This window comes from Ischnura elegans, chromosome 3, assembly GCF_921293095.1.
Source record: "Ischnura elegans chromosome 3, ioIscEleg1.1, whole genome shotgun sequence".
Lineage (NCBI taxonomy): Eukaryota > Metazoa > Arthropoda > Insecta > Odonata > Coenagrionidae > Ischnura > Ischnura elegans.
Genome location: NC_060248.1, coordinates 138,292,838 through 138,364,926, shown reverse-complemented (window position 1 = coordinate 138,364,926; position 72,089 = coordinate 138,292,838). Strand labels below are relative to the sequence as shown.

Genomic DNA, 72,089 nt, shown 5'->3' with positions numbered 1-72,089 from the left:
CTACTAGTTACGTTACCAGTGTCTAAAATTTTTCCAGCCCCCGGTTACGTTCTCATTTTGACGCTTGGGCAACGGATATTTCGAAGATGCTATTCGCTTAATCGAAAATCGATAAGTTCAGCCAAAAAAAAATTAACCAACATTCAAGTCAGCACATTACACGTTCCGTGGTAAGCTTTCTTTACTCACGCCCTTAGTCAGAAACCTTAAGACACTAATTATAGGCTGCTACGAAATCCAGGCCAAAAAATCATGGTCTTAGCGAAGCACCAAAACAGTTTTTCACTACGGCCAAATAAATAAATACTACGGTCTAGACGATTCTGCGTCTTGTAACGCCGAATACCTAGTTAGATTTTCACTCGCCATATCCACAGAATTTCGAGACGAATTCATAAACGCGGTAGTAAAAACACCTTTGCCTAAAATAAAGAATGGTCTCAGCATGGCTAATTCAAAGTTGCGTATCCATCAATTAGCCACAGGAAAACTATTTATAAATACCTTCTATTCCTTGCAATATCTTCGTAAGGTAGGAATGGAATCGGGCATGGAACAGTGCTAAATTAAAAATGTGTGCAAAAGAGTATTGCGTAAACTTGGCGCGGACATGAAAGACAAGATTCCAGCAAATAACAGCTGTAACGGACACACCGGTCACACAAATCCACGGACTTGGAACTGGCCATGCTCCCGTTCCTTCCATGGCGCTCCTTTTAGAGATATTGTGGTCGCACCGAAAAACGAGCAAGTTTCACATATGGAGACAAGAGAGAATAATTCTCCCACGCTATTGTAAAGAGAAGGGCGGTCCGTTATACCCTCGATGGAAAGATCAAGCAGAATGCGAAAGAAGAAGACAATAGGGTAGTTTCCTTCATCAAAGAAAACGAAAGGCATTGATTGCGATTCGTTACCCACCATTAGTGTATTCATAATACACAAATTATTTGGTTTTTGAAATACCGGTTTTGACGAATGGCAAGGGTCAAATTTTATCCTCATTTGAAAAAGGCCAGATTGGCGCCCATGCGATTCCACTCCGCATGACGTCACAGGGACCTAGTTTCTACACGAGAGGATAGGAGTTATGCATCGTCTGAGGTTACCAATGCATGCATGAGGCACAGAGCTCAGGGAAACATGTCTTAATAATCACCTATTAAAACTGGCTAAGTTCGGAAAGTTTTCTTCGTTTGATAAGGTATTAATAATCCTTTTTTAAGCCAAGCGCTACCTTGCAGCAAGGTACTCAGCTATCCGCTAGCATCCTGCGACGTATCAGCGCTAAGCCTCGCCTCAAGGTCACCTCACCGGGCGGGAGGGGAACCAGAAATACGACGTACGGAGATATTTCCCGACATTCATACTTAAGCGTCGCGTTTTCGCGCGCTTGAAAATTTTCACTTTTCATTTAATCGCGAAAAATAGATGTTGTCATTTAAAAATCTAAAAGCGTGAAATACGTACTCCAGGAGTAATAATCTTTCTATTAAAGCAATAAAAAAATAATAGGAAACCACCCTATTGACATCTCACCTTGAACCCACGTCCCAATCGGAGCATATTATAAAATTATCGGTGTACACACGAAATTCACTGAAAAAGAGTTTTCTTTTCGCTCAGAGCCAATCTTGCAAAACGCGTTAATATCGCAGGTTATCATTTGATGATTATGAGGAACTAATAACCATTCAACCCAAGCGAAATGCGAACAAAAAAACTTCTCATATCAACATATAAAGAGTATACCCAATAATTAAATTCAGCATTAAATGGCAAAGAAGGGACTGATTACTTCAGAATGTGAATCCTACATTTGTAGTGGAATGTCATCATATCATTTGAAGAGGAAACAAAGTTCTAGCAGGCAAAAAAGGCAAACCCTTGCGGGCACATTGCATTCACTAATATCCACATAGCCCATCTGCCAGGCAACCCAATTACTCCGTTTCGACGTGCACTGCACAGCGTTCGATGGTCCTATGCGAATTTTATTTATGACGTCACAGTTTTCAAGCAAAACTAAAAGCTCCAAAGAGGTTCTCCATTCTTAACATAATTATTTCAGCGGGATCAATGCCACGCAGAACTAAAATAAAACGTAATTACGCCATCCAGTAGGACTCATAACGATAAGATGGTAGCAGGTGAAGAGCCCGAAATCAGTTACACGCTTACTTAAAATTATTTTGCAGGCATTAATGCTCATATCTTCGATTTAAGCAAGCATTTAATGGTATCTGAATCCTTCCCTTCAGTTAAAATACCATCAAACCTTGCATTGATGTCAATGTTTTTTATTACATTGATACATGAAATGACGCATGATGTTGAATAGCCAAAAACTCAGAATCGACGACATTCCTCAGTATAAATAAAAAATGCTTCTTAACTTTCAAACAATAGTAAAATATCCCTCGATTGCAATTGAAGTGTTAACTCATCGTAAATGCCTTATATGTGTCACTGAATTGGGTGAGGGGAAACTATGATGAATGGTCAAATACGAATATCTCTACGGGAACGTTAACCGGCCATAAACGCGGAAACACAGATCTTCCCTGGCAGGAATAAAAATCGAAAAATTCCGTCGATAAAAGTAAAAAAAGAAAAATTACATACGCACTTCATTCAACTCGAAGAAAAACCCGCCAGCGAAGTCAAGCGGGCCCTGCCTTCAATTCTCACGGACTGGCACACGAAATAGCGATAAGGACAATGGCATTTGCTCCCTCTCGAGGCCTCAAAAAGATAAGATACGGGAGTGGAGGGGGTGAAGAGGTGTCAGAAGGTGGAGTAAGAAGGGAGGAGCGATATGGGATTCGGGGGGAGGTGAGGGGGCATCGGAGGGGAGGGAAGCGTCCGGCAGTCTGGAAGAGGCTTGACTCACACAGCCAGCGGTCTGCAGGAAAGAAAAACACGGAGAACTCTCTTCACCACTCCCTCACTCCGCCGTAGAATCATCCGCGGCTCACCTGGCCTCCCCTCCCTCCCTCCACAGAGCCTCGCCTCTAAAATCCAAACCTCCCCTGCTGCGCTTCGCGAACTCACACCACCGATATGATCCGTCCACACTGACAAGGCGTGAGTGGCGCTAGCCAGGCCAGGGTGATTTTGTTATTATATTCAATGCCGAAATTAGACAATTTTTAATAGGGTAGTTTAACTTATTAAAATTGCCTATGCTCGAAAAGTTTCCTTTGTTTGATAGGATATTTATAATCCTTATTTAAGCCAAGCGCTACCTACAACCAGGGTGTTCAGCTACCTGCTAGCAGCCTGCATCGTGAGGGCGCTCATAGCCTCGCACCAAGCTGGCCTCACACGGTGGTAAGTGGAACCAGAATGACGTCACGCGTGATTTCCTCAGCATTTATACTTAGCCGCCGCGTTTTCGCGCTCTTGAAAATGTTCACTTTTCACTCAATCGCGAAAAATTGATATCGTCATTAAAAAATCTAAAAACGTGAAATACGTACGCATCCAAGAGAAATAATATTTCGAATAAGGCAAACATAGGAAACCACCCTATTTTGATGAATGGCGATGTAACACTGTATCAATAATTGTAAACATAAATGAAATTTTATTTTGATTGAGAATTCGATCTCGGAAAACACTTTTTTTACGAATACGAAACGCGTTTATGCTAACAGCCATCGTGACAATAACTTTACTTAAAAATTGACAGTAAGTGTATTATCTGGGGATTATTATTACAGTATTCTACCGATTAAGGTAGGTTTCCATGGAGTACTAAAGAGGTGATCTGGGAGCCTCCCTTTCCTTCCAGCACTGTCTCTTTAATTCACTGTAAGGCCTACTCTCTTTCAATCTATCCAAAAACCCTATTCTTTTCCTTCCCCTCCCTCGTTTCCCCAACATTCTACCCTCCAACACCATTTTCAATATCCCTTCACCGCTAAGCGCTAACTCCATCCAAACCGTCTGTCTCCTGCGTATCTCATCTAAAAGCTGCCTCTCCTCGCCAACCATATCCAGCACTTGGTCGTTCCTTTTCCTCTCCGTCCATTTCACCCTCTCCATTCTTCTCCATACCCGAATCTCGAATGCCTCCAATCTTCTCTCGTCTTCTTTCCTCAGTGTCCACGTTTCCGCACCGTAGAGAGCTACACTCCAAATCAAACTCTTCACTGACCTTTTCTTTAAACTCTTACACAACGATCCTCTCAGAAGCTCCTTCCTCCTCATGAACTGTATCCGTTTTCCTCTAACGTACTGCCTAAATAGTAGAATTGCTCAACCTGCTCAAGTTTTTCACCACCCACCTTCATCTTGAGTCTCACATTCCTCGCTCGTGATGCTTTACAAAACCGCATTACCTTAGTATTATTTTAAAATATTTATTCCGATAATTTTCAGCATCGATAATTTGCGAATGCGAAAATCATTACCGTGAAGTTAATTCAACTCATGCATCGAAAGTTAAATTTACGAAAATGATTTTTTCTGTCAATCAATGACTTTAACTATAACTGATATCGTGACGAAAGTTATACTTGAATATTGAAAGTAAGTACAAAATCGGAATATTACTAATTCAAAATATATTAATGAGTCCCGACTGCGATAAATAATACCATCACATCATTGAGGTTACATGTAAGAATTGCGATAACAATAAGTATCTGATATCTTGACGCTAGCTATACTTAAACATTGAGAGTAGGTACAGTATAAAGTATTTTTTCTTATATATTTACTCTTTTTTATCCATTAGATACAGGAATATGCTCACGAAGGTGTGCTCGCTCAATGTTCTTTAGATGAGAAAGGCACAAATTGCAGTTGAAATTAACCGATAGAAAAGTGCATTGTTTTGTTTTTATTTCAACTAAATTTTACCATCGATTTCACGATTTATGCGTCGTCCGTGCTGAGACGAGACGAGAAAAAAGGCGAAAAACGACCATACGATAAGGAATTGAGCCCTCTAAATTCAAACATTCAATTGACCCATTGGGAGGTTGCATTTATGAGGCTGAAAAGTTAAAACCACAGGCAGTTTGAATTTACCCCAGTAAACATGTCAAATTTGCCTAAGGCATGAATTACACGATGAATTATGTCCTGCGGTGCATCCATGGCATCGATGAATAAATTTCTCGCGTCAAATTCCGCTTCTCTCTTCCTCCGATGTCTTTTCTGCCCCTCGCGATAAATAGCCCGCTTCTTGGCCCTCCGCTCAGCTCACCTCCTCCCTCTTAAGCTTTCCCTCCTCCTTCCACCTCACCACTCCTTCCATTTCGCCGTAAGATACCAGCCAGACCACCCATTCACATGTATTCTCAGCATCTTTCACGCAAAGTCCGAACCCACGCCTCTCTTTCCAAAAAATAAGCTCCAAAAAATGTTGGCTCACCCAAGGAGTCGACGGCAGCGTTTCCAGTTCTTGTGAGGCTTTGAATTACGCGGCCAACACGACAACTGGCAACATAGTACCAGAAAAAACTATAGCAACACTAAAACTGGAGGAAAAATGGGGCCATTATGTGGGATACAATAAACACCGAGTTTATTTTATCCCGGTGAAGAGAGGATGAATTTTAAACTGTTGTTCGGTTTTCTGCTTTTTTTTCTTCGAAACCATGGCCAACATACTTTAAATGTTTGCTTCTTTCACGAGAAAACGGTACGTTATTCTATTAAAAACCGAATTTTCCTCAAAAATATCTTACTCTCCGAAAGAATATACAAATTTTGGCTCCAAAAGGAGTCGATGGCAGGGTTGCCGGCTGCAGTCATACTCCCCAGTAGTCGACAACTTGCAACTGGCAACAGTGTGTCTCTCAAACCTAGAGCACAAGTTTTGAGCGCGTAAACGTGAGCTTCAAATAAATACCGAAATATCATTAGCATTGTAAATCAAAATAATATCACCGATATATAAGTATAGAAAAGAAAGCCGGAAATCGTGTTAGTTAGAACACTTATAACTCGAGAAAGGCTTCACCGGTTTTAATGGCATTAATTTATTTGGATTTGTCTCTGCCCTAGATAACATATTAAGAATAAGTTCCCAAAAATCATCTCTTTCTTAGTAATGTGTTTTTAGGAGTTAGTAACGTAACAACAACAGATAAGTCGGTCAAAACTACAAATTAAATTATTTGTTCTAATTTTACCAATTTAATAACTTGACTTCGTACCAATATAACATTTACATTACTAACTATATTCATAATATTCAAATTGCATTAAAAAATTAATTCAAGCTAATTGTAAGCGTAGCTCGAGTTGACTCTTCACTACCGTGTCGGTAAACAAATCTCCAAGCAATTTTTGACAAACGGTATTGCCCGTGTTCCTGGAGAGATATCGAGCAGTTTTTTTTACACTTGGTCGTAATGTTTGCAAATTAGTTTCATCGTATGGTGAGCTCAGCAACAAAGTGTTCCAGAATATGATTGATCACCAAAAAAAAAACAAAATTGGTTGATTGAGCGAACAATTATGACGGCCCAGAACGAAGATGTGGATTACTCAAACTAGGTAAATCAGGATCAAATAGTTGATACCTTGCATGAATTCCAATCTTTTAACTGTGTAACAAATGAAGATAAAATAATCGACTATCTATCTCAATTTTTTAAGTCCTTGGACATACGTGGCTTACCAAGGCACAATAAACAGCTAAATGAAGGCTATGTGTTCATGATCTTTCGAAACCTAAACCAACCACAACTATCCAACGGTCGCTTTTGGTGATTTAAAAAAAATGATAATGAATATGATTCACGCGACTTCACTCAATGGAAAACTCATAGATGAGGAAGTTCTCATTCCGAAGATTCCATGATCGCAACTTATCTGCCCTTTTGAGCTTAAACATATTTAATTTCCAATTCGTATTGCATTCGTGATAACGATTAACAAATCGCAAGGTCAATCTTTCAGTTTTTGTGATGTTTGTGCTCATGTACTACTGAAAACCATGATTTACTCATGGTCAACTAAACGTAGTATGTTCATGAATCGGTAAACCATCCGCTGCGTTTCTTCCTCCTCTTCTGAGGGCGCTGATAGGAATTAAGGATAGATAGGAATTAAGGTTTAAAGCGCAGCTAATACTAGCGGGTCTGTCGGGTATAGAAAACTCGCCAGGGTAAGCGAGAGGTGTGGGGGCCTTCCCCCAGACATTTTTTTGAGATAATTGCTTCAAAATAGTAGTATATCGGCTGTAAACATAGGCTGCTATTCAGGATAAGCGTTGCAAAAAATAGCATATGCTATTCTGCAGGTCATTATTGCAACGACCCCGTATTCTGAATGACGTGTAGTAATAATTTTGTTCGGAATAGCATCATGCTATTTCTTGCGCGAGCTATTAGGAAGCTCCGCCTCTTCCCGTATGAAAAACTTTCTGAACAGCTTTTGCAACCAATGAGGGAGAAGATATTTTATATATGTTTCTGTATTTCATGGAACATTGACTTGCAATTACAAATAATTGCTTCATTTGTATATAAAAATTATATTAAACCGTGGATGTATATATAATACGCTTTGAAAATCTCATTTAGGAAACCAGGTGTTTGTTGTTGTTGTGATAATATCACAATGGCTTCAGACAGGTGGGTTAGGTCATAATTTTACTGTTATAATGATGATTTATCGGGCATAAATATTGAATCATTTACCTATATCCGATCGGTCTTTTACCGTGGGATATATGTTATGCGAAATAATCATTGAAAGCTAAATATGTTTGATTTTCTTCGTTATTTTCTTAGGCTTCGAAGTCTGTTTGTTCGTTGCATGTCAAAATAAATATGTATCAAATTTTATTGCTTTGGTCGTGACGATATAGCCTTACTGTATGGACTAGAAGCTTTCGTTTCTAATACTAGTTTTATATTATATGACTCCCTAATTTCAGTATTCAATCACTATTGAGGAAATGAAGTGGGTGGCAACGTCACAGCAGTGCTTTCATGTATTATGATGGAATAGTATCGATATTTCAGCTGCAGATTTGGAAAAAGCAGAGGGAGGTGATGGTGAATTTGAGGATGGATGGAGCAGCTGTGAAAAAGTGAATCTAACAGTAGTGAATCGTGTGAAAAGTGCTGTTGTGTCACTTATTATTGTTTTCGTATCAGCTGATTTTAATATGCTCATTGAAATTTATGATAGACCCTGAACTGTGCCGATATACTGAAACTTTGTGTGAATAACTTACTAGCCTATAGAGGAAACAATTTTTATTGAATTCCACATGAAATATATTACATTAATGATGTAAATACATGGATATTACATTAAACGATTGTCGTGAATCATATTTGTTCGGAAACTTTATTGGTGTTCGGAGAAATCCTTTGTTTTGAAGCAAGTAATTTAAGTCTACTGCCCGTGTTATAATTTAGTAAATTTTAAGTTATAGTTGTAGAAGGTAGCGAATAGTGGGGAAAATAATTTCGACTCGTTGCATGTATTTGTATATACTGTCCAATTGAGGAAACAGCAGATCAAAGTATATGGTATTGTTATGGTAATATATGGTTTTCATTGAAAGCTATAACTATTATTATATTTGGCGAGTTAGTGTGTCAACGCAAGCTTGAAAATTTTCAAGAATCGACCTGATAGCTTACATTTAGGATGCTTTAGTCGCAAGTCAAGTGATGAAATAAAATTATGAATTGTAAATATGAATAAAACACGGAAAATTTGGGCTAATCGTATTAATTCTTTGCATTTATTGTTATTTTTTTCGTACTGTCGATGAAGTAAACATGTGCCTCACATATTAAGCTCGAATGTTAATTTCTAGCCATTTCACTTAACTAGTTAAATATTCGTCACTTATGCTACGATTATTTAATTAAAATAAAGCAGATATCATTTCATTTTTGGCTATAATTCCATTTTTCAAAACTTGATTAGGTTACTTTAACCTCAGAAAAACAATTCGACATCGCAATGCGCACGTTTTCTGGGTTGCAATACCGAATAGCTCGGCCTCGAAGACCGCGTTATATTATTGCAACCCTATCGGTTGCAATTCACCGTTCAGAATAGTGAATTGCAACGGGCGTATGCTATTTTGAGAATTACGTCTTCCGGTGTAGTAAAAACACGAATTGCAACCGTTCTGAATACCGAATAGCATATGTGCTGCAATACGCTATATTATAGCAACATCGGTTGCAATATCGGAGAATAGCATAATGCTATTCCATCCTGAATAGCACCCTTAGTCAAATGTGCTTTGCACTATTATAATCCATTTTCGGGTGTACGTCTGCGTGCTTAATATTTGACTCAACGTTTCATTTCACTTACTGAAAACGTCGTCAGGAGAATGAAAATAAAAACATCTCTCTTACCGTTGGAAAAACTGGTCCATCGTTGTCAAGGTGTTTGAAAAAGTAATCTTCTTATATATAAAAATGAATCGCAAAATGTGTTGGTAAGCGCATAACTCAACAACGCCTGGACCAATTTGGCCAATTCTTTTTTTTAAATGTTCGTTGAAGTCCAAGGATGGTTCTTACGGCGAGAAAAAATCGAATAATTGCCGGGAAACCCTAAAAACAGCCCTTTTCTTTTTCACACCTGGGACCTGGGACGACGAAGTCCAGAGTCGGGACCTGGGACGACGGAATTTCGGATCTCGAAAAAAGATCAACCCACGGCGGGATCAGACTACGGCACCAGTACGATCATACTACGGAATAGACCTACGAATCTGCAGGCGCTCGAAGGGAAGAAAATTTTTTTGACGATTTTCGAAGTGCCGAAAAATTTCAGTCCAGAGTCCGGACCTGGGACGACGGAATTCGGACGACATTTTTCAAAGTCCGAAGCCGGACCGGAGACGACGGAGGGACTTTGAAAAATTTTCGAAAGCGGGGGTCTCGCCGAGTAAAGCAAGACGAATCCCCCAAGCTAGGGCTGAGTCTCAAGAGATCGCAGCGTGGCAGCTGCTCTACCGAGTACAACACCCCGCTCGGTACCAAAGTCGTCTACAGACAATTCCGAGACCCGACGCCGTCCTCAGTCGGTCACCCATGTTCGACCGCTTGGGGGAGGCATCCCGTCGGCGCTGGATACGCCCCGGGAGCCCCGGTTTCCCCGATCGGCAAGTCGGCTCGGATGCCGACGCACCCCTAAGCAAGGCGCGTCGACTAAGAGCAAGAAAAGTGTATCGAGCCTGCCGGCTCTCGGGCCTCCTCAAATCACCGTTGCCTCATCGGCTAGAGGGGATTCTGCCTTAGAGGAGTTCAGGCACAATCCCAATAATTCACACCGAATTATTACCAGGGTGACGGTTCTGTTCAGGATAATTTTTTGCAAAGAATATAAAAAAGGTAGGAACAAAACACTGCCACATTACAAATTTTTTGACAGGACGAAGTCTGTCGGGTCAGCTAGTTAAAAATAAAATAAAGGCCAACTTCTTTAAAACATCTACTATAAAAGGAAGATGAAAAGTGGAATATTGTTATTAAATTTTCGAAATATATCTCTTCCACACATGGCTTAAATTATATCCATCATCCCTGTTAAAATTCATAGGTCGTTTAGAAATTTCTATCGCCTATCTAATAAGCCGTGGATAATATGCAGATTTTCTTGCAATGGCTTTGGCCTCATCCAGGAGGATCTTGTGTCCTGGCCCCAACATAAAATGATCGGCGACAGCTGATATTTCCCATTGCCTTGCCTTCAGCGCCCTTTATGCTCTTTCAGCCTTGTCACTATCTTCCGTTTGGTCTGTCCGATGTAACTAGACCCACTTGAACACGGAATCTCATATATACCTTCCATTTGTAATGGGGGAATAGCATCAATGATGGATGGAAGTAGGTCTATGATCTTCCTCAACGTGCCAAACCTGGTTTCAACGTTGGCTTTTCCAAGGATGCGAGCAATCCGGTCCGTTGTTCCTGATTTGTAAGGCAGAACTGCAAAAGCACTTGGTTTTTTTCTCCATCGGGGCCTTGGCCTCCCTTAAAGCTCTCCTAATGAATGAATTAGCATATCCGTTTCCTTTTAAAATTGAAGTAAGATGTTCCATTTCACTTTCCATGCTATCTTCATCAAAAACGGCAAAGGCTCTATGTCTTAAGGTCTTGGTAACGCAGGACTTCTGACGCGGGTGATGGTGTGATGCCGCGTTTAATTACCTGTCTGTGTGGGTCTTCTTCCTAAAGACCGAATGTCCCAAGCTTCCGTCTTGCCTTTTTCTTACTAGAAGATCAAGAAACGGTAAGGAGCCATCTTCTTCGATTTCTTTGGTGAACTTGATGCTATCATGAATATTATTCAGGTGTTCATGGAAATGTTCAAGAACCTCTTTCCCGTGTGGCCAAATAACAAAAGTGTCTTCAGCATATCGGAGCCAGCATACCGGTTGATATTCACTCGATGAAAGAGCATCGGCTTCAAACTTCTCCATGAAGAGGTTAGCTATGACCGGAGGGAGAGGAGATCCCATAGCAGCTCCCTCTACTTGGGAATATATTTCTCCGTCGTAGCGTAGATAGCTGCATTTGAGGCATAATTGGATCCACCCTTCCCCGACCCCAACAGTCACGCGGCACACACCGTGAAAAACCAGGGTGAGGTGAAGGGGTGTCGCGGAGTCGGACCAATTAGGGCGGACCAAGAAGACCCTTGCGGAGCTATTTTCCGCCACGGAGACATCGAGCGGGATAACAGCTTGCGGGTCCTCGAGTCACGACTCACTCCGACCACGGGAGAGGCGGGAAGAGAAAAGGCGGGTTCGGGGGTGGAGGAGTGAGCGGGAGGCATTTCCACACTCTTTCCCACCGCGCGAGACTCCACTCCCAAATAAACCCACCGACTACAGAGCGCCCTTCCCTCCACCCCTCCCCCACCACGCACTCCCCGCGGCTAATGAAAATTAATAACCACGGGCAACCCCGGAGCGAACCAGCCATGGAGCCGACGACTACTTCATGTGACTACTACTACTACTCCTGTCGCATTCCCCACACCACTGAGGCAGCCCCACATGCGATGTCGTGAGGGGACCCGTGTCGAAGGTCCACCAAAAGCGCATTTCAGAGAGTGAGAACTAAAATGGATAGGAAGCGGACTGAGGGCTTACTACTATTATTTGCAGACTTAGGGCCACGTGACTCATTAGTCATGATTATTATTACAGTCTTCCACCGATTAAGGTAGATTTCCATGGAGTACCAAAGATGTGGTCCGGGAGCCTCCCTTTCCTTCCAGCACTGCCTTCTGCAATTCAATGCAAGGCATACTCCCTTTCAATCTATTTAAAAATCCTATTCGATTCCTTCCCCTCCCTCGTTTAACTAACAGTCTATCCTCTAACACTGTCTTCAGCATCCCCTCCCCGCTAATCTCCATTCATACCTTCTGCCTCCCCCGTATCTCATCTAAAAGCTGCCTCTCCTCGCATTATTCATTAAACACCTTGAAATTTAAAAGAAAAATTTGTAATCAATCAATATCGATATTGTGTCTCAGTATTCTACCGGTTACGGTGTCTTCAAATGGAGCACTTTGCAAATAATCCAGTCAGTCCCTCCGAACCAAATCTATCTTTATTTCCTAAGCCTTTCGCTTTCAATTAATTATATATTTAATTATATATTATTAATTTTATACAAAATAACATTAAGGAATAAACAACTTTTCTTATTTAGAGTTAGAATATATTATCCTAAGGTGAAGGGAGAGGTTTATTTCAACGTCGCAATAAATGAAATTAAGTTAAAAGTGAGTCGCAAGGTACCTGAGAACATGGATGCAATGAATACGACGGGAAAACAGGGAGAAATTAAACAAGAGTACAGTTAATTATTTTCCCCATTAACTCCCACGCGGCGCTATATTAAACAAAATACAACCAACAACAGCAGTACTTAAAAAAAAATGAATGACTTGAACGTATTCATACCAGGCCATAACAATTTTCCCCCGCGCCAACGACAGCCAATGCTGCAGAAAATACGCAGAAGCCGGATATGGCTCAATCCATTACAACTCTCTCGGAGGTGTGGGTCCTCCTCCACACATTCCCATCCCACTCATTCCACCCCCCCCTCCACCGCAGTCGCCCACAAACACACAAGGAGCACGACCACACACCACCGCCAACCCGGGCATACCGAGAACTCCCCTCAATCTGACCGCTTTAATTTAGCGACTCATGAGTAATGACGGCGTCCTTATAACGCGCGCGGTGCAACTTAATAGAGGCGGGAGGCGCCGGCAGCGGGGTGCGGGGAGGGGGAGCGCGGGGGAATAATTACGGGCGCAGCGGCAGGGTGAGAAGAAGAGGGCGGAAAGAAAGAGGTTAGGGTCGGCTCCTGCGACCGCGCGCCTCGTGGCGGACCCGGTGAGATGCACCCGGGAGATGATAGAGAGAAAGGCGAGTAAGTTCGCCGAGGATGCAAGGGAGACGGGATGCGAAACGGAGAAAGAGAGGCGGGCCGAATGCAAGTGGGAGAGCATTACAAGGTCGTATTTCTCGGCTAATTACACGCGCATGGTCGCGATAAATATCTTACACGCATTAAAACTGTTAAAACGGCTTGAGGAGATTCCAACGCTACTGAGGGCATCAAAAGTAGTGCTAATTCGTATTCAAATTATCGTACCATTTCTGTAACATAAACTTACTAATTCGAAAGATTTCTTTCATTTCTTCAGAACATTCTTCGACTCTTTATACTGATTATAGCGTAAAGTGTGAGGACTAGTCAGTGAATATTTATGCAACAAACTTTTTAATAGATGTCATAGCCGACTATGGCGCAATTAACACATACCCCAATTATTTAGGCAATAATCAAGGATACTTCAGAGCTTCAACGAAAAGTACGCAATAATATTGCTTTATTTTTTCCCATTTCTTTAGATAGTTTAACAACATTTAACATTTTCTCCTGTATTTATTACCCAATTCCTAGAATAATCGTTTTTATGCTGGTTTCAGCCGGAGGGGTATAAACAAATTAAATTTAAACAAAGATTTTAAACCAATTTAACAATTATCCATTTAAAGTTCCGTGAATGTATAACAAAACATGGAAAACTGCGACCAGTTTATGGTCATGGACGTGGGCCATTCGCTGGTCGTTAAAATTGTAACGCACAAGCTTTGTCATTGACGCTGCGGCAGCTGACAACTAAACAGAAGAAGTGGCTCAATGGGTGATTATCAATCCAGGAAACACAGCAGCCCTCCCTCGTCATCGTCTGGACCACTCGCACACACATCCAAAATTAATTCGCGAGTGGCGATAGTTTACATGCAAGCTCCACGAGTGCTGGGCCATATAAAAAGCTACAAAATAAACTGTTACAAGGATTAGTTAAGTTGACGTCATTACTTCAGGGTACTGAGAGCTCGGTCGTTCCCAACCTTTGAAAAGTAGAGAATCGACAACGGAGATGGAGGAAGGGGCGCGGGCCGGAGGAGAAGGCAGGCAGGAGACGGAGGGGAGAACCCGCAGGGCGTCGCGTTTTTCAATTTTTTATGAGCAATCATTTTTCACGAATACATACAAGCGAGCGGTTCAACGATACCGACGAGAAAAAAGGGGGAAAAAAGATCGTTGGAGCGTAGGGAGGAATGAAGAGGAAGCAGAAATGAGGACGTGGAAGACAAAGGTGGGATTGACCAGGAGGGAGGATGATGCTATGGGACGATGGGGAGCGAATTTTTTTTTTCGTCAAACGATTTGGACCGACGTAGATTTACGCGTTTTGGGCAATTGGTAGGTTTAACTTTCTTTCCCTTTCACGCCGAAAGCAATGGAGAGAAAGAGAGGGAAAAGGGTGGGTAAAGATGCGCGGCTTATTGAAGAGAACGGCTACATAAATCATGTTTGTAGCCCAATATCCAGCCAGAGAGACCGGTGAATAACTGCTAGGCAGAGACGGTGTATATCTCAAATGATTGTGAATTTAAAGTAAATAGCTCTCCACAATAGTAGGACATCAGAAGGCCCGAATGAGCCACAAACGCATATCATGGTTTATCATCATATCATCATATCAAATCATAATATGGTCAGCATAAAATTGTATTAATAAAGAGGCCTTTACATAACATTCTACCCTGTAACACTGTTTTCAACACCCCCTCCCCGATACAACTCCAAATAAACCGGAAAAAATTATACACCTCCTTTATTCCAGTTCATTAGTGACATTACCTCTCCTACTACTCGCGTACCAGTAAGTATTGATGAGTTTCCCATGCAGGTTTATCGCGGAACACATTTCATCAATACCCTACACCATATTCATGAAACCGGATTAAAACTTATCTGGCGTCCTACTTGACTGCTTTAAACCGATTTCGATACGTGAGTATCGGCTGGGAGCTCAGCCTCTGGGAGGGTCTCTGACGCCAAACAGGGGCGGCTCGTTTACGACACACTTCGCGGAGACTGTAGAACGCCCTAATATCCTCGCGCACACGACCCAACCGACCTTTATGGCAAATGGCAAGGAGAAGTGGTCGTGGTGACGACGCAGTGGGCCGTCGGAAATAGTCGGAGCGAGGGTTCGCACGGATTCTTCCCCGGATCTATCCGCCACCGCCAACGACTCCCGTCCTTACCATCGCATTTTCTACGCGAGTGGCGGGGAGAAGTCGACGGTCCGACGACTGGAGAAAAAGAGACAGGGTCATTCTCCCGGCAGTTAGTCTATCTCGGGCGTCGGCGCGCGGAGGATCGAGAGCAAAAGGATGTCGAAAGGGGTGGCCCATGACCTTCTGTGGCCCCGTCATCGAAGAAGCCGACTCGGTGAAGGGTGAACGGAACGCGACGAAAAATTCACGTTGAAGGCTGACCACATGCTGAACAGGGTTCAAAGCTTGAACATTGAAATAAACACTGGCAATGTTCCATGACTATAAACTTTATTCTGACCAAGGTTTCGATGTTATTACATCACTTTCAAGGTATGACGCTTGGTTCTTCAGATTCTATTCCAAGGTTGGAGATTAAACTGTGCAATTAAGGACCATTTTAAGAGTAATGGCATCGTTCCACAGGGTAGTTGTGCTTTATCAAAGCGTTTATTTCCTTGTAAAAAACTCCGTTCCGATTCATTTTCAACTGCGTATGAAAATGCAGCCAAAATTTATCGGCCGAAAAAATAATATGGTTAGTGCAATTTTTCGCCACCTCTAGGGTGTTTAGCAGGGGGTGATCAATCAACAGCATGCAGCATGCAATTGGACTCACACATGCGCACCACACGGTCGACAAAACGTCACGCATACTAACAAATTATACAACTTTATGCTGTCAGCAATAATAATAAAATTAAGAAACACGCATCAAGTTTCACATAGGTTAGTTGGCTACACCACAAGTCATGCAATATATTTATGAGTTCTATCGCTGCCGTTATAATCTCTTATTGATCGTGGAAGAAATGACATTTTGAATCCGTCTGTTCTACAATCTATCTCTCTTATTTTATTTGTATGATCTGATCTTCCGTAGTATGTTGGCGTCCGCAAGATATGGTCAACTTCGTCAGAAAAGATACTGCTTTTGAATTTATCTAAAAGGTTTTGTCTATTTTTCAATCTACGGTCCGACAGAGATGCCCATCCGAGTTTTTCTAAGAGGTCAGTTACACCATGCTAGCTGCACGCTGGTGGTTGGTCACCCCCTGCCAAAGACCCGAGAGGCTACTCGCATGCAGTTATGCAGATATAGAAGAATAAATAAAGTAGTGCAGGTCGGTGAAAACTCACTTAGTAACTCGGTAACTTACTTAGGAAATTTGAAGAAGATATTTTCTCAGACGACGTGAATCACATCCTTCGTTTACCATCGTACTGTTGTAGACGTGATCATAGAATAAAACAAAAGAAATAGACTGCAAAACCGAGATTTAAAATGGCCTTCTTCCCTCGTTACTATTAAGGATATCTCAATTGATCAAAGGTTTGCTCAATGGATAGAATTAATGACGTCGATCGCTAGGATCACTCATTGCATGTTTTTCTTCATAGTTCTAACCTTGCAAGTATTTGCTCTATGAATTACTAACCATTAGCAAGTATTTTAATGATTAACCAAACATATTTTGCTAGTATGCGTAATATTTCTATGACCATGCCGTGTGCATGTGGCGGTCCTGTTGCATGCTGCATGTTGGTGATTTGTCACCCCTGCCAAACACCCTATAGGTGCCTCTCAGATTAATATGTAGATGGCGATTACATACTTTTATTTTTCCATGCACTTGTGGTGATCTTGGTGTTTGGTCACCCCTGCCAGACACCCTTGCTTCGCATGTAGTTTTGTAGATATAGAAGAATAAGAAGTAGTGGGGGTCAGCGAAAGCTCATACCCTCCCAAGCACCTTTGAGGAACCTCGTCACCAGAATTCCTGAAACACGTGGACAAGCTAAAAATTGGGGTGGGGGGAGAAAAAGGAGCTTTTCGCGTTCCTCCATCCACTCACAAAATTTCGGCTCATATATATTGCAAACAATAGAATCAAAATTGGTTCCCGTTACTTACGTTCACAAATTGAAGTATTTCCTTATGTTGTTTATTTATATTAATTTATATCAGCGGTATCTGAATTTCTGCTGTCGATTATTCTGTAAATATTTGTAGGCTTGGCGTTAACAACGGCCGTATTTACGTCCTCAACCCGACGTTGCCACATCTATCGCTCGTGTTGAATCTAGATAGCAACACTCGAAACCGACAAACGGCTAGAAAATTTCAAGCACACCAAATCCCGAGCAAAAAGATTCCGACACGGAATGAGAGATCGGGATTATTCCGTGCCGGAATTAATCCCGAGCGTTTCAAGCACACCCCCCCAGGGGCCGTATTCTGTATTTCGTCGGTACCGCACCGATCGGTTTCCCTTTCAAGCCCACCGACAGGACATCATTCCGTACCGACAACGGCTTCCGTACCGACGACGGCACTTTCAGCGATTCTGTTAGGTCGTCGGTTCCAAACCAGTCGGTACGGTTCCCCCTCCTTCCAAAACTGAGAAAATCCGAATATATGCGAAGTTAGAAGTCATCTAACGTGTCTCCAACAATGAAAGAAGGGTAAAAACAAGTGAAGACTCATTGGCAAAGTTTGTTGTCGTCATTCTCAATCTTTTTATTTGCGGAAATTACGACTTATTGCTAGATAAGATAATCGATATTGGATGAGTTGTTAACAATGGTTATGTAATGTGTGGTAGTAATGCTGTACCTACAGAATCGAAGGAAACAATACTACAACATCACAATAAAGTTTGTATGTGATGGAGATTGTTGTTGCTGGAATGAATTATTGAAACTATCCTTGAGATCGTAGTTTCTTTTACATATTGGTTGCGTATATTGCTATTTATTCATGATTTGGTAATATAGATGTCATTAAGTAAGTTCCGTCCAAACGGAACTTCCGTATAACGGAAGGTTATGCCATTGGCAACGTAGCAGACGAAAATAACATACCATGGAACGTGTACGTAGGTTTCACAAGCAAATGTAAATGTCATATTAGAGGAACAAGTTAGGAAATTGTTATAAAAATATGGAGCTGGGTGTAATTAAAAGAAATGTAATGACGAGGAAGTAAAGAAATTGTGATTGGGTGAAATAAATTTGTTTAAATTCGTCCCCGGTTGCATGAAATCGATGAGGAGTACCCCCTTTCGTATGTATATCCAAACTACAAGGGAGAGCCAAGGGAGAGCCGTGGGTGAAATACATATGTATAAGTTGCGCATTCCAAGTGATAGAAAATGATAATATTGCGGCAAACCTCATACTTATTAACAAATACCTTCTTTTATCGTCAAGGGAATCAATGGTTGACGATAAAATGAAATAAAGTTGCCTATTACAAATGAAAGAAACTTATACCGTTGTGGCAAGCTTCATACTTAAATAAAAAGATCTTATTTATTTGCCGAGAGAAACGCCAAATGATGATTGAGTGAAATAATAGTTGCCTATTCAGAGTGAGATAAAGTGATAACATTGCGGCAAAACTCATATTTAACCAAAATTATATTTTTTATGTCAAAGGAGCAAATAAATGATGATAGAGAGAAATAAAGCCTATTACAAGCGAGTGAAAGTGGTAACATATATGAGAGAAAGTCATTATATGTTAGCAAACCTAATGTTTATTAACCAATATCTTATATTTCTGTCAAGGTTATCAATATAGATGATGACACAGTGAATTAAAGTGGCGTATTCGAAGGGGCAGAAAAAGATAACATTGCAGCAAACCCCATTATATACTCGGTGATGAGGTAAAAACAAAATAAAACGTACAATGCGCACCGGGGATGAAACCCACTAGTCGGTGGCCGTACCGACACCTTTTTGCTGTCGGTACGGCTACAAACGATGATAAGGTGATACCGGTGATGATCTAAGGAAGTGGTTACGTGCCCGCAGCCAGGGAAGTATCGAGCTTGCAAGAAGAAGAGATCACAAGGCATTGGATAGAGTTTTTTTCCCAAAAGAAGACGTCAAATACTTCTCTTGAAGAGTGGCGAGTACAATATTGTCAAAACTTGTTGGGATATCGCAGATAGTGTTCGGACCAGAAATTACTTAAAACATAAAATATGATTATTTCACAATGAATTGGATTAAAATCAGGCCGCAAAAACAATGAATGGGAAAAGTGTCGCTCGTTGCCAGCGATAATTGTAACAGCTTCGCCAAAAAAAACACAATTAAAAAGCGATTCTCTATTAAGATCATCGTAATAACTATTTAAAAATTTGTCAAGAGTTCATCGATTCACGGCAAAAATTGACTCCCTTGTAACATAGTCTTCAACCACTTATTTTCGCCAAACTTTCCGTAAAAGATGCCTCACTGAGTGGTCTCTATATAGAAATTAACCTGCATGGCTCTCTGTTAAAAATCCCGTCAGGATTTTCTGCAAATAGTTCTCCTGGACAGCCTGATTAGCCTGGTTGGTAAACAAATAAAGATGACAGCGTCGTCAGCAAATAAACACATTTTACTGCTAATGCGGGAGCAGGGATGGCTAACATCGCCGGAAAATACACTGTTCTTGAATTTATCATATATTATTATTGTATTCTATCGATTAAGGTAGGCTTCCGTGGAGTGCTAAGGAACATTGCATCAACAAGTGATCTGCGATCTGGGAGCCTCACTTTCCGTCCAGCGCTGCCTTCTTCAATTCACTGTACGGCCTACTCCCTTTCAATCTAGGTATAAAAAAATCCTATTCTTTTCCTTTCCCCCTCGTTTTCCTAACATTCTACTCTCTAACACCATTTTCAACACCCCCTCCCCGCTAAGTATTCGCTCCATCCATACACTCCTCCGTATCTCATCTAAAAGCTTCCACTCCTCATCCACCATGTCGCCAATCCCACCAATCTACACCTATTTTTCTTGAGAATATCCATTAACTTTACCCAGTTCACTCAATCAAGGCTTTTTCAAAATCCACAACGCAGGCTATTAACGTACCTGGTAGCTCCTCTTTGCACGCGTTCTAACTCTGTTTTTTAAGCCTAATTCACATCCCTAGCCTAAGCATTTAAGCCTAAGGATCCCAAACGCTGGCAGCATATATTTTAAATGGAGCCCAATGAGGGAGAAGTAGCTAATTTCTCTCACTAAAATGAAAAAGCCACGTGTGGATCTTTCCTGCGTGAAAATAAAATAAATGCGGGACAATTATAAAAATCTAAAAATGAGACAAAGGAAACTCTTCTGGGGCTATAGAATGAATTCAAACGAAAAATATTGGGCGAATATTTAAATGTTCACCCTAAGGCTTTCTGATAATTCGTAAGAGAGGTTTGGGAGTGCTACATCCCTAGTAAAATAAAAAAAGAAGGCAGCGAACCGAGATGGTATGACGCGGAAGTGAGAAAATTATTGAGGCGACAGAGAGCGAACCATGCTAAAATTAAAAAAGTCGGCACGAGTTTATCCGCTAATGAGCGCGAGTTAATGAATGAACAATAGGGTAAAGGGGGGTTAATCGGGCCACGAAAAGGAAAATCGTCTATTTCCTCGTTTGTGTAAACAGTTACATCATGAAAGCATTAGCAGCCAAGGACTTGATGTTTTACCCGTTTAAAACGTAATTTTTAGCGTTGTTGCTCTGAATAGAACGGTCCTGGAGCAATTTCTTCAAGAGACTGCATGGTCCTATTCGCCCGACGACTTGGAGGGCGAATCGGACCAGATGAGAGGCTGAATCGGACCAGTAAAATAATGTTAATAATTTTAGTTTTCTTAAGTTTTATTGCATAAAATTTTGAAATTTTTCATCATTACTTTTAACAATGTAGTTCAGTCTCGAGATATTTCGACTACACCTTCTTAGAGTCAAACAACGTTACAAATAGACATATGTACATCACAAATGTGAACATATAGAACAAATTTACCAAAACAATTAAGCACATTTACCACAAGTAAATTTATGTAGCCCCTTAGCACCTACACACAGCTCATGGTACCAACAATTATACTCCATGCACTTAATCCAGTCTCTAAACTTTGACGAATTCGCGCAATTATAAGACTTGGAGCAGAAGCCACACAGCGTATCATCAGATGAGATTTCCCCATTTTCAATATTGCCCAGCTTAAGGTTGGATGGCGATATTTGGTGGAACTTGTTCGCAGGAAACATAATGAAATACACTTTTGTATGTTCCACAAGAGTTTTTAATCCCGACCTAGGTTTCGGCAGTACACACTGTCATTATCAAGGTGAATATACAAACATTTTGCGAGCTTATATAGCTTAGGGAGAGGGGGGTTAAGGCAGGGAGGAGGTGGTGATGGTGGGAGGGGAAGCTAACGAGGAATAGTTTCCTCAAGGTCAGTAGGTTTACTTGCCGAGTCCAGCAGAACTGATAATAAAGGGGAGGAGTTGGAGGGGTACAAAAGGTCGTTAACCACCCTTACATTTTTGTTTCGACATGCTCTTAAAATTTCCAACTGCTCAAGAAAATCCATCTTTTTACCTTTACACACATTGTGGAGAACCTTGACATTGAAATCACTGCTATGGTTGCAGTCTAACAGATGTTTGGCAAAATTAGAGGTTGAATCGCCTCTTACCCAACACTTCATATGTTCATTTGTCCTAGTTTTTATGGCACGTCCGGTCTGACCAATATACACAGAATTACAATTAGGCTTATTGCAATACAATTTATACACACCGCTTTGGTCCTTGTCAATAAATTTTTGTTTTGAGTTAAATAAAAAATTGCCAACAGTTGTCATATTATAAAATGTTAATCTTAATTTATCTTTCGGGAACACACTAGTCACTCGATAAGATAGGGGGCCAAGGAATGGTATTTTCCCCCAAGATGTTTCAGGTCTATCACTGTTATGAGATGTTGAGGGTAACGTTGTGACGGTCTTCATTGCGTGCTTTTTAAGTTTCTTATTAAGGATTTTGTCAATGGTAACAGATTTATACCCGTTTTGAACAGCAATTAACTTAATAGTGGATAGTTCTTTTTTAAAATTTTCATTTGACATGGGAATAGCGACCAAGCGGTGTATTAAGGAGTGAAATGCCGACATTTTATGCGTGTGATGATGGCACGAATCGTTGGGTATGACAACATCACTGTAAGTAGGCTTCCTAAAAATTGAAAAATCATGTGTACCGGAGTTAATATCTATGGTCAAGTCTAAAAAATTCAGCGTATTGCCCCCAATTTCCATAGAGAAATGAATGGAATGGTGAAGGCTATTCAAGAGGTCTAAAAATCTTTCTAGTTGTCGGAAACTACCAGTCCACAAGCATAAAATGTCGTCAACATAACGATACCAGTAACTAACATTTTTTATTAACACGTCATTGGATTTAAAAAGATTATCTTCCAAGAAGTCCATAAAAATCTCTGCTAATACAGGTGAAATTGGTGATCCCATAGCCAAACCATGATTTGATTTATAGAATTTGTTGTCAAAAATAAAATAGTTTTGTGAAATACATAGATTTAAAAGCATGTTTAGTTCAACAGATAATCTGGTATCAACGGAGCGGGCTTTAACCAAATCCACTGCAATGCGGGTGGCTTCTTTAGCGGGTACAGAGGTAAACAGATTAGAGACATCGAAGGATATCAGTTTGCCATTGGGCGGAACAGTCAAATGAGATAATTTCTCGGTAAGGTCAACAGAATTGATGATACTCCTTTTAGATTTAAAACCAGATAAATCTCTTAAGATAATATTTAATTTTGTGGCAAGTTTGTGTGTAGGGGCAGTGACATGTGATACTATTGGTCGCACAGGAACATTTTCTTTATGGGTTTTCGGTAGTCCATAGAGTCTGGGGGGTAACGGATTCATATTTATAAATCTCCACTTATCAGAAGAATTTATCAGGCTACTGCATTGAGCAAGTTTTTCTCTAACACTCTTTTGATATTTGTTAGTGGGGTCTTTAGGCATTAGCTCAAAATTATTGTTTGTCAGGAAAGTATGAACTTTGTATAAATAGTCATCATTGGATAAAATTACAATGGTATTACCTTTGTCTGCTTTGGTTAAAACAAGATTTTCCCCTTTATTATCAGTTCTGCTGGACTCGGCAAGTAAACCTACTGACCTTGAGGAAACTATTCCTCGTTAGCTTCCCCTCCCACCATCACCACCTCCTCCCTGCCTTAACCCCCCTCTCCCTAAGCTATATAAGCTCGCAAAATGTTTGTATATTCACCTTGATAATGACAGTGTGTACTGCCGAAACCTAGGTCGGGATTAAAAACTCTTGTGGAACATACAAAAGTGTATTTCATTATGTTTCCTGCGAACAAGTTCCACCAAATATCGCCATCCAACCTTAAGCTGATCAGTGATGCTAGTAGAGCAGATAAGGCGAAATTATTCCGGAAGCTCTCCATCAAGTTCCGGATTGCGAGCTTAAATATTTATTTCAACAACTGCTGTTTGAAACTACGGCTCACTCCCCGTTACGTCAATCTTCGCACCAAAACGAAGTCTCCCGCTGCAAAGGCTGCCATGGAAGCTGCAAAGAAGATCTGGGTGAAAAGTGAATTAAGAAGATGGTTTGCAATTCGTGATTCTCTATCTCATTACTTGTATTTTCTCCATTTAAACCTAGTGAATTCTTTCCACTGGGTTGAGTGGTGCCTCATCAAGGAGAAAATTCAGTGGTATGTTTACACAGTGGCTCAAAAGAAATCAATAGTGATGTACAAAAAGTTAGACCATCTCCGATCCACCCAACTATCAGTGATTCCCCAAACTGTGTCTAATCACACGATACATGATAAGAATAGTGATAATCTCAGGATGCAGTCCTTCCATCCACGAGTTGTCAACCTTTCTCAGCACACCTTCACCCCATCACAAATGAAACTTCTTAATAAAGGTTTCAAATTCACTCCCTTCCCCACCATTCAACGCAACTTACTGACCAACTTCGTTGCTGACTGTGAGGTCGCCATGGGAAGGGAAAGCATCGGGAAGAAACAGCACCTGGCCGATTGCATCTCATCTTTCTTCAAGAAGCCGCCTGCAGACGCATCAGACTCCTGCCACCACCAGAGTACTCTCCTTCAGTTGAAAAAGACTCTCAAAGTGAAAAATCTTGTTTTAACCAAAGCAGACAAAGGTAATACCATTGTAATTTTATCCAATGATGACTATTTATACAAAGTTCATACTTTCCTGACAAACAATAATTTTGAGCTAATGCCTAAAGACCCCACTAACAAATATCAAAAGAGTGTTAGAGAAAAACTTGCTCAATGCAGTAGCCTGATAAATTCTTCTGATAAGTGGAGATTTATAAATATGAATCCGTTACCCCCCAGACTCTATGGACTACCGAAAACCCATAAAGAAAATGTTCCTGTGCGACCAATAGTATCACATGTCACTGCCCCTACACACAAACTTGCCACAAAATTAAATATTATCTTAAGAGATTTATCTGGTTTTAAATCTAAAAGGAGTATCATCAATTCTGTTGACCTTACCGAGAAATTATCTCATTTGACTGTTCCGCCCAATGGCAAACTGATATCCTTCGATGTCTCTAATCTGTTTACCTCTGTACCCGCTAAAGAAGCCACCCGCATTGCAGTGGATTTGGTTAAAGCCCGCTCCGTTGATACCAGATTATCTGTTGAACTAAACATGCTTTTAAATCTATGTATTTCACAAAACTATTTTATTTTTGACAACAAATTCTATAAATCAAATCATGGTTTGGCTATGGGATCACCAATTTCACCTGTATTAGCAGAGATTTTTATGGACTTCTTGGAAGATAATCTTTTTAAATCCAATGACGTGTTAATAAAAAATGTTAGTTACTGGTATCGTTATGTTGACGACATTTTATGCTTGTGGACTGGTAGTTTCCGACAACTAGAAAGATTTTTAGACCTCTTGAATAGCCTTCACCATTCCATTCATTTCTCTATGGAAATTGGGGGCAATACGCTGAATTTTTTAGACTTGACCATAGATATTAACTCCGGTACACATGATTTTTCAATTTTTAGGAAGCCTACTTACAGTGATGTTGTCATACCCAACGATTCGTGCCATCATCACACGCATAAAATGTCGGCATTTCACTCCTTAATACACCGCTTGGTCGCTATTCCCATGTCAAATGAAAATTTTAAAAAAGAACTATCCACTATTAAGTTAATTGCTGTTCAAAACGGGTATAAATCTGTTACCATTGACAAAATCCTTAATAAGAAACTTAAAAAGCACGCAATGAAGACCGTCACAACGTTACCCTCAACATCTCATAACAGTGATAGACCTGAAACATCTTGGGGGAAAATACCATTCCTTGGCCCCCTATCTTATCGAGTGACTAGTGTGTTCCCGAAAGATAAATTAAGATTAACATTTTATAATATGACAACTGTTGGCAATTTTTTATTTAACTCAAAACAAAAATTTATTGACAAGGACCAAAGCGGTGTGTATAAATTGTATTGCAATAAGCCTAATTGTAATTCTGTGTATATTGGTCAGACCGGACGTGCCATAAAAACTAGGACAAATGAACATATGAAGTGTTGGGTAAGAGGCGATTCAACCTCTAATTTTGCCAAACATCTGTTAGACTGCAACCATAGCAGTGATTTCAATGTCAAGGTTCTCCACAATGTGTGTAAAGGTAAAAAGATGGATTTTCTTGAGCAGTTGGAAATTTTAAGAGCATGTCGAAACAAAAATGTAAGGGTGGTTAACGACCTTTTGTACCCCTCCAACTCCTCCCCTTTATTATCAGTTCTGCTGGACTCGGCAAGTAAACCTACTGACCTTGAGGAAACTATTCCTCGTTAGCTTCCCCTCCCACCATCACCACCTCCTCCCTGCCTTAACCCCCCTCTCCCTAAGCTATATAAGCTCGCAAAATGTTTGTATATTCACCTTGATAATGACAGTGTGTACTGCCGAAACCTAGGTCGGGATTAAAAACTCTTGTGGAACATACAAAAGTGTATTTCATTATGTTTCCTTCAATATTGCCGTCCCTATCTGAAGATGACTCATATAAGTTTCTGCAAGTTCCTTTCATGTTCCTAATATTTTGTTTCTTCAGCCGTTGCTTTGTTTCTTCTATTATATCTGGAGAAGTAAGTATTTGAGCAGTTTGCTTTCTTGACTTTTTCACATTGACTTTCATTATTTTTTCTGGTGTAGGTAGTAAATTATGGAAAGACCTACCCAAAGTATTTGACGATTCCTCAGATGTTGAAGTCGAGGATTGGCTTTCTTCAAAGGGACTGGCAGTTAAATTTTGATCGGAAGATGGATTTTTCGAAAAAGGAGTTGATGCACCTTGTGGTGCGTGTGAGCTTCCGAGATTAGAAGGATGAAGATCTAACTCCGTCAGGACACCCGGATTCAGAGGGAATATTCCTGTTGATCGGAATCCATTTTCAGCGTTGCCAATTGTTGCGGCTTTGCTCCATGCATTTCGAAAAAGCCGACGAAAATTAAATTTAGTTATCTTTCTATCCCCCTTACAAGCTGTCATATACGCATTTGTTTCAATATCATAATATGTCTTTAATGGTTTAAAAAAAGACCTGTCCAGTGGTTGCAACCTTTGTGTAGTGTGGCTGGGTAGTGATAAGAGAGTGATCTCATTCTTTTCACAGAACAGTAGAACAGGAAGAGTCTTATGTGATGCGTGGCCATCGAGGACTAGAATGCATCGGCCAGGAATCCTGTTTGCTTGAAAGTGCTTTAGCCACTCCAAAAAAAGATCCTCATTTATCCACCCTGAATCGGACATAAAAATTTTAGATTCCAACGGAAATCCATCCTCCCATTCTTTGTGGAACTTTTTCCCCTTAAAAATTACAAAAGGTGGTATGTAATGTCCACATGCATTGCAGCACGCAACAACTGTCACCAATTCCCCCCTTTCCACAGACGTCTGTTTTATGACTACCTTAGATCCTGTTCTTGCAACAATCTTTTGGGTTTGGCGATTATTTAATACACATCCCGTTTCGTCAACGTTGTATATGAGGTGGGGCCTATCCATAACTCCAGCCTCGGCCATCGAAGTAGTTAACTTTGAAAAAAAATCGTCTACATCTTCCTTATTTAAACCCTCAGCTCGAGCCACTGACAAACCTTGGGGTTTTCGAAGACCTAAAGGATGCCTAGATATAAAATTCAAGAACCAATCCTTGCCAGCTCGTTTTTTAACGCACAGAAATCGTTTTTTATGTTGTTTTCAATGGAAAATTCATATGCCACCTTCATGACATCATCTCTTGTCAATCCGAACCCAATTTCACATAACCTAAGTATTCTTCTAAATAATGCTTCCTCTTCTTCCACTGAGAAGACATTTTGCCCTCCTCTTGTCTTCAATTTTTCCGTGTCCGCTACTATCCTACGATAGAGACAGGTACGGGGAACATGGGAAAGCTCGGCGGAATGCCTCATGCTTCTTCCCTCTCTGAAAGCTTTCAGCGCCATTCTCATATCCTCCTCTGACCATGTCTGTTCCGTTTTTCGCCGGTACTTCCCCATCTTAATCCAAAAGGAAAATCATTAACGGTAAGCGAAAATTATCACTTTCATAAATACGTTTTAAATTAAATTTTGCTAATGTTACGCTATCAAAAAGAGGTTGTAAGGCGTTCCACAACTAATCCGGTTGCCATATATAATATTTAATACTCTGGCAATCCCTCTATCACGTACATTATATCACCTCCCTTTCTTTCAGATTAACCATAGACCACTGAGTAATGTAGAATGAATGTAGTTAGAGAAATGTGAATTATTAACTATAAATTTCCATCACGAAATGCGTATGTTTTGTAATATTGTTTCAGCGAATAATTGGTTAAAATATATGGAGCACTACACTACAAATGTTACATCAAACGAAGGTAGCTTACCTCTCGCTCAGCCTGTAAATCGTGCTCCTCGCAGTAATAATTCCCCTCTATGACGGGGAAAATCTCTTCCCCCTCCTCGTTTTACGTAGTAAATATCTATAACGTGATATAGAATGTCATTATAATAGGTTTGTTCCATTAAACTTCTAATAATACTTCAATAATAGAGTATGGCCTAAAAATATTTTTTTAGCCACTTTCCCTCGAACATTCTTAAAAACATTTGATGTTATTAATGTAAAACATTAAGTTTAATTAAGAAATTTATCAATATTAGTTGTATATCTACTTACTTTTCGGTAGCAGAAGGAGGTTTTCCAAATGCCTGTTGAGTATATCTGTTTCGATGCTTCACCCTTGACCAGCGGCTTGGAACTGAACCACTGCGCGTGCTGGTCTTTTTCACCCGACTGAGTAATATGATTTTGTATCATTTTTGGTAACTCCGATATTCATACAAGGCTCAAAAAACTAACCTAATGTCGGAGCTATGGTATTAAATTTCCTTTCAGGAAAGAAAAACTTGAAATCTGAGTAAGTGCTACTATGTCACCTTACTTTGAACATATACGAGGTTTTCTAAATATCCAATTTCACACCTCTCTCTTATGGCAGGCTTCCATTCGACTGAGTATCATATGCTTATATTCAGTCGTCGAGTTCTCGTTTTCACTCTGGTAGAAGGACAATATTACAAAGAAGCAATGCCTGAAGCGTAGTCATTCTTCTGTGATACCGTTTCGGGTCTGAGCGCACTTTTTGAAAAGCGTTCCTATTCACCCGCTGGTCCGATTCACCCCCCCTTTACCCTATAGTTGTCCCAAGCCGCCACGAAGGAGGCGTTCAGGAATGCATTCACGAATTTTAAAAGAAAAACACTAATAGAGCAGTTATGGGATAACCCAAGAGCATTTTGGTTATATGTCCGGGAGGTTGAATGTAAAACGATCGATTTTTTCCACGATTATAAGAGATTACAACGGCAGCGATAGATTCATAAGTAGATTAAATGACTTGTAGTGTAGCCTACTAACCTATGTAAAACTTAATGCATGCTGGTGATTGATCACCCCCTGCCAAACACCATAGAGGTGGCTCGCAGGTTATTATGTAGATGTAGATTAACACATCGTATTCAGCTTAGTAATGAAACACCTAGACGCGCAAAAATTGTTAATGAGAGATCAACATGGATTCAGGAAAAGTAGATCATGGGAAACCTCAATAATTATCTATCGTGGAATAAACATATTCGGGAAATAACAGGTTAAGCCGATGGTAAATTGGGTTTTGTTAAAATATTACTAGGAAAGTGCGACGACAAAGTGAGATACGAGGGTCATTCAATAAGTTTTTAGAAAAATTTATAAAAACAAATTATACTGGGTCAATTGTTTTATATTTTCATTACAGTATTCTTTTAGCAATATAAATTTGTCAAGTATTTTTCCAAGCATTTTATGCCGTCTTGGAAATTTAGAAACATGCATTAATGTTTACATAAGTTAGTAAGCTACAATACAACTCATGTCATCTATTTGTGAGTTCTAATGCTGCCTGAACAGTCTCAGTTAATATTCAGTAAATCCATCAAGCAACACGAAGTACCTAATGACTGGAAAATCGCTAATGTAACGCCAATATTTAAAAATGGAGACAAGGAACAGCCATCTAATTACAGGCCGATATCTTTAACGTCCATCTCTTGCAAAGTCCTTGAACACATCGTAGTCAGCTCTGTTATGAAACACCTAGACGCGCAAAACTTATTAATGGGAAATCAACATGGATTCAGGAAAAGCAGATAGTGCGAAACTCAGTTAGCGCTTTTCGCCCACGATATTTTAGTCCCCGGGGAAGACAACATTCCAGTAGACGCGATTTTTCTTGATTTCAAAAAGGCATTTGATAAAGTACCAATTATTTGGTTGTAGAAATACCGGTTTTGACGAATGGCAATGGCTACTTTTAACCTCATTTGTAAAAGGCCAGATTGGCTCCCATGCGTTGCAACTTCACGTGAGGTCATAATGACCTAGTTTCCATACGACTAGATAGGAGTTTTACATCGTCTGAGATGACCAATCTATGCATGAGGCACAGAGCTCGGGGAAACATTTCTTAATAATCACTAATTAAAACTAAAAAATTGTATAAAATTTTGAAACAGGTTTATACAATTTTTTCAGAGGGGTTATTTATTATTTCAGATAGTGTGTATATGTCCTTTAGTGAAGTTAAAGATTCTTAAGCTAGCTTGCTTAGGCTAGATAACCTAAAGCTCATCCAGCCTAAGATCTAAGAGTAGTATCTTCATTAATAAACGTATACTTGGCATTCAGAATAATACCGTAGAACTCCAAGTATTCCAATACAGGCCATCCGGATTTCTAACAGGTTAAATTTTAAATTCGATATGTAATAGGATTAGGAAAAAAACGGTTCTGCTTTTGCGGGCTGTTCCCAAAAATTAAAAATATAATAAACAAAAAATGAATATGATTCAACCGATTGTACTCAAAGGTAAATTCAAAGATGAGGAAGTTCTCATTCCAAAGATTCCATGATCCCAACATATATGCCCTTTTGAGCTTGTACGAATTTCAGTTCGTGGTGCATTCATGATGATGATTAGCAAATCACAAGGTCGATCTTTCAGTGTTTGTGCTAATATGCTCTTGAAAAACCCAAGATTTTATACGTACTATGTTCACGAGCAGGTAAACCATACGCTTAATCTCTTCCTTCGCTTTGCTATATATATTTCGGCTTTGAAGACGCAATCAAAATTGCGTCGTGTAAAGCGGAGAATTGCTAGAACACATGCGACAATGCGAGGATACGAGACGGCAAAATAGCCAGTACTAATTTCGTTCATGCATTCGCGCAATTCCACGCCATTTTAGAAATTAATGCAGCTCTAACCTGCGCAATTCCGTGTACCGTGTAAAACGACTTTTAGGCATATTTATCTACATCTACATAATACCCTGCGAGCCACCTCTAGGGTGTTTGACAGGGGGTGATCAATCACCAGCATGCATTTGGACTCCCACATGCACACCACACCGTCCAAAGAACGTCCCGTATAATAACAAACTATACTACTACATGCTGTTAGAAATAGAATATGGAATAGAAATTCAGAAACATGCTTTAAGTTTTACATAGGTTAGTAGGCTACACTACAAGTCATGCAATCTATTTACGAAGTCTATTGCTGCCGTTATAATCTCTTATTGATCGAGGAAAAAATGACATTCGGAATCTGTCTGTTCTGCAATCTATCTCTCTTATTTTATTTATATGATCTGATCTTCCGCAGTACGTTGGCATCCGCAAGATATGGTTAACTTCGTCAGAAAAGACACTGCTCTTGAATTTATCTAAAAGGTTTAGTATATTTTTCAATCTACGGTCCGACAGAGATTCCCATCCGAGTTTATCTAAGAGGTCAGTTACACTAACAAGACTATCGTAACGACCTTTCACATACCTGGCAGCTCTTCTTTGCACGCGTTCTAACTCTGTTATTAAGCCTTTTTCATGAGGGTCCCAAACACTGGCAGCGTATTCCAAATGTGGTCTAACGAGGGAAAAGTAGCTAATTTCTCTCACTTTGTCGTCGCACTTTCCTAATATTCTTTTAACAAAACCCATATTACGATTAGCTTGACCGGTTATTTCTCGAATATGTTTATTCCACGATAGATCATTATTGAGTCTAACCCCTTGATATTTCACGGATTCAACTGCCTTTAACTGGGTGCCCCGAATAATATAGTTACGCTGTAGGGAGTTATTCTTCTTCCAGAAATTCATTACGACGCATTTTCTAAATTTAATTCTAACTGCCAAGCATCGCACCAAGCTTGGATAGCAGCAAGGTCATTCGTTAGTTCATCTATATCTTTGCTGGAACGGATTTCTCGGTAAACTACAGCGTCGTCTGCAAATAATCGTAACTTACTCTGCACTACTTCGCCAATGTCGTTCTTTATATACGCGAGAAGAGATTTCGTCTGGACCAGGTGATTTATTTGGACTAAGCGATTTCAATATATTTTCTCTTCCGAGCGTACTAATGTCAATAGCTGGCATCTTATGTATACAAGGATTTTCGTCGGTCTCGGGTGAGTTTTTGGAAGGCTCCGTGAAAACGCTCTTAAAGTAGGAATTTAATAAATTGGCTTTATCGTAACTGCTTGTCAACACATCTCCATTGTCGTTTCTCAGCGAACATACGGTAGATCGTTTACCTTGAACTTCCCTAACATATGACCAAAATGCTTTTGGGTTATCCTGTAACTGCTCTACTAGTGTTTTTCTTTTAAAATTCGTGTACGCATTCCTGAACGCTTCCTTCGTGGCGGCTTAAGTCATCCTATATTTTTTAATTGTTAGCTCGCGTTCATTAGCGGATAAATCATTACTGACTTTTTCATTTTAGCATGACACGCTCTCTGTCGCCTCAATGATTTTCTCACTTCCGCGTCGTACCATCTCGGTTCGCTGCCTTCTTTTACTGTTTTACTAGGGATGTAACTATTTATTCCCGAAGTTACGAGCGAAAGAAAAGCTTTCCAAGTATTCTCTACATTTAACTTTAATAATGATTCTTGAAACTCGGGGAAAGCATTTTTCGGATGATTCTTAAACCCAATCATTTAAATCGTTCATGCATTCGCGCAATTACACGCCATTTTAGAAATTAATGCAGCTCTAACCTGCGCAATTCCGTGTACCGTGTAAAACGGCCTTTAGGCAATTTATGCTGCTCTCCGGGGGCTATTTTTACGAGATTTTGAGCGTCAGTCAAGTATCGGTCTAGCAAGGCGTAAACTTGCTCCAAAACGGGTTAGACATTAATAATTGCTTTATAAGGCGAAAGTGTCATAAGTTTCATAAGTTAAAACAAAAATAAATTAGAAAATTCATTGAAAACAACCCGCATGTACATGTATTTGTCTTCTACCCCAGTGAAGTTTGAATAAAAAGAAAATATATTTCTTACAATCCATTGTGATGCTTTTTAATTGTTTTATTATTTTATTACAGCTATGGTATTATCCTTAAAATCAGTACAGTCCTCTCTTCATTAACAAATGGTGTAACCTAACTGTTGAGTGATTAATAGGCGGTACGAAGTTCGCCTGTTCAGCTAGTAAGATATAAATAAGAACTCAATGCAATGTTATCTTCAGAGGTCCGTAGAGTTTACGGAAAAATCAGCGGATCGCGTAGTGCCATCTATTCCTTTGCGTAACTATAACAGCAAACCTCGGCACAAAAAGTATTGGATTTGAGTTTAGTACTTTCTTAGCCGCATCAATGTATTCTCTCAATTATACCTCTCAACTTCATTTAATATCCACGTTATCTTTACTATGAGGTGCCCCCTGCCGCGATTCAAGGTTATACAAAATATAAATGCATAGAACGTGGAAAAGAAATGAATACGGTTCTGCGCGCTCAAGAGTCCCTCGCTCATGTTCCAAATTATTCAAAATCGATCAAACGCCAAGCTTATTTTCGCGCTAATTTCATAATATTCTGCAATATTTTTTCTATTAATGCCTCTATTTGATAATGGGTTCCATAATCTTTAGCTAAGTAACCCCTGCGGATAATTAATAACTATTTGTTTCTATTTTTACAGATATAGAAAGGGCATTGGCCAGATATCAGGTGAAAATCAACAAAAAGAAGGCTATGATATTAGTATGCAGCAAGAGAGAGGAAGCTTAGACAAGCATTAATTAACCTAGGAAATCAAAAGCTTGAAAAGGTGAAAGAGTTTTCATACCTGGGGAGCCAAATTACCAAACGATGGACGAAGCAAGAAAGAAATATCCAGTAGAATAGCGCAGGCAAAGAGAGATTTCTATAAGGAGATGAATCTACTTCCCGCTGAGGATACGAGCATAGAAGTGAGGAAACAATTCAACAGATGCTACATATAGGGAATGTTTCCCTAAGGAAGCGAGGCTTGGACGTTGACAGCAGCGGATTAGTCAAGAGTGGGAGCATTCAAAACGTGGTGCTACCGAAGAATGATGAAGAGAGAATGGATCGACCGGGTAAGTAACGAGGAAGCGCAAAGAACACTGGAAGAAAACAGAAGCCTTCTAAAAACATTTAGCAGAAGAAGGTACAACTTAGTTGGCCATATTTTGAGGCACGATGGTCTGATGAAGACAATCTTAGAAGTACGGGTGGGAGGGAAGAAGGGCAAGGGACGGCCCCGAGAGCATAAAATGTGTCTGGTTATTAAGGGTGTGAAAGAGAAGGAAACGTCGCTATGAAAAGGCGTGCAGATAGGAGAGAGGAATGAAGAGCCGCGTCTAACCAATTTTATGAATTTTCACTGATGATGATGAAACCGATATCCAAATTTTCATCCCATCGGTTAACCAAGTCGATTCCTGTGAACTAGGTAGGATTGCATGAGCCATGGAGATTCACTCTATATGTACTTAAGACCAGGGTGATTCTCTTACCCTAATCTTGCAGAATATATGATCTAATAGCGAAAGGCGAACAACAAGATAGGTACTTACTTTCCTTCCTCCGCCATTCGCCTCAAAAGGCTACTACGATGGACTCTCCGCAAGAGAAAAAGTCAGCCCATCATCAAGACGAAAGTATAATCGCAAGTGGTCCCCGCTGGCTGCTCTTCTCTTGTTTTGACGGGCAGACGCACACCAGTGCAACTTCCTATGCCCGCCGTACAATTTTGGTGGCAGGTTTTTGAGGCTGCGGAATTTTAACGAACTACAAGCGCTACTTGTCGTCTACCCATGCTTTGTATGTGGCTCGGTAAGTTCACGTGCGTTTAAGCGAGTTATTTGCACTTGAAAAATATTTAATTGAGTTCTTCAGCGTTTTTTTGTAATTCTAAACGCTAAAGTAATTCACTGTGTGGATTTCACGGGTGAGGGAGGAGCTAGTTCGCTTAATTTTCGGCGATATTTGAAATGCCACGAAGCTGTGTCGCACCAGGGTGTACTGAGGGGTATGGCTCTAAAAAGTCTACCTTCTCATTTTTCTCTGCTCCCAAAGATCCTGTTAAGAGGAGTAAATGGCAAGCTGCAATACCAAGGGTAAACTTTGAGTTGAAGGCAGGGCAGGTACTGTGTGAAAGGCATTTCATGCCCCACGACATCGTCAGGAAGAAGCAGTTGAAAGATGGCAATGGCAAAGTCGTCAAGGAGGTAAGTAAAGGCCCAGCTTAAATAAAATAATTTCATTAGTATCAACGAATTCATTTAATGGGTTATTTCGAGATTTCATTATAAGTGGAATTTAGATGTTCTAAATTGACTGATGACGCTATTCCTGTGCTATTTCCGGGTTGTCCACTCAACTCTGCTCTCGTGCTTATGTTCCAGCCCCTGTTGGACTCATACACTCAGCCATTAGCGGTCTTTGCATCAAGGGGCTCAGTCAAGGGAGAAACCCGTAACATGTAATTTTATTGCCTTGTGATTGACTGATGTTTGAATGTTCCCTATTTACAGATTCATCTGTTTATCAGCAATATCTGTTAAGAATATGACTTCAGTATGTTTTCGGTGCCAAAGTGGTGTTATATTAAGACGGTTCATCTGTGGAGAAAATTATTGGATATAAGTTTTCGTGTGGCAGTGATGTTCTTTGATAGGTGCCAGTAATGACTCAGATTGGAAGATTTTTATGTCGTGAATTGGAAACTTAGCCACAATGAATGTGCAGATAAACTTTTAAGGGACGAGGTCATCGCAATACATACATACTGAACCCTTTTATGGAGTTTACCACTTCCCAGTATTGAGAAGGTCACATTGTTCTTTTTATTTGTTCAATCTATATCTACACATGTTTCAAAGGTATCTCCAAACCTGAATAAATTACTTAAATGCAGAGGGTATTTACTTCTTTTCATTTTGAACCAAACCTTTAATAAGATAGATATAATGAATTTATTTTTAGTATAACTCTCTTCCATTACCTAATTGAGAAATTTGTACTATTCCTCTGTTGTGACAAATATTTAGGTAATGTATCGCGTCATTTACGTAAACATCACCTTACCGTGATGAGAATCCGTTCGCTAATGTCGTAGATAATCTCCAGTATTTATTCCATTGCTTCAAGGCGTACTTTGCAGTTACAAGTTCGTAGCCTAAGGGAGAGACATACCGGCATATAATTCGCAATATTAATGTACAGGAGTGTTAGAATCCCTGCGTAAGCTCATACAGTTTACAATAAAGAATGGTTATTTAATTTAATATAATAAGATTTGGCTTTATATCTCTGGAATCCAACATATTCTCCACAAATCTTTCCTTAATTTACACGGGTTTCAATGCCCTAACGACGTCTGCCAGGGTTAAGGACAGGTGCTGCCATTAGTTCCGACTTTCACCGCGGCCTCAAAAACATGCCACTTTTTTCTCGGGAGTAACAGCGGCTTGGGCAGACGACTCGGCGACACAAAACACTGAGAAGACCAAAGCTCGACACTGGCGACATGCGGTTGGCCAATGAGCGGAGGGAACATGAGTCACACGAATGGGGTATAGTTTCCAGGAATCATCTTCCATTCACCGTCTACTCTCGTGTGTACGTAAATCCTGATCCTATTCTGCAATAGCGGTTTACTGGGATTACTCTTATCCGATCGAAATCACACTGGGGATTATCTAGATATATTTTTCAGAACTGAATGCACTCATCCTAAGGTCAGCGAATATTAAGGGGGGAAAAGGTAAGCACTTTGTTCTTTGGGATTAGATCTACCTCAACTACGAATCCGCTTTGCAAGTACTTGGCACACAACACTAGAGATACATTGACGCGTGGATAATTCCAATATATCCAGGGCGCGAAGAAATCTCAAGCTAAAGGTCCCAATATATCCTTTGGCCTTCCGTTGTGCCTTCATCATGGTGATAATCAGCCTTACAATATCCAGGTAAAATTTACTGTTACCCACGCGCACTCAGTTTCCATAACACAACACTCGGGGGCAACGAAGAGCTGGGATTTGATGGATTAACAGTGATTACCGAGGCAATGACACATCCCAAGTCCGCAATTAAGGGAAAAATCATAATAAATATCAGATGCAGCATAGATTTACACTCCTGTAAGAGAACTCGAGAAAATTGTGTCATAGCCACAGGATACGATTATATGGAAAGAGTTCATGTGCCCTGCAAACCTCACACAATCACTGGGAGTGATGATATTGTCCCACGAAACACACGACCCCCACAAATCACGGTTTATGCTGGTGTAAATCCTTTAAACTCTATTCACGATGCGGGAAAAGCATAGTCTATATTCATCGAACTCCAAGAAAGGGGAAGTATCACTGTGCGAGAGAAAAGGCTTAACTTTCCTCTGTAGTTGTTGGAGGGACACGCGGATTCCCGGTTCGGACGACGCGCGAGGAAGAAGTGGAGGGTACACGCGAAAGAAACACACGGAAAGCGGAGCGAACTGCCCGAGAGAAACTCACATCCGACGGGTTCGAAGGCATGGCCTCGACTGTCGACTGCGGCCGAGACCCCGTAAAAGAAGGCGGGTGTGTTTGCAGAATGGGGAGAGAGGAGAAGGGGATGGAGGGAGGGTAGTGGTTCAGGAGCGTGAGGGGGCCTTCACAGTTCGGCGTTGCGTTGACGCCGCGGCTAGCGAGCCAATCAGAGCCCGACTTTGAGAATTGATGACGTCACGTCTCCAGCTCGCTGCGTCGTCGCAGAAAAACTGAACCTGTTGGATTTCCTGGCGCGTACGCAGCACTTTGACCGGGGACTACGAAAAACATGGAGAGTGAGGTAAGCAGATAAATTCACATTTTGGAGGTTTTATCTTATGAACGACGACAGAATGCGATATATGGCTTTGTATTGTGTTATATTTGACTTTCCATTTGTATTATTTGCGGGTTTTTCTGTCATTTACGTTTATTTCATCGCGGATGAATCGGTAGTAGTCCATCCTCGACGTCGAAAATTATTTTATAAGTTTTATAAGTCCCTATGACGTCGTGAGGGTTACTATAATATTTCATTGTAGTGCACTTGTTTTAAAATGCTGCTTACCTGTTTGTATTGATGAGTTTTTAATACATAACGTGTTGAGGTAACGCCGTTGCACATGTGCTTCCGACGATGACTCATTACATGTTATTCCCAGGCTAGCCACAGTTCATTTAAAAATATTTTATTCGTCTGTCTCGAACCCTTCCAATTCATCATCGATAGGCTTGCATATTATTCCTTTTATAAGGTTAAAATTCCGCACTACTCTTGTTAAGTATTTCTAGTGTTTGAAAATTTTAATTTACGGGTAATGAATTCATTCATTAATGTGCACACGAATCTCATTCGGAGTTAAAACGTGTTTGTTAGCGGGGTGTATTCTTTCTTTATTGCAAATTATGTGATGAAATTAATGCATGGGCAATGCGTTTACATTGGTACGATGCTTTAGTGACTACTGCACGTTCAAGAACGTTATTAACATTGGCAATTCCATGTAATTAGGAAACCTGCAGTTCCACTTGCACTATAAAATTTTAGTGTTTCAAAGACAGTAATCAAAATAAAAGGTTAATGAAGTAACGTAATTACTCTAGGGACATCACCGCACTTCATTAGGAATAGATATACATATTTACAGAAATTACTAAGTAATACACAGGAAAGCCGTTCAATTAATTTGATTAGATTATCATCAAATTCAGATTTAAAAGGTGTGTATAAAATATCTAGGTGTTCAGAGGAGTTTTCATTTATGATAACATACATTATGGTATCACATTGTTACTTTATTTAATGCGCACTTTTTGAACTTGAGGAAAAAGAATGAAAAAAATCAAAGTCATACCACTATAAGCTACAATCAATTATTGTTCTGTAAGTAATCATATTTTTGGTGTAGTTGGATGGCTGGTAACGAAAATAGCAAGGGGTCGAATTTCTCGTACGGATGTTTAGAATTGGGAAATTTTGGAAACTTATAAGTTAGCAAGGTCTATAAATCAGGGGATTTAATGTTATTATCATTAAGGAAGAGCATTCCAATATGCCTTTTACGAATTGAAAGAGTGTACAAATGCAAATGTTGTGCAGAAATGTTGAGTCCTGTGGCATTTTCTTAAGATTTATGGTCAAGTAATTTAAGACATTTCATTTTCTCACTTTCCAGAGTATGCATGTGGGTATCATAATATGGGTTCCCAATAACCATACCCTTCTTCCATGACCGTACCATGGAAGGAGGACACCGTACCATATTCCAAAACGTATGTAACCAAGGTAGCATAGAGAAGTGATCAGCAATTCCAACTTTTTTAATCTGCACATTCGGTTAATTAACCCCAACATTTTGTATGCTTTAATTGTAATTCATGATTGTTCTAAGTTCTTATGTTCTCACCTTTAACTTGCTTTCTCAGTTGAAGTCCAAGCGATAGATGAATGTAGCCAGGGTGTTCAGAGTTATCACTTCTTTTTCAATATAGCAGTCTGCTTTTTCATTGGCAGTGACATATGCATGATACACTTTCTTTTACTTCAATCTGGTTCCCTTAAGTATGGCTTCTTAACTTTCCCATTAGTACATCTGTGGCCACTGCTCGGGCAAGGTGCCTCGGGATGCTATTGGCAACCATGAATGCTTCCTGAATCTCACTCATGTGGATCAATTGCAGGGGAAGATATATCGATCGGGAGAGAGTAAGTTTTGGCCTGATCAGGCATTAATATCATTTTTGGGATTGATTGCACGTGTTCTTGAAAAGAAACTCATCAGCGGTATCTAATATCTGTCCTTTCTTTCAGTTATCGTCACCGATCAAATATATACGGACCAAGTGTGCCACAAGGGCAATTTGGTAGAACCTGGTGAGTGACTATATTTACAAGTGCATGTAGTTTTTATACAAATGTTGGGTAAGGTAGTTTGTAGCAGCTTCAGTTGAGAGTAAGCAGTGTCATTCCTTGCATTATCATTAGCTGGTATTAACTGTAAGTGAAACCCGTGGATATGTAGAGCCTTGATTCACATACAATATCAAAATGGTGATGTGAGTATCAGTATTCTTAAATAATGTAGTGTGAGTAATGTAAGAACACTCGTAAACATAATGTAAAATGCGAGTATTATTTTCTTAAGTAATGGTTCCTTTGTGTTTAACCTAGAAGTATTTCATAAGCCTTTAAGTAAGAATTCTAGTTATTATACAGTGCGGTTGGTTGCTGTGATGAATGAAAACAGCCTCCTTGTATTACTTGCAGGGCCCTCAACAAGCAGCAGTGGGGAGACTATTGGTGAGTTATTCCACTGAGAAACTATTTCCTTGCACATTACGTTTACGTTTGCAACAAATGACTATGTATCAATTCATTTTTCAGAGGACGACTGCCTCATTGAGGCCCTCATTATGGAGGTGCAGCAGCGACCACCACTATTCGACATTCGCCTTCCTCTCAAAGAGAGGACTCCTGAGAGGAAGGCAATGTTGTGGAGGGAGGTATACTTGGCCTTAGATGGTATGCATTGACAAACTTTCCCAAGTGTTTCTCTTGTTATTACTCTGGCAGCTTAAGTTAAAGTTCTATACATAACCAATCATTGCAGGAAAAATCCCGGAGGCAGAGCTCCCCTCAAAATTCAAAAGCCTGAGGGACAGGTATGTCAGGGAGAAGAATGTGCACCCACCCAGTGGATCAGGGGCACTGAAGAGGAAGAAGTGGGTGCACTTCGACTCTCTGACATACCTTAACAGTTGTATAAAATACAAAAAGTAAGTGTCGTCTGTCCATGGCTTTTTTCGTGTGAGCTTCACAAATAATTACCTGTACATTTTATTGAGATGACAGAGGATGTGCTTTAATTAATATCTGTTCTTATAGGACATCATGCAGCCTGGATGAGGGGAATGGAGCACGTTTCACTCCAACTGTTGGCTCGGGAGCAGTTCCTTTATCATCCCCATCCCCCAAGTCTTGTAAGTCTTGTCGTCATGGTCTTCTTTTTTTACTTTTATTTCTACAATTTGCTCCTTAGAATTGTGTTAAGTGGTAAAGTTTCTCATTGATGCTTCCAAATTCTTTGCATCTTTAATATGTCTGATTCATTTGTGGTAGCAGTTTCACAGCATCATGTTGATGCCTATTTAAGATATTACTCCGCAATTTTAAATGCATACTTCTTTATGGATCTCAAATGTGCTCAATTAGAATCAATGCCATCCTACTTAGGAGCTACATGCATTAAGACCTACCTCAAAAAGGCCATCAATATATTATTACACTGCATTTATTTCTCTGCCTGCATTCCTTTGCACAGCCACATAACTTATCATTGGCATTTGGATTTCAGCTCAACGAGGAGAATTCACTGAGAGGATTCTGCAGGAGTTGAGGGACACAAAGCCCAAAGAAAATGACGGTATCCACCACTTCTGCATGGCAGTGGCAGATCTGCTGCGGCAAAAGAAGAGGGAGGACTTGGTGGCCCTACAAATTCAGATTTTAGAAATTCTGAAATAAATTTTTATTTTGAAGTCTGGTTTATTGAGTTTATACCCTTGGCCCACAATGTTGTGAAAATATAACTATCACCATAGGCAAGTAAACAAGGACATGGTAAGTTGGACTGAAAATTTGTTGCATGTTGTGAGTGAATTATTCATCATTTCGTCTCAGCTTAAGCCGACAGTAAGAGCACTAATCCATTGGAGAGACACAGATTGCACAACTGATGTGGCCACTTTGAATTTCCTCCATACACCTCTTTCATTTAAGCATTACTGGCAATATTCTGGTTGAAATTAAGGGTTTTTTTTTCCCATTTCAATTCATACAGGCATGACACCCACCAACACTGACTTGAATAAAACTTGGTAGTTTTCATCCTTCAATGTAGGGTTGAAATAGTACAAATGTTTCCTTGGCGGTCCCTAATAATTTCATTTTCATAATGTTTGCAGCGCAGTATTCCAATGAAAGGGGTTTCCGAGGAGGGTTGTGCCTCCAGAAGTTAAAAAAAATCAAGTTCTACTTTTTGAATCCAACGTTAGTGAAAATCAGTTCATTGAAGGCAGGAGGATTTGAATTAGTAATGAAAAATGTCCTCTGAGGTATTGAAAATTCTCTCTACTCTTGTCGCATGAGTACTTTTTGCATAAAAACGTGGCTGTAGTAAGAAAGTTGCATTGTTGGCAGGAAGACTAGTATCATGACCCTCAGGTCAATTATTGGGTGGGCCGGGTAGTTTTCCACAAGTAAGATGACCGTACTGTTATTACCTTCAATTCCTTCAATGAATACCTTCTTTGGCATTATGATCATACATACATGGGAGGTTTTTAACCCCTTTAAGAGTGAGGGTGAGCCCACTTCCCAATAGGTATTATTTTATCTATTCCATTTACATTACCTCATCAGCCTTTCCCAGTAACTTAATGAAGGTAAAACCCTTCCACACAATGCAACATACCTTACCTTCTGAGCACTTGATTATATTGAATACACTAGGTACTATCTCATAGTTAGTTTACCTGGAATAAAGGAATTCATAGAAACTCAATGTAAACTTTCCAAGCAGTTTATTGCGGTTGCCAAGGTACTGCACCTTCATTACAAAAGTAACTTTTCATAATATCCCTAACCCTTGCCGCCCTCCTGGTATGATTCCCTATCCCTGCGTTTGCCACATCTGGCATTCCCTCCCCATCTTCATCGCCCACAGCTAGATAGTTTCTCTCGCCCCTTTCCTCTTCTAAATCCCTTAGGAAATTATGTAGTACTACTGCAGCCTTCACAATACCGTCCACTGTCTCTTCCGCTGCTATTATTGGCTTCCTAAGTATCCTCCACCTTTGCGCCAGCATACCGAAGGTACACTCTATGGTTTTCCTCGCCAATGACAGCCTGGAATGACAAGGTTCATCACTAATCCATTTCTTTAATTCAATTTGAGGCACTTGAGTGTGTGAATAGAAACTTACCGATAATTAAAAACCTGCTGCTCGTACGTCAATCGTCCCCTATTTCTGCCCGGATAAGGCCTTAACAAGTACTCGGTCAAGCCGAACGCCTCATCACCCACCATAAAATATGGGCATTCCTCATAATTTTGGTGGAATTTATCTGGAGGCGGCAGATTCATTTGTCCCGCCTGAAAATTCCACCCCATAATGGAGTTAGCGAAGATGCCTCCATCACTGTGGCGGCCTTGTGCCCCTATGTCCACTACAGTGAATTTATTTTGGGCATCACAAACTCCCAGGAGCACTAGGCTGTGCTGGCCTTTATAGTTATAATACTCAGATCCTGAGTTTTCGAAAGCCTGTAGGATGGAAATAGAAATTAGGAATTTTTTATTGATGCATTGTTTTTCCTCATTCCTACGTCCATATTACTTACTTGAATGACGACATGCTTCCCATCTATAGCCCCAATGCAGTGGGGAAACTTCCACCTCTCCTCAAAGTCATGGGCCAATCTCCTCCAATTCTCCTCTGTTGGAGCTAAGAAATCCCCTCTGCAGACTTCCCATAAAGCCGAACAGGTCTCCCTAATAATGCTTGACACCGTGGACAGCCCAACACGGAAACTGTAGTGAATGGACGTCATTGAGTCCCCTGATGCAAGGTACCTGGAAAAAGGAATGACATGTGTTGTGAGGCTACAAATGAAGATGTCTTCGAAAAGATAGTATTTTAGGTGAGCATTGGTGTATGCATTTATGTTTATTTTATATTTATAGTATTTATGATTACCTCAATGTGAGAGCCAAGCGATGGGGAGGAGAAAGGTAATCCCTCCTGAGTACTGCTTTCTGCAGCAAAGGCCCCACCTTCTCCAGCAACCGCTGGAACATCCACGGTCGCATTCGCAGGAAGTTGAGATATTTCACCTCGTCACCCAATCTCATCTCTCGAATGAGGTTACAATAGTCTCCCTGGCGCGACCGCTCCCGACACACAGGGTGCACCTGCCATCGCCTCACCCTCCTGCCTTCCCGTCCCTCCATCAGCAACGCTACAATTCCCACGCGCCTACGATACATCTCCCATTCATAATCCATTTCAGTACAATAAAAAAATGCAATAACCTGTTTCTCTAATTTGAATAAATGTAATAACTAAGGTATGGCAAGTCTGGACACTAATCTAGAATACTACGAACCTACTATAAATATTTATTGCTACGTTAATTTAATCGCTATGAAATGTAATGGGAGATAACAGTTAAATAAGTTACACCTAAATTAAAATTTAATCAAAATCTTTATTTCTACGCCGTAAAATTTATTGCAATCGTTAATACACTAAGCCTATCCTTACTCTACAGCTGATGAAAACAAAATACCCTAGTTAATTGAAAAAGGTATATAAACTAATACACTTACTAGCCTTCAACTGAACACAATTTTAACTTAATGAACTAGATAAACTTACTCCTACCTTAACGTACAACTAACCACAACGGAATTTCTAAGTTACTAAATTCTATAAAATAATGCACTTACTCCTACCATAACGTACAAACAATTAAAACGAAATTACTACGTTACTAAATTATATAAAATAATGCAATAACTACCCTATAATTGAACGAATTTTTAATTAATTAACTAGATTAACTTTACTCCTACCTTAACGTACAAACAATTACAACGAAATATCTACGTTACTAAATTCTATAAAATAATGCAATAACTACCCTGTAATTGAACGAATTTTTAATTAATTAACTAGATAAACCTACTCCCAACCCAACTAAAATGAAAAAGGCAAAAGTGGCAAAGTAATAGCAAGCACACGAGCACCGATAACCGTCAAAGACTTCAGAAGAGCGTTGTGTAAGCACTGGCGCGAAATTTTGGACGCCCACGCATTTCGCCTTTCATTTGTTTACGCAACGCAGATCTGTGAAGGGCTCCAACCTGCTGCGATGAGTTAGCTCCGCCCCCAAGGACGCAACGCCGAGCTATGAAGGCACCCTGAGACTCACTGCTTTGTGCGAGAGGAAGAAAAAACATTTAGACTCACGCTGTAACGGAGCAATAAAAATATTTATTTTCATATAAAAAAAATATATATATCTTGTTATTGCGCCACTGTAAATTAGCAATAATTGCTGCATGTGGGCTTTTGAAATAAATAAATAAATAAGTTAACCTTTTATCCAGTTTCAGCTATAGTACGTTGGTGATTAGTCACAAAATAAAAATGGAAAATTCTGAATAAAAATACAACAAATTGCTAAACTATTTCGTTATGATTGCATGGATAAAAATACAATTCGATCCTCATAAAAAGATTGAGCTTACTCTTGCAGAGGCAATCCTTTGGCTTTTCCAATATATATCTCCAGCTACATAATACCCTGCGAGCCACCTCTAGGGTGTTTGGCAGGGGGTGATCGATCACCAGCATGCAGCATGCAATTGGACTCCAACATGCACACCACACGGTCCACAAAGCGTCACGCATACTAACAAATTATACTACTTTATGCTGTTAGAAATAATAATAAAATTAAGAAACATGCATTAAGTTATACATAGGTTAGTTGGCTTCACCACAAGTCATGCAATCTATTTATGAGTTCTATCGCACCGTTATAACCTCTTATTGATCGTGGAAGAAATGACATTTTGAATCTGTCTATTCTAAAATCTATCTCTCAAACATGCACTATCTAACATATGTATATTCTTTAGCCAATGCAGAAAATATCTTCGTTCTTAGCCAAATACAGAAAAAGAAAAAAGGAAAAAATATAATGGAGGGAGGACATTCCTGGTACATATATAAATGATACCATCACATACAGAGGATTCATATTCATGAGCCATTAGTTTAAGTATGCCGATTCATTCCGTCGCTGTCAAATTCTCTTCTTTCTCTTCTATTCTTTTGGAGAATAGAGTGGTTTCCTTTTATTTTTTTTATTGCCTAAATCGAAAAATTATTACTCCTGTAGTACGTATTTCACGCTTTTAGATTTTTAAATGACGATATCTATTTTTGCGATGAAATGAAGATAAAATTTTCAAGCGCGCGAAAACGCAACGGGTAAGTAAGAATGCCGGGAAATCTCCATGTGACGTCGTTCTGGTTCCCGCTACCGCAAGTGAGGTGACCTTGGGGCGAGGCTTTGAGCGCTGATACGACACAGGATGCTTGCAGGTAGCAGAGTACCCTGCTAGCTGGAAGCACTTGGCTTAGATATGGATTATTAATACCTTACTTATCAAACTGTGGTGATCGGAAGATACTCTAAGTGGCGGGAAAGGAGGCGTGATGCTACTTTTCCCGCCTAAGAGTGCGTGGGTCCAAGGAGCATTTCCGAGAATTTGGACCATGCACTAGGGTACTCTACCCTAGCTGCGACCCCTTTCCCCTCACCCGCACCCCCGGGAAGTAGAGATATATGGGGCAGAAAATCTGCCCCGCGTGGACAGTTTTTAGTTTGGCAGTACAGTGAGTGCGTTTGCTAGTGCCTGGGTTGGACGAGTTCGTCGTTCTAGGACTTTGACGCGGGAGCTGCGGTGGTTCTCGAACGACGACTCGTGTGGGACGCGAACCGGGCACGACCAAGTCCACGACCATCAGCATCGCCTCTCTCTACTCGCCGACACGTACGTTCTCTACCCGAATATTCCACCTCCGTGCGCGCCAGCCTCAAATATAGCCCCCCCGTGCAAGTGTAAGGACGGAATATCAAGAAAAATAAGAGATGTGTTAGTTACTCCGAATGAGTATTTTATTCGCTCTCCCATCGGGACCTTATCGAGGCAGAAGACCTACTAGTTGGTAGGAGTGTCGTCCCGTCGCGACATTTTGGTGTCAGGTGAAAAATTAATTTATCCAAAATTCATTTTATTTTTCGGGGGTTTGCTTTGCAGTGAATAATCTAAAGGATATTTACTCCGATTTTTTTGTTATTTTCGTTATTTTGTTTTATTTTTGCGTGTGTTTTAATTTTGATATTACTTCAGTATGGCCTGGCCGCAGGAAAATTTTCCTTTCGAACGAAACTCGAATCCATTATTTCGGCAGGAGCATAGCTCGGATTTAATTGATTTTTGTCCATCCGTTAATACCATAACCCCAAATGATTCAGAGAATTTACCTCATCCGCCATTCCCTACACCTAACTCCGCAATCCCTCACACTCTTGGGGGACAAGTGTATTTTATTCCGTTATTCAGTGGAGCCTTTCCCTTGGGCTACAACCTTGTCGCGGTGGAAAGGCTTGCGCGTTCCTATGACCCCTAGAGCTGCACTGGCGGGATTAATTCTAAATTATTCCCGGTAGTGCCACCCATGCCAGATAGGTCGAAGGGTAGGAGCCAGACGAAAGGTAGTCCACGTGATGGTGTCACGTAAAAAACACTGTTGGAATGGAAGTGGGAAACCCTACCAACTATCTTTTCCCTGAAAACATGGAGTACAACCAAATGAACCTCGGAATCTCATCGCCCGGGACCCGTCCGCAAAGGGCGGGTGTCGGGCACGGCAGCGAGGTCGGCAAGGTCCTCGGGGTCGCCAACGTGCGAAATCCTTGCAGAGACTTATCATCATCATCATCAGCTGAAGCAGCAATGAAGAAGGAAGAAAAGAAGACCAAGAAGATGGAAAAGAAGAAGTCGGCTATAAATGTGGGGACGTGGAATGTGAGGACTATGATGAGGGCGGGGAAGTTAGAAAATATCAAAAGGGAAATGGATAAAGGGAGGATAGATATCTTAGGATTATGCGAGGTGAGGTGGAGGGATGGCGGGGACTATTGGAGTGATGAGTATAGGGTTATATATAGTGGAGGGGAAGAGAGTCAGCGAGGGTTAGCTTTATTATTAAACGGGAAGATGGGTAAGCGTGTGGTAGGTATATACCAGGTAAGCGATAGGATTCTGGTGGTAGAAATTGAGGAGCGGCCCACCAACCTGGTGGTGGTCCAAGTTTACATGCCCACTAGCAATCATAGGGAAGAAGAAGTAGATGAGGTGTATGAACAGCTCGAGGAAATAATTAGAGACACACCGGGTAAGAACAATCTGGTAGTGATGGGGGACTGGAATGCCTCAGTGGGGGAAGGGAGGGATGGGCACGAAATAGGAGATTTTGGTCTAGGAATACGAAACGACAGGGGAGAGAAAGCAGCAGAATTTTGTAGGAGAAACAAATTATTCATCACTAACACGTGGTTCAATCATCACAAAGGGCGAAGGTACACGTGGAAAAGTCCAGGGGATGTGGGGAGATATCAAATAGACTACATTATGGTAAGACAGAGGTTTAGGAATAGTGTGAAAAACTCGCGCAGCTTCCCCGCAGCGGATGCGGATTCGGACCACAATCTAGTACTCATGAAATGCAATGTAAGATTCAAAAGACTTATGAAAGTTAGGAAGGCGAAGAAATGGAACGTAGAAACCCTGAAGGGGAGTATAAGGAGAGAATATCAGGAACTAGTGGACATTAGTATACGGGAGATTGAAAGTACTAAGACTGTTGAGGAAAGATGGGATAATATTAAAACGGGAATAGTCAAAGCGGCGGAGAAGTCAATTGGTTAAGTTGACAGTAGAAGGATAAGGAAGCCGTGGATAACGGAGGCAATGGTAAATGAAATGGAGGAGAGGAGGAAGTGGAAGAACGTGGACACGGAACAGGGAAAAAGAATGTATAGGGAACTGAATAATCGATTACGACGTGAATGTAAGAGGGCAAGGGAGGCTTGGTGGAAAAGACAGTGTGAGGAAATGGAAAAGTTCCAGAAGGATGGAGAAATAGGCGCGTTGTACGCCTAAGTTAAGTCGCTATCGGGCGGCAAAAGAGGACAAGCCATGTCTAAAATTAAGGCTAAAGATGGGAGGATGCTAACCGAGCGAGAAGAGGTACAGAGTAGATGGAAGGAATACGTGGATGACCTGTATGACGGAATGAACAGACCAGAGAGATTGACTCTAGAGGAGGAAAGTGCAGTGGAGGAGGATAATCTTGGGCCGGGGATATTAGATTCGGAAATAGAGAGAGCACTTCGTGATATGAAGGCTAGGAAAGCAGTAGGCGTGGACAATATCCCGTGTGAGCTTCTGAAGAATCTAGGGAAGGAAGGTAAGAATAGGTTTTTCGAACTAGTGCGCAGGATCTATGAGGAGGGATGCTGGCCGGAAGATTTCGTGAAGACGGTTTTAATTCCGCTTCCGAAAAAGAAGAAATCTGTGGAATGCGGAGATTATAGGACTATCAGCTTAATATCGCATGCGGCGAAAGTGGTGCTGAGGATATTGAACAGACGAATGGAGGCGAGGGCAAACGAGTATTTGGGCGAAGATCAATTTGGTTTCAGAAAGGGGAAGTCAACTCGTGATGCAATAGCAATAATGAGGTCCCTTGTGGAGAGTAACCTAGAATACGACCAGGACGTATATGCGTGTTTCGTGGATTTTGAAAAAGCGTTTGATAGAGTGAACTGGGTAAAGTTAATGGATATTCTGAAGAGAATAGGTGTATATTGGAGGGATAGACGACTGATTCGTAATCTGTATATGGCCCAGACTGCGCAAGTGAGGGTAGCGGACGGAGAATCCGGGTGGGCAAGCATTGGCCGAGGTGTGAGGCAAGGCTGTCCTCTATCGCCGATGCTCTTTAACGTGTACGCTGAAGAGATGGTAAGGGAAGCATGGGATGAGTTAGAAGCTGGAATAAAAGTGGGAGGAATGATGTTCAAATCAGTGAGATTCGCGGATGATCAGGCGCTGATTAGCCAGTCAGCAAGGGGGCTTCAGGCTCTAGTGGATGCGTTATACGAGCGTTGCGAGGAATATGGGATGAGGATTAATCACAAGAAAACTAAGGTAATGCGGTTTTGTAAAGCATCACGAGCGAGGAATGTGAGACTTAAGATAAAGATGGGTGGTGAAAAACTTGAGCAGGTTGAGCAATTCAACTATTTAGGCAGTACGTTAGAGGAAAACGGATACAGTAGTAAGGACATTAGGAAGAGAATTGCATTAGCGAAGGAGGCGTTCATGAACCGGAAGGAGCTTCTAAGAGGATCGTTATGTAAGAGTTTAAAGAAAAGGTTAGTGAAGAGTTTGATCTGGAGTGTAGCTCTCTACGGTGCGGAAACGTGGACACTGAGGAAAGAAGACGAGAGAAGATTGGAGGCATTCGAGATGTGGGTATGGAGAAGAATGGAGAGGGTGAAATGGACGGAGAGGAAAAGGAACGACGAAGTGCTGGATATGGTTGGCGAGGAGTGGCAGGCTTTTAGATGAGATACGGAGGAGACAGAAGGTATGGATGGAGTTAGTGCTTAGTGGTGAGGGGATGTTGAAAAAGGTGCTAGAGGGTAGAATGTTAGGGAAACGAGGGAGGGGAAGGAGAAGAATAGGATGTTTAGATAGATTGAAAGAGAGTAGGCCTTACTGTGAGTTAAAGAAGGCAGTGCTGGAAGGAAAGGGAGGCTCCCAGATCACTTCTTGCGTACTCCATGGAAACCTACCTTAATCGGTAGAATACTATAATAATAATAATTCAGTGGAGATGACGACGTATCGATAGAATCCTTTTTCGAAAAATTTGATTTGATTCGTAATTTGAGTGCTTGGACGGAACATCAAACGCTATGTGTCACGCGCTTACGCTTGGCAGGTTCCGCTGCTGAATATGTGTCGGCTAATCCACACGTAGTCAAAAGCTTCAGTGATTTCCTTAGTATTTAAAACAGAGATTTTCTGCCCGCATTTCACCTCTGTCTCTCGAGCGCTTATTTTCCAGCTGCACTCAGCAGCCTCTGGAAACAGTAGCAAACTATGCAACACGGCTTCGGAAAATTGGCAAAGAAGCGAAAGAAAATTTCCAACCTTAGACAGTTTTAATGGGTGATTATTAAGACATGTTTCCCAGAGCTATGTGCCTCACGCATGCATTGGTAATCTCAGACGATGTAAAACTCCTACCTACTCGTACAAAAACTAGGTCCCTGTGACGTCACGTGGAGTGGCATCGCATGGGCGCCAATCCGGCCTTTTTCAAAAGGGGTTAAAATTGACAATTGCCATTCGTCCGAACCGTTATTTCTAAAACCAAATAATTTTTATATTATGAATACACTAATGGTGGACAACTTGAGCGCCAATCTGGCCTACTTCAAATGAGGATAAAACTGAACCTTGCCATTTGTTAAACCGGTATTTCTAAAACCAAATAATTTGTATACTGTGAATACACTAATGGTGGGTAACCAATCGCAATGAATGCCTTTCGTTTTCTTTGATGAAGGAAACTACCCTATTAGGGCGCTGATTTTGCTAAAAGACTTTTGCGATTTTTGCTTCTATAGGGGCGGCTGCCTCCCTGCCCCTCCCTGGGTAAAAAATTCTTGAAAATTCAGAATGCATTCTCTCACGAGTCAAGAAAAATATTAAGTAACTAACGGGATGCTATAAAACCATATACTTTGAAAAGAAAACGACCACTCAATAATTCATCATATGTAAAGTAAAGAATGGCCCTTTTTTCAGTGTGCGAAATATCCATAGAGAAAAAATCATTCGCCTTGACCGGGATCCCGGGATTTTTTCTCTGTGGAAGTTTTGCACCATTTGTGCACTGCGGGGTACTCCCGTGAATAGTTATCAACGAGGCTAGTCCTAGTACACATAAATTCTTTTTTCTGTGGTCTAAAAATATCTTCAAAAAACTTTTAGACTCACTTAATAGAACTAATACAAAATCATAACGACTCTGATTCCCAGAGAATTTTCCATAATGATATTAGAAGAAAAATAATTGTCTCTTTCCTCACTCAAGAATATATTCTCCATCTAAATGATAAGTAATTACTTATCGTCGGCCTCGGTGACGGTGGGGTGAAGTCCTGGCCTGCCAAACCGTAGGTCGCGGGTTCGAGTCCCACCTGGGTAGGAGGTCCCTATCCATGGAATGGATGTTTTTGTCGTGATTTTTAAATGCCTCCGTTGAAAGGGCCATTGTAACGTGCTGTTTGCGGGGTAGTTAAAAATAAATTAATAAATAGAGTTATCGTAGGGGTTATTATTATTTCTAAGATGTACCCTCTAAGTTCTTTTTACCTATATGTACACCCTCACCTACAATAAACGCTCCTATTTTTTGTCTACATGATCGAGGTGATCAATGACGAATTGCACGTTTGATATTGTTTGCCATTTCTCTATCTTCATAGAGATATCATCAAATACCACCGCTGGAAAATTTATATGAATAAAAGCTATATCAAATACACATTACAGACTTAAATGCCGTCAGCATCCGATACCTCACAAGGTGCTACTGGATATTTTTAAGTTGAATTCAAGGACATGGTAAAAGTGTTTCGGGGTGAGAAATTAATTCGCAAAATTTCTCGGTTTGTGGCTAAGTGAAATGTCGTTAATGCAACTAGTTCAGTGCTTCCTAACCGATGACAGCATCATATGATTCACAAAAATCGCTGATGTTGTTTATTAATATCTAATTAACCAGGCTATGGGGGTTTTAGGAGCTACTAATACTGGTGGTATGGAATACGAGAGAAGCGGCTGCGCTGATCCAGAAAATTTTAACATACATGGTTGAAAATGGTGAATTTTACGACTTTCTGAGATATATTTTAATAATTCTGACACTATTCTAAAAGTAATAGTTACCCTATGAGATAATGGGATTGAATTTTCAAAATTATCTGAGTTCTGTGGGGGGCTTTTATCCCCCAAAATCCCCCCTCTCTGCGTCACTACTCCCCCAATGAAACCAACATTTTAAGACAATTATAACATCACTTTATTAGTTTTTAAAATTATTCGCTTAAAAAACATTTAAGTCACATGCCCATGGACGTACCCAGCGAGGGAAAGGAGGGGGCGGCTACCCCTCCAAGGAGCAAAAATCGCAAATGCTTTTAAGGAAAATAATATTTTTTCAAGCAATTAATTTTTTAAATCAATAAAGATCTGCTACAGTTTCCTTAAAATGTTGATTTCATTCGCCTTTTCCATGCTTAAATCTTACCTACTACTTGAACAACTGTGGCTTGCCCCCCCCCCCCCCTAGTTTTGATCCTGGGAATGCCCTAGCACATTCCTTAAACTAATATTAAAGAAAAATTGTTGAAAGCTTTCAATTCAGTCCAGTATGGTTTTCCTTAAAGACTTAAGCGATGCTCTTATCAAACAAAGTATGGGGACACTACGTATAAGGCCTATAACTAGGATGAAAACTCGTGATAAAAACCTCTCTGAGCATGTCAGCGAATCAGACTATGCGGACCTAACAACGAATAAACGATAATCCCTTAAACACGGCTGAAAACCGTAGAGAAACAAATGCAATTGACAAAGAAACAAGCGTCAGATGAGGTCACCGAAACGTTATATCTCGTGGAAACTATGAGGCCTATAGCCTGGGTGCAAACCCGACAGAAATACATAAAATTCAAAATTTCACAAAAGAGTAAGTCACCGAAACGTGCCTGACCCGATGGAAACTTACGAGACATCAATTCGGCAGGGAGGGATCCTTCAAAAGGGAGACCCTTCCATGCCAGAATACATTTTGCTCGCGCGGAGCTTCCCGCATTCACGTTGAGGGAGTCCCACCTCCTTCCCCCAGCGGCTACGCCCCCCTCGACAGTCAATGCCTTCCTCCGTAGAGCACAGGCCCACGTCCCAACACAAACATCGATCTCTGAAGAAGGGGGTGCCACCTACCTCCCCTCCACCCCCATCCGTTACACCCCCTTCTCCTCCTCCCACCCCTACACATCAACGGTTACAAACCCCTTCTTTTTTACCCCTCTCTTCTCCAAGTACGATTCCACAATGAAAACGAAACGTCATTTTCTCTCGTGCTAGGAATACCTTACTAATTCACTCATTTTTCATTCAGTCTCAGTCCAGCCTTCGAGCAGTGCGGATCGCTGTATGTCTCTCTTGCTCGTGAAAGCTCTTGCGAAATGCCTAACTGTAGTGCTTGCGTGAAACCCATTAAGCGAGACCAAAAATCGCTCACTTGCGGTGAATGTGGTGACTTCTATCATCCAGTATGTCTCTCAATATCCGATGATGACTTCGAGTTACTTAGTGAGAAGTGCCGACAATGGTTCTGTGACGCGTGTCGTACCAAAACGCCGGGTCATCCTGGGGTAGCTGCACCGAGACCTGAGTCTTCTGAGGGCACCTCTTCCGATAGTCAACTTGTGCGCACGATGCTGCAAGAAGTCCTCGATCGCATAAACGCTTTGCAGGGCAAGCAATAGGAATTAATTAATCTGGTGAGTGCTAACAGTGCCTCCTTAAGCGACCAGTCGAAGCGCTTAGAGTCGGTCCAGAAGGAACTATCAGTGATGAGTAATAAACTAGAAACAGTGGAAGCCGAGAATAGACGCCTCCAAAAAAAATATGTGACCTTGAAGTTAAAATTGACAAAAACGAACAAGACTGTAAAAGACGTTCTTGAAATTCGTGGCGTCCCGGTCAACACCGGTGACAGTTTAACCGGTACAATCCTAAAGCTAGGGTCGGTATTAGGTGTCCAAATGAAACCTGAAGATATCGACCAAGTTTTCAGACCGCGCCCCTCTCACAATCCGGAAGGTCTCACTAGAATCCCACCTATTGCTGTTCGTTTCACAAGACAACTTGTTAGAGATGAGTTAATAAACAAGCGACGAACACGCAGGGATCTCAATACCCGAGACCTTGGCATGGACTCCTCCAGCCCAATATACGTAGATGAGCCACTCACAATGGTAAAAAAAAAGCTGTTTGCGTTGACGAGAGATTTGAAGAAAGCTGGAAAAATCAAGTTTGCCTGGGTTAGGGGTGGGAATATTCTGGCAAGGAAAGAGACGGGATCCCCCGCAAAAGTTATTTGTAAAGAGGAAGATCTTGATCATTTTTTATAGATACTCAAATAAGGGTACCAGTACAATTACCAGTAACATCCACCTCGCATGAGGAAATGAGAATTTCTCATGTCAACGCCCAGTCATTGATTGCTCACATCGATGATTTCAGACATTACTATTGTACAAACACTTTTCATGTAATCGGTGTGAGTGAAACGTGGTTAAACGAATCGATTGACTCTGTAATGGTTTCCTTACCAGGATTTGTACTATACCGAAATGATCGTGAAGGAAAACGAGGAGGAGGGGTCGGTATATATGTACACTCATCATTAAAAGTCAAAGATTTGGGTCGATCTGCTAATGTAATTGATAATCAACTGGAGTATATCTCTCTTGAAATTAGCTGTCCATATTCAAAATTATTAGCGACTGTTGTATACAGACCACCAAAGACAAACGGGTTGCCCGAACTCGAAAATTTTCTTGTTAATACTGTTCCTAGTTATGTAAATCGAGTAGTCATGGGTGACTTCAACATCAATCTTTTAAAAGAAACAGCTGATAAAGATGCCCTCCTTAACCTATTACAAGTGTGTGGTTTGAATATTGTACCAACTATGCCAACCTGTCATGCAAAGAGCTGCAGCTCTCTCCTAGATATTATCTGTGTTGATGACCTTAATAAAATTACGTCCTCTGGTCAAACACCAGATTCGCCACTCTCATGCCACGACCAAGTCTTTGTTACTTACAAAATGTTAATTCCATCATTTACGCCAAAAATTGTAACCTTCAGAGACTTCAAAAATTTTGACGAAGAAAAGTTCATCACCGATCTATGCCAGATTAACTGGTCTTCTATCAGCAGACTGATTTCTGTGGACGACAAAGTTAACGAGTTAAACTCCCTCCTACTCAACACACTGGAATCGCATGCTCCAATCCAAAGTGTACGTGTAAACCATCCCCCGACACCATGGCTCACACCGGAAATAAAACTGAGGATAAAAGAAAGAAATATTACTCGAGCAATGTTTCGGCGATATAAAGATCCGGCTACTCTCACTAGATACAAAACCCTACGTAACCAAGTGAAGAGTATGATACGCGATGCAAAAAAAATTATTTCAAACGCACTCTAGGAAAAAAGGGCAATCCTAAATCTATGTGGAAATCCATTCGTAATCTTGGAATCTTACCTCCTAAAACATCCATACCTTAAATATCCATCCAGATGTCCTCAATAATCAATTTGTCAAAAGTGAACCGCAAATCTCCCTCGAACCTCATATCCCAACTCCAGCGAATCATAATCAGTTCTTCTTCTCACATGTCTCATCGTCCTCAGTTTTTAGCGCATGCAAAAAAAACACCTCCAATGCCAAAGGACATGATAAAATTCCCATTTCTTACATTAAGAAGGCTCTACCTGTCATTTTGCCCTCGCTCCTAAATATAATAGATGCCTCACTTCAAACGGCACACTATCCTGCGACCTGGAAGCACTCCCTTATACACCCAATTGCTAAATGCCCCCTCTACACCTGATGACTTCAGACCGATAGGAATTTTATGTGCTTTTGCCAAGATATTTGAGCGGATTGTATTTCAGCAAATAAGCTCATATACATCCACTGCTAACTTACTAAACCCCTTGCAGTCTGGCTTCCGTGGTCGACATAGCACTCAAACTGCACTCTTAAAAATTACCGAGGACATTCGTGAGGCAATGGACAAACGCCAGGTGACGATCTTAGTATTATTCGATTTCACCAAGGCTTTCGACTCCGTTTGCCATGAATTGCTCCTCCGCAAGCTGAGTACCCTAAATTTCTCAAAGAGTGCTGTTGACTGGCTTAGATCTTACCTCAGCGGTCGCACTCAAGCAGTGGTGGTCAGTAGTAACCTACAGTCAAACTGGATCCCTAATCCCGTGGGGATGGTACAAGGCTCAGTTCTTAGCCCACTTCTTTTTTCTCTCTTTATAAACGACCTCCCTGATGTCCTCATGCATTGTGACTACCACCTTTACGCCGATGTTTTTCAAATTTATCGTCATTCATCGCCGTCCAATATTATTAATTCAATAGCACTTATCAATGAGGACATCGAGAGAATTAACAGTTGGGCGCAGGCCAATCATTTGGTTCTCAATGACAAAAAAAGCAACAGCAATAATTATAGGGAGCAATTATTTCTTTTCCCAATTAGACCATGAAAATCTACCAAAAATAAGACTTGGTAGCCACAATATACCTTATGAGGAAACGGTAAAAAACCTTGGAGTCATATTCGATCGGACCCTTAGCTGGAAGCCTCAAACAAATTATGCGAGGCGTAAATTTTTGGGATCACTGGATCAACTTGTCAGAGCCAGAGAAATACTCACACCCGACATACGAATTTCATTAGTTAAAACACTAGTCTTCCCTCACTTGGATTATTGTACAGCCTTATTCACTAACCAAGACGACGCACACAATAACAGACTCCAATTGCCCATGAATTCAGCAGTAAGATTTATTTACGATTTAAAAAAATGGGACCATATTAGTAACTATTACAACCGCCTTAACTGGCTTAAGTATAAAGAGCGTCGCACCCTTCACATAATAACTCTAGCCTTTAGTGTCTTAACGACCGGTTACCCGCCATACTTGTACGAGAAATTCGTTAGAAAATCTGAGGTTCATAATATACCTACCCGTAATCATAACATTGACCTCCATATTCCAAAATATCACACGCCTCATATGAACAAATCATTCATAGTAACCGCCTCACGAATATGGAACTCTCTCCCAGCCCAAATAAGAAGCAGTACAAACATCAATAGGTTTAAACACAGCACATATGGGTTTCTGAAGAATGCCTCCTTTTCCCCAAGTTAAATTTCTTTTGTTTATGATCACTTTCTTATGTTCATATTTATTGTTTATATTCACTGTCTTATGTTCATATTTCTTGTTTATATTCACTTTCTTATGTTCATATTTCTTGTTTATATTCACATTCTTATGTTCATGTCTCTTGTTCATATTTCTTTTGTTTGTCACCTTAAATTTTGTAATTAGTGTGTTATATCTAAGTGCGATTATTTTTTTTTGTCGAAAATATTGTATTGTTTTTTTTTATGCACTAGGCGATATGCACTGTTCACATTTGTCTGTATATGTATATATATTTATTTACTTTTTTTCTTTTATCTATCTATCTCAATGTGAAATGTAGAAAGCTGTACTTATATTTTCTCATGGGCCCCAGTGCCTACGAAAATAAACGATATTATTATTATTATTATTTTCCCCGGCATTATCTTTCTCTCGTATTAACTCTCCCAATTTCCGATTGGCGATACATTCCTGTGAGGATATTTTATATTAACTGAATGGCGAGAGATTAGACAGAAGAAGGGGCATCATACACCTATTGCTCTATATAATATGATGCATTTATAAAATATTATTAAAACGTAATCGCCTTCTCCTCCACTTACTACGCTTTTTTCGTAGTCATTCAACCTATAAATATGTAATAGATATGGTCATATTAGGGATTAAATAGAAAAGACTTTTTGGAATTACTGTTTCTTTTATTCATTAAGGTGCATTTATTAAAATATAATTGGTATCTATATTATATACAACCCGATGTGTGACAGATAGCTCACTGACTCATTCACGTATACAAATTCCCGACCGCTTCCGGACGTGCTGGGAAGACGACATTTTTACAGGTCGTGGAGAAAAAATATTCATCGGCGGGAAAAATCCGAAAAATCGAAAAAGTCGATCGGTTTTCGAGATATATCGATCCGAATTAACATTGGAGCCTTATGGGACTAAAACTTTTTCCATTCTTCGCCTACTTGCAAACGTCACGGGAACGTGAAATTTCACTGACGGAAACTAGATTTTTTGGCCGATTTTTTGATGTGAAACATTTTGCCATATTTTGTTTATAAGTATTTTTTATAATTTTTTTAAATTTCCAATGCTTTTCTTATGGGCCTATCTTTGGATTTTTTTTAAACCAACTTTAAATCGTTGTAGGAATAATTCCTTAACGTATGAGATACAAGATTTTTCGGTTGATTTTTTGATGTGGTTGCCTTTGCAATATTTTGATTAAAAGTATTTTTTTTAACAATTTAAAATTTCCAATGCTTTTCTTATGGGCCGAATTTCCGAATTTTTTTCACCTATTTGCAATAATCGTAGGACAAATTCCTTCAAATACAAAATACTAGATTTTTTTCTCAATTTTTTGGCTATCTTTATGTATCCATAAGACGAACGATTTACGAGTAATTAACGATTATGTATTTCCATTGAAATTGCGACTCCTACAACGTTTGGTAACTTACAACACATCCGCCGTGAAGTTTGCATTCCCTCAACACACGATTTTAAATTTTTCCGATTTTTTTTTTACCACTTCCCGACGTGGTACGGACACTAAATTCAGGTGATTGACGTCTTTCTCGTGCCCCTACGCGCCGCTACCAGGAGAACGCAGAATATTTAATTTTAACGGGTGACACCGTTTACCACTTCGCGAAGCCGTTCCGAGGAGTCGACGGCTCGGGGGGACACAGTAAACCTTGGGCGGCGAAGCCGCCCTATCACGTGGAAGGGCGACGCCGTTCCCAGGAGTCGACGCCTCGGGGGAACACGGGTAAACCCTGGGCGGCGAACCCACCCCATTACGAGGAAGCTTACGAGGGAGGGCGCCGATAACCCTTGGGCGGCGAAGCCGCTCTCACGCGAGGAACGGCGCAGCCGTTCCCAGGAGGCGATGGCTCGGGGAAATAGGTAAACCTTGGGAGGCAAAGCCGCCCCATTACGACGAGATAACCATTGGGCGGTGAAGCCGCCCACAGGCGAGGAACGGCGCAGCCGTTCCGAGTTGTCGAAGGCGCGGGGGAACACCGGTAAACCTTGGGCGGCGAAGCCGCCCCGCCACGAGGAAGGGCGATGCCGTTCCCAGGAGTCCACGCCTCGGGGGGACTCGGGTAACCCTTGGGCGGCGAAGCCGCTCCAACACAATGAACGGCGAAGCCGTTCCGAGGTACCAGCTGGCGTCTGTAGGAGGGCTGCCTCAATATATGGGCGGCGAAGCCGACCCACAACGAGAAACGGCGAAGCCGTTCCGAGGAGTCACAGGTGGGACGGCGAAGCCGTCCGGTGGGGGCGGCGAGGAACGGCGTTCCGTTCCGAGTTGTCGCAGTCTCGGGGGAACACCGGTAAACCTTGGGCGGCGAAGCCGCCCCGGCACGAGGAAGGGCGATGCCGTTCCCAGGAGTCCACGCCTAGGGGGGACTCGGGTAACCCTTGTGCGGCGAAGCCGATCTCACACGATGAACGGCGAAGCCGTTCCGAGGAACCAGCTGCTGTCTGTCGGAGGGCTGCCTAAATATATGGGCGGCGAAGATGACCCCTCGGCGAGGAACGGCGAAGCCGTTCCGAGTAGTCACGGGGTGGACGGCGAAGCCGTCCGGTGGGGGCAGCCGGCGAAGCCGGATGCGGGGGGTTTTAGGGGGCGTAGCCCCCTAACGAGCGCGCGCAGCGCGGCGAGTCTTCTCCTTATATATAACATCGCATGTGTAACCACTCACTCACTCATGTATACTAATTCCCGACCACTTCCAGAAAAGCTGGAGAGCTGAAATTTGTTGCACAGGTGGAGAAAAAATATTCATCGGGAGGAAAATTCCGAAAACTCGAAAAATTCGATTAGTTTTCGAGATATATCGACTTGAATTAACATGGGAGCCTTATGGGACTAAAACTTTTTCCCAATTATTCCGTATTTGTTAATGTTTCAGGAATATGAGATTCCTGTGACGAAAACTAGATTTTTTGTTCAATTTTTCGATGTGATTGCCATTGCGATATTTTGATAAAATGTATTTTTTATGATTTTTTGAAAATTTCCTATGCTTTTCTTACGGGCCTATCTTTGGAATTTTTTTTGACCAACTTGCAATAATCGTAAGACAAATTCCTTGAAACGCAAGATACTAGATTTTTTGCTTGATTTTTTGGCTATCTTGGAATATTCACAAGTCGAAAGAATTCCGAGGAATAAACGATTTTCGATTTTCCATTGTCGAGGAGACGAATATTAAATTTCGGATTTCGGCTTTGAGACTTCGGCATATGAAAATTTGGAATCTCCGTGAAAACCCTTAGAGGGTACTCCGTACCCTCACGCCCTACCCTGTTTTTCCGATAACCCTCTTGGTTAATTCATAATAAAATTCCGAAAAATATCCTGCACGTGAGAAAATCATTGTCGCCATTGTTTTGCGAAGCACACGATCTTGAATAACTTAGCAACCGTTCAAGTTAGACAAACGAAATTTTCAGGGTAATACTAATATCAAAAAGGACAACTTTTGCAATGATAACCAATTCACTCGATAGATTCATGTGAGAGTTATATCGATACCAATCTCCTTGGATACGCTTTATTCGCTAATAACTTTCTCGTTATTCGAAGTATGAATACGAAATTCAAATGTAATACTAAAGTTGACACGCTTAATCTGCCAAAAGTTAAATCAAGCGGATCGAATTATTATAAGCGATGTTATAATCGATCCAAGGGTGCATTCGATACATGTCTTTTTCAGACTTGTTTACATAGTTACGGGGATAAAATTTTTAATTATTTGCTTAGACAGCAACGTACTATACGTACATGTAACATATTTTGATGAGTAATGATTCATAATGAAGATATATCGAAATGAAATAATATCGATATGCCTCATTTTCTCCTTTGTTATTGAATGTAGATGTCTGAAATTTTTAGGATAGTACGTGATTGGTGATATAAGATTTCTGTTATCTTTTGGTCTCCATGGCAACCATAGTTTCAACTTTATGCCGAAATATATTTTCAAAGTAAAGTAAATGGGGATATATCAAAATCGTTTTATACAAATATCCTCACAAGCACACGATCTTGAATAACTTGGCAACCGTTCAAGTTAGACAAACGAAATTTTCAGGGTAATACTAATATCAAAAAGGACAACTTTTGCAATGATAACCAATTCTCTCGATAGATTAATGTGTGAGTTATATCGATACCAATCTCCTTGGATACGCTTTCTTCGCTAATACCTATTTTGTTATTCAAGATATGAAATCGTAATTCAAATGCAATACCAAAGTTGACGTGCTCAATCTGGCAAAAGTTAAATCAGGCGGATCGAATAATTAGAAGCGAAGTTATAATCGATCCAAGGGTGCATTCGATACATGTCTTTTTCAGACTTGTTTACATAGTTACGGGGATAAAATTTTTAATTATTTGCTTAGACAGCAACGTACTATACGTACATGTAACATATTTTGATGAGTAATGATTCATAATGAAGATATATCGAAATGAAATAATATCGATATGCCTCATTTTCTCCTTTGTTATTGAATGTAGATGTCTGAAATTTTTAGGATAGTACGTGATTGGTGATATAAGATTTCTGTTATCTTTTGGTCTCCGTGGAAAACCATAGTTTTAACTTTATGGCGAAATATATTTTCAATGTTAAGTAAATGGGGATATATCGATATCGTTTTATACAAGTTTCCTCTTTTGCGAGATTAATAAAAATATAGGGACATGATCCTTACCATAGAGGTCACATTTAGCAATGATGAACATCCCGCTCTACCCGTTTTCCAACAAGAAAAATCGAATCTAAAATGCTGGAATTCGATTTGTCGCTTACATATTTTTTTATTTAATTATGAAAGGGACTTAAACTCTTACCGGTAGATAAAGAAAGGTACAAAACAAGATAAAAGTTTCAATAAACTAATGCAGTCGTTATAGTTGACGTTATGTTCGATAAAATTGTGTACTGTAGAGATTCCTTTTGCAGACCTTTTACTATAGTTGCTGGGATAAGACTTTTAACGGTATGCTAGAAGGTAACTTACGATTCATACATATAAAATATTTTGCAGAAGTACATCCCCTTTTCAAGATATGTCGATATGAAATTATATCGATAAGTGTCATTTTCTCCTACCATATTAACCGTACCTACCCCATATTTTCGTCTTTTAGTACGGTATTTATATTAAGGCCATCTTCAGCCAACAGAAACAAAACTGGATGGTTTACTCACGCGATAAAAGATGTCACGTAAAATTGTTTCGTTGTAAAAAACACGGTTTTCGCATATTTAAGCCACAAACAGACATACTTTGGTCTTATTTATTGTCATTGCGATTGCCAATCTAATTAGAAATTGAACCCGTATGTATTCATTTGGCACATCTGTCGGAATAATAGGGATTCGTGGCAGTAATACATCTCCTTGGAACATGCTATTTATATCTTAGTGTGATGGGAAAATATTTCAAACGGCATAAACAATATTGACGGTCGTCAAGGGAAAGGTAAGCGAAACACGCTAAACTTGAACCTTTTTTTGGATGTTTATATTCTAAATTCAGTGTAAATCAGGTATAAAACGAAATGGATCTGCAGCATTGAGAAGGTGCAATTCTTTTCCTTTCGAATGATATATGGCTTAACTTAATGTGACCATTTCCACTAATTTTAATGTGCAAATACAAATACGTCTGCAGGCATTAAAAATTTGATTTACATGTATTTCTTATGGAAATGACTCATGGCACATTCCAGGGACTCATGAGCCCAAGAAGCTCAATAAGAAACCAATCAACTCTTCTTAATCATAACTCCCGATCCCCGTTACGTAATATCAGGTGAAGGATAAGGAAAATGATATTTCCTCATAACATGTTCTACGAAATGAAGTTAACAGTTTCTTTCAACGTCGTTGATTACTCAGAAAAAATTAAAATATTCCGAAAATCACAGAAAATTACAATTTACAAAGGATTAACACAACATTTCGTAAAACTATTCCTGACCAAGCGTTCGATTTTTACCATCGAGCGGGAGTGAAAGTGACTTTGTATCAACGATATAACTCTTCGCGGGGAGTTTAATTAACTTAATTCAAATAAAGTAGTTAAATAACACACTCATTTAAATGAAATGTGCACTCTATTGTCGTTCCGACCAGAATAACAGCCTATTTATGTGACCAAGTTATAGCCAACGTTTCGAATTATTTTAAATAATAATCAGGGCTATGAATAAGATTAATAGATACACAGCAGGTATTTCTCCCTTATATCTGTTTTATTAATTTAGGTTAGGGACTGAAACTCTAATTGGTAGATAAAAATAAGGTACAAAACGAGATAAAAGTTAAAGAAAAGTAATGCAGCAGTTACAGTTGAAGTTTTAATCGAAAAAATTGTGCGTTTTATACATCGCTTTTGCAGACCTGTAACTGTATTTGCTGCGATAAGGCTTTTAATGGTATGATTGAAGGCAAGGTAGTATTCATACAAATTAAGTATTTAGCAGAACTACATCCTGTTATCAAGATGTATCGATATGAAGTTATATCAGTCGGTGACATTTTCTCCTTCCATATAAACCGTACCTGACCGAAATTTTTGTCTATTAGTGCGATGAAATGTACGATATTTATAGTAATTCAATCTCTAGCCAACACAAATAAACTGGATGTTATACCGCACGCGATAAAACATGCCACGTAAAATTGTGTCTGCGTGAAAAACAAAGTTTTCCAATATCTAAGCCACAAACAGACATACTTTGGTCTTATTTATTGTCATTGCGATTGCCAATCTAATTAGAAATTGAACCCGTATGTATTCAATCGGCACATCTGTCGGAATAATAGGGATTCGTGGTAGTAACATATTTCCTTGGAACATGCCATTTATAATTTTGTGTGATAGAAAGATATTTCAAACGGCATAAACAATATTGACGGTCGTCAAGGGGACAGTAAGCGAAACACACTAAACTTGAACCTTTTTTGGATGTTTATTTCTAAATTCAGTGTAAATCAGGTATAAAACGAAATAATTCTGCAGCATTAACAAGGTGCAATTCTTTTCCTTTCGAATGATATGTGGCTTAACTTAATGTGACCATTTCCACTAATTTTAATGTGCAAACACAAAAACGTCTGCAGGCATTAAAAATTTAATTTACATGTATTTCTTATGGAAATGACTCATGGCACATTCCAGGGACTCATGAGCCCAAGAAGCTCAATAAGAAACCAATCAACTCTTCTTAATCATAACTCCCGATCCCCATTACGTAATATCAGGTGAAGGATAACGAAAATGATATTTCCTCATAACATGTTCTACGAAATGAAGTTAACAGTTTCTTTCAACGTCGTTGATTACTCAGAAAAAATTAAAATATTCCGAAAATCACAGAAAATTACGATTTACAAAGGATTAACACAAGATTTCCTGAACTTATTCCTGGCTATATAGTTCAAACTTTTCAATAATATACAACTATGCATATGATTTTAGGAAAGGCAATCGTTTCAGAAATATTTCAATCGATATATCCGCGAAAAAATAAAAATGGTGGACACTACTCATTTGTTTCCCGGGAATGTCTTACTTTTTACTGTATTACTCTCAAAATATGAATGCCATATGGGCATCCTCTCTTACATATGATAGTAAATAAATGTGACCATATATCTTCGAACCCCGGAAACACCAACAAAAATTAAATCATGCATATATGTCTCCTTTTCGGGTACTTTTCGTTACAATTACCCCAATTTTCCAACCCCTACCATGTCACGGAAATTATGTGGACGATTGGTGACACCGTTTCCCCAATACACCCCGAAAAAAGTTGAATTTTTCATTTTGAAGTCTACTTTTTGGGTACTTTTCGTCACAATTTCGCCGCTGATCCCTACCCCCACGAATCATCCCTACGGAGGTCACGTGAAATACTGGTGACCGCAAGCAGTACACCCATATAAACCCCAGGTATCCCCCTGAAACTCTCAAAAATGTAAAATGTGACATTAACTCTCCTTTTTGGTACTTTCTGGCCGACATTACGCCGCACTGCCCGTCCCATCACAGCTCTAGATATGGAATATTTTCCAAAAAAGGGCCACCGTAAACCATACGGGGAAAAAACCTGAAAACCCTCGATGACCTCCTGGAACCCCCCAGGAAATTTTAATTTTTTAAGGTCGCCTTTACGGGTAGTTTTCCTCACCATTCATCAGTGTTCCCTAAACCTACGAGTTATTAAAACCCCCGACAACCCCGTTAAACTTCCCAAAAAATAATTTTAGTAAAGGTCGCCTATTTGGGTATTTATCTCCAGAATTCCGCCACTGTTCCGGATCCCCACGACTATCGGCACGGAATTTATGAGATCGATTTATTACCACTGGTTGACCACAAATATGAAACCCCCGGTATTTTGTTGAAACCTCCCCTTAAAAATTAAAATTTCCAAATAGGTTTTTCTTTGATGGGTACTTGTCGCCGCCACTACGCCACATTGCCCTACCCTTTCCAATCATCGCAACAGAATTAATGTGGATTTTTGTTATCCGCACGTATAACACACATTAAAACCCCTACATTCCTCTGGAGCCCCTGTCGGAGGAGGAGACCCGTCTTACCACCGAGGAGGCGAAGCCGCCCCTCAACCATTACTAAGAGATTTGACTTGACGAGGTCGATCGTAGGGGAGAGTCGCTACCCGCGGTTGCGCCGTGGCTTCGCCGAATCTCGTTTCGAAATATGCAAAAGTAAAAACGTCTGCAGGTATTAAAAAGTAGCTTTATCTGCATTTCTTATGGAAACGACTCCAGACCCTTTCCAGGGCCTCATAGGCCCAAGAAGGGCAATGAGAAACCAGTGAACTCTTCTTTACTGGGTTCCATTTTGACGAATCTAGGCAAAAGAAAGATAAGATCAAAAGCTATATTGTACAGGGAAAGATATGAATGCAAATATGTACTGCTATGAATGCCAGTGGCGCAGCGAGGGGGAGAGGTTATGTGGGATAGGTTCAAGGCTCTAAATAAGTTAAATATATTTTACTTACTTGGGTTAATATAACTTTCGGAATAGTGCTAGAATTAATAAAAATATCCCTCACAAAGCCGTAAAAATCACCATTTTGAGCCTTTTACCTTAATTTTTTTTCCGGCGGAAGGCCTCCGCACCTCCCGCTTACCCTGGTGGTAATGCAATATACCTCCAAACCCCCCAGTATTAGTTGTGCCTGAAACCCCTCCTAGCCTTATTTCGTAGCTGCGCCCCTGCCACCAATTATACGGTTAATGAATATGGCGAATCTCGGCAGATGAAAGATCAGATCGACAGCTATAGTAAACAAGGAAAGATACGAATGCAAGCATGTACTATTTTCAATACATTCTCAAAATATATACTTAAGGGATCTTAGGGGAGTTTTAATAACTCAATTAAAATAAAAGAGTTGAATAACACACTGAATTCAATGCAATTTGCACTCTATTGTTGTTCCGTCCCGAATAACTGTTTATTTATTTTTATTTATTTATGCAACGCCTTACTTCATAGCAACAATGCAAAATGACCAATCTGGAAAGCGTAAGCGGTGGTGAAAGGTACCCTCCGTGCACTCATGCGTAGGAGTTAGGGAAGAGTGTTTGGGGTACAGGAATCCCGGAGACTGAACCGATTATCAATGGAGCCACAGGAAACGTATGGTGTTCTTTGTTGACGGTACCTCTACGCTCAGGCAAGCGATCGATTTCAACATGGAGTGGAAGTGAAAGCGACTTTGATGTAGCGATGTAACTTTTCGAGGTGAGTTTAAATAACTTAATTCAACTAAAGTAGGTAAATAACACACTGATTTCAATGCAATATGCACTCTTTTGTTTCAACCAGAATAACTGCCTATTTATTTCACGCATTATTACATAACAGAAAGCCTAAGCGACCAATTTCGATCACAATATTTCACGCTGCGGCGATGAAAATGGTTTGAATTAAAATTATAATTGTTAATATTGTAGAAAAATAACCCTCCTGGTTGTCGCACCCATGTACTTTGCTTTACCTTCCTGGCACAATATCTCGCGTAGCAGTGATGAATGTTGTTTTGAATGTAAATTTATGCGGAAAATGTTTGTGAAAAATCTTTAGTTAGTGGTTATGGGTGTCATCTAACCCTGATTTTCCTTAATGTTGCCCTCTCTCGCGTAACAGTAATGAACATGTTTTGGAATTTAAATTTTTATGGATAATAATAGTGAAAATACCTTGCGCAACTGGTTGTTACTAAAGTCTAACGCTGATTTGCGTTCGTGAAGCCATGCATCCCGTAAGAAATAAAAACATATTTCAGAATACCTATTTTTGTTTATAATGTTAATGAAAATAACTTACATGCCTGGTGATAGTTTTTTTGTCTCGATAAGTCGCGTTCCTATTGCCATGTCTCGCATAACGTAGAAGAAAAAGTTTTAGAATTGCTAATTTTAAAGATGTTAGAAAACATTAAACTTACTGGTCTGGTGATATTTCTGTTTCACTTTATTCCGCGTTCCTATAGCCAAATAGTAGGCTGCATAATCAAATACATCTGTGGAAGTTAATCTGTCATGGAAATGGAATTGAAGTTATTACGGCCTATAAAATTATGCAATTAGACAGAAAATTAATTTACATAGCATCATTCAAACGCAGAATTTGTACTTTTTACAATACTTTGTGCTCCCTTCCTCGTACTTGTGACAGTAAGACGAAGTAAAGTAATACCTTATGCATTCCTAAAATGTTCTCCACTTAACATGAATAACGATTTCTTTCCGTCAACCTTTGTTCCAGTGAAAAGAATTAAACCATCTTTGAATTTTACTATTTTCCGAAAATACGCATGCTATTAATTTCATACTCCCGACCTTGGGATACTATACGGGTGGTTACAGTTTACTAGGAAAGTTAATGAATGTTTTCAGGCTCTCTTCAATTTACTTTACTCGTTTTTTAAGTAAGTCATTTCGAAAAGCTTTCGAATCGTACACATAACGGGAGAAAATGCAGTATTTCTCTATATTGTCATGTTTAGTCGCATTTTTGAGGTAAAAGAACACCAACGTTTTCGGAATCACTGTACAGCTTTCATTAAATGAATAACTCTTATCACCTTCTATTTACGTATATTTGTATTTGGAATCTTGCGTTAAACCCGCATTTTAAATACAAACACTTAAGCCATACTTTACGTTCCAAGAACGGCAATTCCGTGTATGTACACTATGATCATTGTTTGGATAACTTACAATTTAACGTAACGCAGTATAATACTATCCAGACATTATTATAATTCACGAAATATTTCATTTCACGCATTTTGTACCGCGTACTACTATACGTCATTTCGGAGTGTGCTGGCGAAGCTGGCTGCGGCGGGCGCTTTACTTTCCCCTGGCCGGTAAAATTGGTCCCTGGGACTTAGTGGATAGACGTACGAGGAACGGCGTTCCGAGGAGTTCACCGTCGATGGCGGTCGTGGCACATCCAAGGGTCCGCTTCCCTCCCCTCTGCACAAGCACTTTTCGGTCACATTACTCGTATGAAAATTCTTCAAACACCCACAAAATTAGACGGCGACGGCCGTTACGAGGACTAACAGAGGTGGGCGCGGGGGGCGTCAGTAACCCCCGGGCGGCGAAGCCACCCTTTACTAGAAACTGCGAAGGCATCCGGAAGAAGAAGTGGCGCACCGGTGGGGGCTTCTACCCCCCCTGGGCGGCGAAGCCGCTTCTTAACGAATAACGGCGAAACAGTTACGATGACTAATCGGGGTACACCCGGGGGGGGCACGCTCAACCCCCGGGTGTGGCGAAGCCCCCACTAAGCGAGGAACTGCGAACCTGTCCAGGGGAATGAGCGCGGCAGCCCCGGTTAGACTGCTTTAATCTCCGGGCGGCGTGGTGCCCACAATGAGGAATGCCGAAGCCGTCTAGAGGTCTAGGCAGCGCAGCTTTGGGGGATTCCTTACGAAGCGCAGCCGCGGTTAACGACTCTTCCCTCCGACTGACCGTGGCAGGGAACGGTGAAGCCGTTCGGGAAGGCGGCCGACCAAGCTGGCCGCGAAGTGGGTTCTTCAGGTTCGAGCCCTATATCCCCTGAGGACTTTGTGGACAGCGGTAGGAGAATGAGCGATAACGTTCCGAAGACTTTGCCGACGATGCCTGTGGTGAAGCAGCCAAGGGTCCGCTCCCCTACCCCCTGGCCGGCGAAGACGGTGCCTCTCAATTTTTGGTCATATTATTCGAATAGAAATTCTTCGGACAACCACCAACTAAGACGGCGAAGCCGAACAAGGGGATTCTATATTAAAAATTGACGCCTATCGTACGACCGATCTCTTACAAAGCTTACAGTTACATGAAAGTATGCATTACAGTTCGGAATAAGTCAACTTAGCCGCGCCCCTCCCCCTTCCGCTCTGATCAGCGGGGATTTGGGAGCGGAGGATCAGGAAACGGCGAAGCCGTTAGTAGTTAGCTTTTGTATGTTTTGCAACAATTGAGGTCAATTATCCATTAAAGGAATCATTAATTACGATATCACCAGACGAACTTTCGCTGACCCCCTTCCCCCCCCCCCCCCTCCCCTCCAGCCCGCGAAAGATTTCCAACCTCCCCTCCTCATAAGAAATCTTCATCTGAAAATGATCTCATAGGAGCACAATATGAATTCCAAAGCCGTTGAATTACGAAGAGTCCCCACGGCTCGATAAGGCAATTATTACCTCCGGGTAAAAAAGTCAGCAAGACGGTGATACAACAGCATAATTACCCCCGCGATCTATTGAAGGTTGTCGATACTGATTTCGTGCTGTCCGCTTCCAAAAGGCATACTATTGTGTTTTTAGTCATCAGAATAGACAATTTAACGTAGTTGGGGGTGAGAGTGAAATTATCCGGCTTTGAAGACGAGAATGGAAGAGTGGAACGAGCACCGGCATCCACCTCCCTCTCCCGCCTTTCCTTACCTCCGACCCACATCCCTCTTCCGAGACACGTACGGATGTCACATAGTCGGCTCAAGAAGGAAGAATTTTATGAGCGTCGAGCACTGTGCCTGTGACATACTAATGTTTAATCTGTTATATATGTAAGAATCAGCGATATGAATGGACGCATAACTGAGTAATGGTAAATTAATGTCCACTAATACCTTCCGTTGAGTGACAGCGTCGCGGTGTGAAATTACTAAGGATTGCAGCTTCTGTAACTTGGATATTAGGTACAATTCACGGAATATATCAGCGTAGTTCCAATTACTAATGTTTATTCTGCTATATATGCAAAAATCAGCGATACCAATGGATGCATAACTAGTAATGGTAATTACAATCCACTCATACCTTCCGTAGAGTGACAGCGTCGCGGTGTGAAAATACTATGGATTGCAGTTCCTGTAACTTGGATCGATGCGACACCATTTTTTCATTTTAGCGTGGTGGTTTTACGAAGTAAAAAAATTCGAAACGGAAAGGTTGTAATATGATTTAATTAACAGAACATTACTGAAAATTCATGTTCTGGGGGGAGGTTAGTTCTTCCACATCTCAATAGATAAATGTTTGCTTTGAACGGTATAGCTGTTATTATCCTTCGAATGAGTCAAATTTTCTAAGACTCATTGTGGGTATGGTATTTGGAGGAGGCGACCGACAGCTGAGGTCATTTTCGCCATGAGGGAAGGGTAGGTAAGGAAGGGTGGAGAGAAACCCGACGTCGGCATTAGCTTGCTCTGAACGAAAGGCGCCAAGGGGACAAACGGCTTAACGTCCCATCCGACGGACGCTCAA

The 72,089-nt window shown here is 40.6% G+C and overlaps 3 protein-coding genes across 3 annotated transcripts; 2 read left to right on the top strand and 1 right to left on the bottom strand.

The window, feature by feature from the left end:
- The first annotated feature begins 35,381 nt into the window (after window positions 1-35,381).
- On the top strand, window positions 35,382-35,912 carry LOC124155310 (THAP domain-containing protein 2-like). The gene is made up of 2 exons (XM_046529028.1): window positions 35,382-35,654; window positions 35,832-35,912. The coding sequence occupies exons 1-2, from the start codon at window positions 35,418-35,420 to the stop codon at window positions 35,910-35,912; spliced, it is 318 nt and encodes a 105-aa protein (XP_046384984.1). The 5' UTR covers window positions 35,382-35,417.
- Window positions 35,913-40,376: 4,464 nt separating this feature from the next.
- LOC124155309 lies at window positions 40,377-41,987 on the top strand. The gene is made up of 5 exons (XM_046529027.1): window positions 40,377-40,763; window positions 40,848-40,985; window positions 41,074-41,239; window positions 41,349-41,443; window positions 41,818-41,987. Exons 1-5 carry the CDS (start codon window positions 40,697-40,699, stop codon window positions 41,985-41,987), a joined length of 636 nt encoding a protein of 211 aa, XP_046384983.1. The 5' UTR covers window positions 40,377-40,696.
- Window positions 41,988-42,964: 977 nt separating this feature from the next.
- On the bottom strand, window positions 42,965-44,607 carry LOC124155308 (protein ALP1-like). Its single transcript, XM_046529026.1, has 4 exons — window positions 44,222-44,607; window positions 43,866-44,097; window positions 43,448-43,788; window positions 42,965-43,370 (listed from the first exon to the last, which is right to left on the bottom strand). Exons 1-4 carry the CDS (start codon window positions 44,527-44,529, stop codon window positions 43,046-43,048), a joined length of 1,206 nt encoding a protein of 401 aa, XP_046384982.1. The 5' UTR covers window positions 44,530-44,607; the 3' UTR covers window positions 42,965-43,045.
- Between the last annotated feature and the right edge of the window lie 27,482 nt (window positions 44,608-72,089).

Bases quoted from the DNA above. Each gene is read 5' to 3' on its own strand.
- LOC124155310 (XM_046529028.1), top strand. From the start codon at position 35,418: ATGCCACGAAGCTGTGTCGCACCAGGGTGTACTGAGGGGTATGGCTCT. The intron at 35,655-35,831 runs GTAAGTAAAGGC...CTTATGTTCCAG, and splicing joins ATGGCAAAGTCGTCAAGGAG to CCCCTGTTGGACTCATACAC.
- LOC124155308 (XM_046529026.1), bottom strand. From the start codon at position 44,529: ATGGATTATGAATGGGAGATGTATCGTAGGCGCGTGGGAATTGTAGCG. The intron at 44,098-44,221 runs GTAATCATAAAT...TCCTTTTTCCAG, and splicing joins CGCTTGGCTCTCACATTGAG to GTACCTTGCATCAGGGGACT. The intron at 43,789-43,865 runs GTAAGTAATATG...TCCATCCTACAG, and splicing joins GGAAGCATGTCGTCATTCAA to GCTTTCGAAAACTCAGGATC.
- LOC124155309 (XM_046529027.1), top strand. From the start codon at position 40,697: ATGAATGAAAACAGCCTCCTTGTATTACTTGCAGGGCCCTCAACAAGC. The intron at 40,986-41,073 runs GTATGCATTGAC...CAATCATTGCAG, and splicing joins GGTATACTTGGCCTTAGATG to GAAAAATCCCGGAGGCAGAG. The intron at 41,444-41,817 runs GTAAGTCTTGTC...TTTGGATTTCAG, and splicing joins ATCCCCATCCCCCAAGTCTT to CTCAACGAGGAGAATTCACT.